Source organism: Mauremys reevesii, unplaced genomic scaffold (genome assembly GCF_016161935.1).
Source record: "Mauremys reevesii isolate NIE-2019 unplaced genomic scaffold, ASM1616193v1 Contig62, whole genome shotgun sequence".
Taxonomy (NCBI): Eukaryota; Metazoa; Chordata; order Testudines; family Geoemydidae; genus Mauremys; species Mauremys reevesii.
In genome coordinates, this window is record NW_024100876.1 from 44,335 (window position 1) to 113,984 (window position 69,650).

General features: G+C 56.0%; 1 protein-coding gene, 1 long non-coding RNA gene and 1 pseudogene across 4 annotated transcripts; 2 read left to right on the forward strand and 1 right to left on the reverse strand.

The window, feature by feature from the left end:
• The first annotated feature begins 3,524 nt into the window (after positions 1-3,524).
• Positions 3,525-46,141, forward strand: LOC120394505 (annotated as a pseudogene).
• On the reverse strand, positions 23,031-49,475 carry LOC120394504 (anoctamin-7-like). 3 transcript variants are annotated; one of them, XM_039518725.1, is made up of 13 exons: positions 49,269-49,475; positions 48,184-48,338; positions 46,258-46,332; positions 45,116-45,157; positions 34,460-34,559; positions 33,390-33,622; positions 31,126-31,233; positions 29,943-30,079; positions 29,442-29,499; positions 28,705-28,815; positions 28,116-28,281; positions 27,354-27,444; positions 23,031-23,424 (listed from the first exon to the last, which is right to left on the reverse strand). In XM_039518725.1, exons 2-13 carry the CDS (start codon positions 48,196-48,198, stop codon positions 23,238-23,240), a joined length of 1,323 nt encoding a protein of 440 aa, XP_039374659.1. In that variant the 5' UTR covers positions 48,199-48,338; positions 49,269-49,475; the 3' UTR covers positions 23,031-23,237. The 3 variants fall into 3 exon arrangements, with proteins under 3 accessions (XP_039374659.1, XP_039374658.1, XP_039374660.1); XM_039518724.1 differs by lacking the exons at positions 23,031-23,424; positions 27,354-27,444 and adding an exon at positions 25,683-26,592 and having other exon boundaries at positions 33,390-33,550; positions 49,269-49,470; XM_039518726.1 differs by lacking the exons at positions 23,031-23,424; positions 27,354-27,444; positions 34,460-34,559; ... (2 more) ...; positions 48,184-48,338; positions 49,269-49,475 and adding an exon at positions 25,683-26,592 and having other exon boundaries at positions 31,126-31,321; positions 33,390-33,508.
• LOC120394507 lies at positions 37,906-44,165 on the forward strand. The gene is made up of 3 exons (XR_005592320.1): positions 37,906-37,986; positions 39,231-39,254; positions 44,022-44,165. It is a non-coding gene; the product is annotated as an uncharacterized LOC120394507 (long non-coding RNA).
• Positions 49,476-69,650: the final 20,175 nt, after the last annotated feature.

A 69,650-nucleotide genomic window follows, 5' to 3' on the forward strand; every position in this document is an offset into this window, starting at 1 on the left:
CCCCCCCCCAGCGACGGCCCCTCCACGGTCGGGTCTTCCCAGTGCTCCCGAGCCGGAGAGCGACGAACCCCCTGGGTCCCGCCGTGAGACTGAGGAACAGGAGGCCTGTCACCCCCATTCCTGCCGTCCTGCATCCCTGGTGTCCAGCCTCCCACGGAGCCCCCTTGGAGTGAGAGACCCCGGGGGGGGGGCACTGGGGCTGGGCAGGAAAGTGACTCTGCCCCGGGGAACCCGGGAGAAGCCTCAGAGCTGCCTCAGCCCCAGTGGAGCTGCAGCAGGAGCTGCCCCCGGCATCGCTGGGATTTGGGGGCAGAGACTGGGGCCTGGCAGGGGATCCCCTGTGGTGTGGGGAGATGGGGGTGTCAGGCAGGAGGAGAAGCTGGAGTTGGAGGGGGAAGGTCAGTGGGACGCGGGGAGGGGGTTGAACTGTCTCTGTGCAGCCAGGAAATTCCCAAGTGGGGAGAAGTGGTGGGCGGGGTAGGGGAGGGGGTTAATTGGATCCTGTCCCTGTTTGTGCCACTTGGCTCTCGCCCCCGATACAAATTCTCTCTAGTTCTGCCCCTTTTCTCGCTCAGTGTCTCACACGGGGCTATAAAATCTGGGGCGATTTCCCCCCTTTCCCCTCCAATGATCAGCTCTCCCGTCTCCCCCGATTTCCCCCGTTCTCCCCATGAGTCTCAAACGTCAGTTTAAAATCTTCTCTCGTGAGGGCATTTTCCACCCGTGTTATCTGCAGCGATTTGTCCTTGTGTAGGTGGGAAATTGTTGCCCTGCGTCATTCCCAGCACATGGCTGCCCCTGGAGTGGGGGTGGGATGGCTCAGTGGCTTAATGCTCAAATAAATTTGTTAGTCTCTAAGGTTCCACAAGTACTCCTGTTCTTTTTGTGGATACAGACTAACACGGCTGCTGCTCTGAAACTATGTAACTGTACTCTCTATGCCAGGATCTAAATCATGAATGAAGATATTGAACAGAACTGGACCCAGAGCTGAGCATGGTGGGACCCCACTCCTTATGCCCTTCCGGCCTGACTGTGAACCACTGATAACTACTCTCTGGGAACAGTTTCCCAACCAGTTATGCACCCACCTTAGAGTAGTTCCATCTAGGTTGTATTTCCCTAGTTTGTTAAGGAGAAGGTCATGTGAGACTGCATTGAAAGCCTTCCTAAAGTCTAGATAAACCATATCTGCCGCTTCCCCCCATCCGCAAGGTTTGTTACCCAGTCAAAGAAAGCTATCGGGGGCTGGTTTGACACAACTTGTCCTTGATAAATCCAAGCTGGCTATTGCTTCTCTCCCTATTATCTTCTAGATGTTTTCAGATGGATTCCTGAATTGTTTGCTGCATTATCTTCCCTGGTGCAGAAGTTAAGCTGACTGGTCTGTAACTGCCTGGCTTGTCCTTATTTCCTTTTTCATATATGGGAACTACATTTGCCCTTTTCCAGTCTGCTGGAATCTCTCCCATCTTCCATGACTTTTCAACTATAATAACCAAAGTAAAACTAGCCCATTGGGTCTGTGAGCAGGTAAATCGCCTCCCTCGCCCAGCAGCTCCCCCAGGGCAATGACCCAATGCCTCCCCCCACCACAGGGACAGAAGCTGAAAGTCCATCTGATGGCAGGTCAGGGGCTAGCGTGGAATGTGCTGGGATCTCGGCCTGGGCCCTAGTGGGGTAGGTGACCCCGTCACCCGTAACCACACCCAGCAAGGCCTGCACCGATTTTCTCCTGTCTGTGAGTCCCAGCAGAGAGACCAGGGACTCATTGGTCCATGGAGAATGAGCTTTCCCCAGCTGGGGCTGCAAACCAGTGATCAAGGGCAGCGGGTGAGGAGCTTGCACTAGCGCTCCTGCAGGGTCCATGGTGTGGGGTGAACAGAGAAATCCAGTGTCCAGGGCTCTCAGGCCACGTGTCCATTCCACTGCAGGAGGGGATCTGGGAGCAGCCCGAGGGGACTGGGGCAGGAGTCGGGAAAGCAGCCGTCTGGGAGAAGGAGGGAATTCAGCTGTGCTGGGGAAGCTGGGCTGAGCAGAGATGCTGCTGCAGATGCTGCTAGTTCCCTGAGTACGACGCTGCAGCACTTTAACTACATGGTTAATATAGAGGTTGCAGCTCAGCTGAGTAGTGTGCTGCACTCATTTTAATGGTGTTAGTGGCTTTGCCAGGGTATAAAACCAGGGCCGCCCAGAGGATTCCGGGGGCCTGGGGTCTTCGGCAGGGGCCCCACTTCGGCGGTAATTTGGTGGCGGGGCCCTTCCGTTTCATGACCCGCCACCGAAGTGCCCGGAGACCCGTGGCGGGGACCCCCTGCTGCCGAATTACCGCCGAAGACCGGGCTGCACGTCGGCGGCGGGTCCCGCTTCGGCAGTAATTCGCCAGCAGAGGGTCCTTCCACCCCAGAGCGGAAGGATTCCCCGCCGCCGAAGACCGGGAGCAGAAGAAGCTCCAAGGGCCCGGTCCGCAAGAGTTTTCCGGGGCTCCCGGGCGAGTGAAGGACCCTGCTCCAGGGCCCCGAAAAACTCGTAGGGGCCCCTGCAGTCCGGGGCCTGGGGCAAATTGCCCCTCTTGCCCCCCCCTCTCGGCGGCCCTGTATAAAACTGAGGTGCAGCTTCACCCTGGTCACACCCCTCTATCCCTGCTCCACCCCCTCCCCCTCCAGCCTGTCCATGCTCCCCCCTCCCCGAGCACTCCTTGTGCCTACAGCTGCTGGGGAGGCACAAGTGGCACCTGTGTGGGAGGAATTTCCCAGGGTGGGGAGGGCTTTACCCTTCCCTACAGCCCCTTTGGCCCACCCTGGGCAGCATGGGAGGCAGAGCACAGTGGTGGGCTGGGGCCAGATTTCAAGAATGTCTCTTGATGTCAGATCCAAATATGGGATCCTGCCTTTACATGCGTAGGGGCTGGACACCTGCAGTGCCCAAGGACTCCACATGCAGCTGTGGCTGCAGTTGGAACAAGTTCCCTGCAGTCCTGTAGTTCAAAGGGAGAAACTGAGGTACCCAAAATTAGGCCATTGTTGTAAATTGAGGCCTTTCCGCCTTGCCCGTTAACAACAGTCGGTGGGCTAAGGCTCATTGGAAGTCACTGTTTAGACTTGATCACGGCTGACGTAGTCCTGGTCATAAGCAGAAGCCTGGCAGTGAAAGGTCCTGATTCCATCCCCAGCCTCCAGAGGCAGATGGTCCCCCAGGGATGGAACAACCCTGGGAATATTTTACACTCACAGTCTTTCCCACGGGCTGGGTAATTCCACAGTCTCATTCACAGGGCTGAGAACCTCAGGGTTAAGTTGCACAAAGTGAAACTAACTGAAATGTGCCCCCTGCGCTGCACGCTGTGCTGTGCTGCCCTGGGGAGATGTGGCTTTAAGCTGCTGTCCCAGCCCCTTCCCACTCTCAAGAAGGACTGGGCCAAAAGAGATCTGATGAGGTTCAACAAGCGTAAGGATTTTTATCTCTCTAGGCCGATCTGATCAGAAGATCTCGGGAGCCTTACAGTTTATCTCCGCTGAGTCCCCCTTTTAAGGCCATCTATCAGAGCTGACTTTAATGAACTCCACACACACAAAGCTATAAAATAAAACAACAACACTTTATTTGCTAAGGGGAGAGGAAGGAATGGAAAGGGGAATGGATTAATGATTCTGGAGATTCGGAATAACACACAGGCACTTATAATACAAGATGTTCTATCTTTACAGACATCAGCGATAAAGGGTGCAGGATCCAGAAAAGAGAAGCCAGTAGTGAACACTGACCGTGGACAACAGATGAAACAGACAGGTACGTATCCCTATCTTAACTCCCACCTAACCCGCTTTGCGTCGTCCTGAGTGCACGATTGATCTAACTAATCGGACCAGGTCCGTGTATGCAAGTTTGCTTTCCCAAAACAACAAACAAACAACCCCAACTTAATTAGTAAGTAGCTATTGCAGGCCCATAGCCAGTGGCAAGATTGTACCGCACCAGGAGAGAGCAGCCACCTGCACCTCTGACAGCTCAAAAGCTCAAGAGCCAGTGCCCCTGGCCCCTCCCCTCATTGGTCTCTGTAGGGAGCTGTTGCTGGGCAAGGTCAGATTCCTGCTCTTCCCACTTTCCCGCCTTTTCTAGGTACTGAGGAACAAGAACCTGACCCCCAATGGAGGTCGCCTTGTCCTTTTACCAAAACAAAATGGCCTTTTGATTTACAGAACTTATTTTAACTTTTATACAGAATAATTCGGCAAACATGTATACTGAAATTAACATTTCCCCCTCTTGTCGGTGTTACACCTGTTTTAAAAAGATGTAACTGCCGACACCTGTGGCTTTGCCAAATTATGACCCACCCGATGAATAAATTGTCACATGGCGAAAAATTTGCATTGAACCCAAATACAACCATAGTATTACAGAGGGTAGTGCTGATTAAAACATTCCTTATCGCAGACTGGGGATGTGTAATAACTGTTTGATTTGCTTCTTCCCTAATTACCACGGGACCAGTTAAACTAGGAATAGGAGAAGGAAGAACCAAAACAAATTGGTATACTCTTATTCCATACGGACCTACCATAGACCATTTACCAGAGTCTGCCGTTGTAACATTCATTTTAAACCTCCCTATACAAGTCTAACTATTTACGGGAAAATTTAACCTTGATCTTACTGCAGTAGAAAGTTTTACAATGAAAAGACTCTTCCTGCTTTACATCCATTTCCCTGCATAGACGAACTATTGCAAGAAGGTGTGGATACAACAGTACATTGAGAGCCGAGAAGGAAGGACTGTGCTGGAGTACTAATTCTGAACATGGCACTAGGTCTTTCATGAACCCAAGGAGCTGATATATTTCCAGAAACCCACCCCATGGTACATGCTCAGGTACTTCAATTTAATGCAACCGCAAATCTGAGAACTGTTGGGCACCCTAAGTTTGGTACAATTCCCAAAAGAGGTTTTACTATATCCCATTACATGACATTTCTGTTTTTTCTCTGCATCCCACAGGTGCAGCCTGATAGTTAAGGCACATTTCTGAAATTACTGCTTGAAATATACCTGCCTTGTTCGATCTTTCTTTGACCCACTTGAGCACACAGCACGGTTCTTCCTTGATCATTAAAACAGAAATGGGGTCATTTTGTTCCAAAGGATCCAGGGTGGCCATGGGATCCTCTGTGGCATAATGACTCCCTGTTATACAGAACAGATGGTCACCTTCAACCAAATCAATTAACCAAACCTTAACAAATACAGTGCAACCTATATACATAGAGAATAGGATGATGGCGGTCATGTCGATCTAGGAATGGAAGAGAAAATATGATTGGCACAGTTAAATGGGTTGATTTCCTTTCCATTCCTTTACCTGGCTGCTATGGAATCACTTTAATTTGATCCCCTTCTTTGCTGGTATTTGAACCTGATATACAGAGGCACTTGCTCCGTTTGTTATGATAACTGGACCCACCCAACGAGGACTAAGGACATGGCCTTTTCTATATAATACCTAAACATTACCTTTGTACCAACCACCCATCCTACATCATTAATGTGGCCTAACCAAGCACTAATGACTTGGTTATTAGCTTTTAGTTGAGGAGCTACTCGATGTTGAAGACTGCTGATGGTGTCTAGCAACTGTGACATGTATAAGTCTATTTGCACCCTGGGAAGGTACTCATCCGGTGGAACTCCTCCCACCCACTAAAGTTCAGGGGTGTGCATAATTCTCCCAGTTAGCATCTCGTGCGGTGAAAACCCTCACACAGTTCTAGTAGATCGCATGGCCGCTAGGATATATGGGAGTTTGCTATCCCAATCCCTTCCTTGCACATCTATTACTTTTCTAAGAGCAGTTTTCATGGCTCTATTAGCCTCTCGACGATAACAGATTTTGCGGGTGAGCAGCTATGTGCAACCGCTGTTTGATGTTTAAGGCCGCACACAGCGCTTTTGTGACTTCACCCACAAAGTGTGGTCCTCTGTCTGAATCTATTTCTGATGGGATACCAAATCGAGAAAAGGTTTGTTCCAGTATTTCCTCCTTTATGTTAGGCAACCACGCCACTTAGACACCCGTTCCAAAGTTTTGGACGCAGCATAGTGTCCCTGGCCATGAGCTACAGTTATTAGTTCTTTTCGTGGAGTTATTGGCATAACCAGTACAGGTAATTCACAGTTTGGTGATGTTGCTATAATCAATCCGTTTTGTCCTTACATATCCTTGATGTTTCCCTGCTGTTAAAAGGGCTTGGAGATCATTATCCTGTTTTTGCAGGGTCAAGATGCCATGGCCTGCTGACACATCTGGAGACGGCATCTTAACTACAGCAGCTGAAATTGGGTCTTATCCCATGTATATGCTGATCCTAACCTAGCAGCTTGTTTTGCTAGCTGATTGGCCTGATTGTCAAGCGTGGCCAGAACCGACCCCCTTCGTATGGGCTTTTACTTTGAACTCTTTTCTTCCAGATGGGAAGGGCTTGAACCACCCAACTAGAAGCAGAACACAGACAGATGTTTTCCTCAGGTGCTACCCCAGACGATACTGCCAGGACCGCAATTCATTGTGCAGCTTGTGCTGACGGCGGCCTCACCGTACCCTGCACCACTTGCTGTGTCCCCTCCTGGATTGCAGCAAACCCTGCAACAGGATGCCCTTCGTGGTGACAAGCACTCCCATCAACTGCCCAGAGTGTTAACCCTTTTCCTTGTACTTCTTCCCAGGATGTTGCTAAGAAGAATGGAGATAGTAAGTCTAAATCAGGATCTGGCAACGGACATTCGTGCTCATCTCCTGCGGTAATCGGAGCATAGGAAGGATTCTCGTATGGGGATCTTCTCAGTACGAATATCCCGATTGACCAGACTTAGAGTCCATCCCGCCAGCCGGGGAGAGGATACCCTTCCCTCATTAATTCTTCCAGAGATGACATATTTTACTGGAGTATGGCATGTCCTCACCACAATGAGAGCTGTGCCACTTAAATATTCCCAATGTGTTAGGGACCATACCAGGGCGAATACCTCACGTTCGCAAGCTGAAAACCTCGCCTCCACCTCACTGAGAGTTTTGGAACCATAGGCCATCGGTCTCACCTGGCCAATTTGTTTTGCAGCAAAACAGCTCCAGTGCTTGCTGGAGTAGTTGCCAGGTGCAAGTAAAATGGCAGGCCTTGTTTAGGAGAGGCTCGCGCTGGTGCAGCCGCTAGAGCCTTTCTAAGATCATTAAAAAGGCACCTTTCACAATTGGCAAGTCAAATCCTAGTGAGGAAAAGACAAAGAAGCGTAAACTCTGGCAAGTCCAATGAAAAGTATAGGGCAGAGGCCAAAAATGAACGTGAAGAGCAACTAGCCAAGGCACAACAACTAACAGCAAAGGGTTGTTCAGTACATGGGATCAGGGCCGGCTCCAGGCACCAGCCTACCAAGCACGGGCTGGGGCGGCACCTTGGGAGGGGGCACTCGGGGGTTGGGTTTATTTTTTTTGTTTGGCCAGGCGGCGCTGGGGGGAGGCGGGTCTTAGGAGGTGTGGTGCCGTGTTGGGGGGGCGGGGACTTGGGCGGTGCTCGGCTGGGGCGGGGACTTGGGCGACGTGCCGCTCGGGGGGCGGGGAGGTGGGTGGGGCGCCGGTCAGGGTGGGGACTGGGCGGGGCGCCGCGCGGGGGGCGGGGCGGGGGTGACGCTCGGGGGCGGGGCCTTGGGCGCCAGGACGCTCGGGGGCGGGGACTTGGGCGGGGCGCTGCTCAGGGTGGGGGCGGGGCGGGGCGGTGCTCGGGGGCGGGGCTTGGGTGACGCTCGGGGCGGGGCCTTGGGCGGTGTGCAATGCTCACTTGGGCGGGCAATGCTCAGGAGGGTCCATGGGATGCAGGAAGTCTGCCAAACGGTCAGCAAAGCCACTAGGCAATCGGTGCTAAAGGAGCACTCCAGGAAGACCAGGCCACTGCGGCGAAGCTAAAAAAGTTCCTTGCTTCTGTCTTCACTGCAGAGGATGCGGAGGAAATCCAGACACGCCAGCCCTTCTTTTGAGGTGACAGATGCTAGAATCAAAGAATTATAGACCCATCAGGTTAGAAGGCACTGCAAGGTCCAGGGAGGGTGTTTGGGTGAAGAAGGGGGTTTGGGGTGTAGGCTCTGGGAGGGAGTTTGGGTGCTGGGTGCAGGGTCTGGGCTGGGACAGGGGGTTGGGGTGCAGGAGGGGGTTTGGGTGCTAGGTGCAGGGTCTGGGCTGGGACAGGGGTTGGGGTGCTGGCGGGGGCGTGGGGGCGGGGTGCTGGGTCGGGGCTGGGACTGGGGTTGGGGTTTTGGGTGCAGACGGGGGTCCACGCTCTTGGTGGGAGTTTGGGTTCTGGGTGCTGGGTCTGGGCTGGGACTGGGGGTTGGGGTGCAGGAGGGGGTTTGGGTGCTAGGTGCAGGGTCTGGGCTGGGACAGGGGGTTGGGGTGCAGGAGGGGGCTTGGGGGCTGGGTGCAGAGTCTGGGATGGGACAGGGGTTTGGGGTGCAGGAGGGGGTTTGGGGGGCTGGGTGTGAGAGGGGGTTTGAGTGTTGGGTGCAGGCTCTGGGCTGGGACAGGGCGTTGGGGTGCAGGAGGGGGTGCAGGGTGTGGGTCTGGGCCAGGGATGAGGAGTTTGGGGTGCAGCAGGAAGGCTGCCCTGGGGCTGGGGTGGGGGGCCAGAGGGGAGGATTCCCCCCAGGGACAAGACACTCACCCAGGCCCCACCAGGCTGCTGCTCAGGAGGTCCAACCGGGATAAGCCCCTCCCCTCAGATTCGACTTGGAGTCACCTGGTGGGGGCGGGGAGGCTGCCATGCGCCTCCTACTTCCACAGGCGCAGCAGCCGCCTCAGCCTGCCCCCAGCGCCGCTCCCCTGTAGCCTGCAGTGGCAGCGGCCAGTGAGGGAGCACAGTGTGGAGATGCAGGGGGCAGGCAGAGACGCTTGGGGGAGGCACGTGGGGGTGGCTCGGGGGGTGGCACGTGGGAGTGGCAGGTCGGGCTGGGGGAGAAACCCTGCCCTGAACATTGGTGGAGCCGGGCCCCTCGAGGCCCTGAATTTGCTGGAGCCTGGGCACCACAGGCCCATATAACTCGCCGCCTCTGGCAAGGTTCATCTAGTCTAACCCCTGCCAAGATGCAGGACTTTGTGTGTCTAACCCACCCAGCTTCTCTCTTCTGGCTGGGGTCCCTTGACTGCAGCAGCTCCCCCGATCTCCTCGCTCTCCTCTTTCCCTTACTTCCTTCACTTCTCTGCCCACTGGTTTGCTGCATCTCTGAGTCCTCTCTATATGCCCTGGCCCAGCAGCTAGTTGCCCAGGCTACACTCCCATTGCCATCCGTGGGGCAGCCTGGGCTGTGAGGGCTGCAGGTTTTGGTCCCTGGTCAATGCAGGTGCTATGGCTGCTGCACAGCTACGTGGTGACTCCTGCAGCCCATCACCAAACTGCGGGGCCATATTCTGCAGGGTGGCCTCCCTGGCTGAGATTCTGGGAGCAGAGAACCCCTGGGTCAGAGAAGGAAAATGGCCCACACAGAACACACTGTCAATGGCTCCCACAGACGTCCCCGTGACACCCGACTGTGCAGCCCAGAAGTTCTCCTGCTCCTTCATTGTCACCGCGGGCAAGAGTCTGGCAATGGGAATGGATTATGCATCTGGGCAAGGAGGAATTGGCCATGGAGGTGGAGGAGGACTTGGCTTTGCCCTCCTTATCCTCCTCCTCATCCAAGTCGTCCTCTTCTGCTTTCTTCTCCATGACCACGTGCTCCATTCCCATGGCCAGGTCCTCCCCCTCCTCCACTTCCTCCTCTCTGGCCAGATCCTCCCTCTCCTCTGTGGCCAGGTTCTCCTCCTCCTTTTCCTCCTCGTCCTCTTCTCTGGTCAGGTCCTCTTCCTCCTGCTCCTTCTCCGTGGCCAGGTTCTCCTCCTTCTCATCTTCCTCTCTGGCCAGGTCCTCTTGCTCCTACTCTTCCATTGCCAGGTCCACCTCCTTCTCTTCTTCTTCCCCCTGCATCGGCACATCCTCATCCTCCTCCATTCCTGGGTCCTCCTAGTCTATAGTCAGGTCCTCTACCTCTTCTTCCGCCTCTTCTTCTTCCCCCTGCATGGCCACATCCTCGTCCTCCTCCATTGCCAGGTCCTCTCCCTTCTCCTCCTCCTGACCCAGATCCTCCTTGTCCTCCTCTGTGGCCTGGTCCTTCTCCATGGCCAGGTCTTCCTCTTTCTCCTCTGGAGCCAGGTCCTCCTCCTCTTCCTCCTGCTCCATGGCCAGGTGCTCCACTCCTGTGGCCAGGTCCTCTTCCTCTTCCTCCACAGGCAGGTGCTCCTCTTCCTGCTCCATGGCCAGGTCCTTCTCTTCTTCCTTTTGCTCCATGATCAGGTGTTCCTTTCTTCCTCTTCCTTTACCTTCTTCTTCCTCCTCCTTCTCAGTGATCAAGTCCTCTTCCTCTTCTGTGCAGAGGTCCTCCTCCTCCTCTTCTGCTGACAAGTTCTCTTCCTCCTCCTCTCCTCTGCTGCAGACACATTCTCCTCCTCCCCCTTTCCTCTGCTGCAGACACATTCTCCTCCTCCTCCTTTCCTCTGCTGCAGACACGTTCTCTTCCTCCTCCTCCTCCTCTTCTTCCTCTTCTGCAAACAAGTTCTCCTCCTCCTTTTCCTCTTCTGTAGTCAGATTCTCCTCTTCCTTCTCTTCAGACACATCCCCCCCCCCTCCTCTTCTTCCTCTTCTGCAAACAAGTTCTCCTCCTCCTTTTCCTCTTCTGTAGTCAGATTCTCCTCTTCCTTCTCTTCAGACACATCCCCCCCCTCCTCCTCCTCTTCTTCCTTTTCTGCAGACACATTCTCCTCCTCTTCTTCCTTTTCTGCAAACAGGTTCTCATCCTCCTCCTTGTTCTCTTCTATAGATATTTCCTCCTCCCCCTTCTCCTCTGTGTCCAGGTCTTCCTCCTCCTCAGTGGTAATGTTCTCCTCTTTCATCACTAGCTCCTCCACCTCCTCCTCTTTTTCACTAATCAGGACTTGCTCTTCCTGCTTCTCCTCCTCCTCTGTCTTTAGATCTTCCTCCTCTTCCTCTCTTTCTGTGTCAGGGTCTTCATCCTCCTCTGTCTTTTCCTCAGGGCAAAGTCCTTCTCTGACTGGTCTGTGGGGTCTCTGCATCAGAGAGACAAGGGCAGAGGTGACTCTTGCTGGGGAGGGAAGAGGAAGGACAGGGGTGAGAAAGGATGGGGAGAGCAGATTTAATGTTTCTCCCTCCCATGTAAGCATCGAAAGGCAGAGAGATCCCCACAGTGTCCCTCTCACACCCCTCAGCCCCAGGACCCATTGCAGAGAGATCCCCACACTGCCCCGTCCACAGACCCCTCAGCCCCAATGACCCATGGCAGAGAGTTCCCCACACTGCCCCTCCCATAGACCCTCAGCCCTGTGGCCCCATGGCAGAGTGGGCCCTTCACTGTCCCATCCTCCCTGGGAGTTGCTCCAAATCATCAGGGACCCACTTCCCAGAAGCTCCCCCCATGCCCCATTGCAGGGGGTGGCTCTGCAACTCCCGCTGATGTCATTGAGCTCACGTGGCTCTGGCCAGACCCCTGGGCTGGGATCCCCACAATGACTGGGACAGAGCGACTGGGTGTTAATGGCCCTTGCTCCTCCCCATGCCCAGGGGGTCTCCTCACCTGCAGTGGAGGACCACTCAGCCTCCGTGTTGCAGAGAACCTCCAGAGAGTAGCTGCTCTCCTCTCCGGCAACAGTTAAGCAGCTGAGGCAGCGATCCCCCAGCTCCTGCCCTGGGAATGCCTCCTGCTGGCCCACACAGCTGGGATGAGGGCAGGCCTTCCAGCAGAAGCAAACCCAGAGCTGCGTTGCCTGGCTCCTGCCATGGGCTGAGTCCTGCCTGCCCAGATTGAACTTAGGCCACCTCCATCTCGGCCTGGATGTTGTCTCTCTCTGCTCAGCACCAGCCCTGGGGCTGGTTTCCTCCCAGTGAGCAAGGCCGAGCAGGACCATCTCCTGGGGTGGCCGGGGCCTGCTTCCCATGCCATGCGGATGGAGGGCAGCTCTCTGTCTGGGGACGCTGGCAGCTGGTCCCCTCTGGCTCGGGGCCACCTTCCTCCTGAGATACCTTCTCAGCACGTCCATCCTGGAACTGAGCAGGAGCAGCCGTGAGTCTGGGGCAACAAAGCCTCTCAGCAATGGGCCTGTCTTGCCTCAGGGGGAATGGAACCTGGGTCCTTAGAATCATAGAATCTCAGGGTTGGAAGGGACCTCAGGAGGTATCTAGTCCAACCCCCTGCTCAAAGCAGGACCAACCCCAACTTAATCATCCCGGCCAGGGCTTTGTCAAGCCGGGCCTAAAAACCTCTGAGGATGGAGATTCCACCTAGGGAACCCATTCCAGTGCTTCACCATCCTCCTAGTGAAATAGTGTTTCCTAACATCCAACCTAGACCTCCCCCACTGCAACTTGAGACCATTGCTCCTTGTTCTGTCATCTGCCACCACTGAGAACAGCTGAGCTCCATCCTCTTTGGAACCCCCCTTCAGGTAATTGAAAGCTGCTATCAAATCCCCCCTCACTTTTCTCTTCTGCAGACTAAACAATCCCAGTTCCCTCAGCCTCTCCTCATAAGTCATGTGCTCCAGCCCCCTAATCATTTTTGTTGCCCTCCGCTGGACTCTTTCCAATTTCTCCACATCCTTCTTGTAGTGTGGGGCCCAAAACTGAACACAGTACTCCACATGAGGCCTCACCAATGTCGAATAGAGGGGAATGATCACGTCCCTTGATCTGCTGGCAATGCGTCTACTTATACAGCCCAAAATGCCATTAGCCTTCTTGGCAACAAGAGCACACTGCTGACTCATATCTAGTTTCTTGTCCACTGTAATCCCCAGGTCCTTTTTTGCAGAACTGCTGCTTAGCCAGGCGGTTCCCAGCCTGTAACGGTGCATGGGATTCTTCCGTCCGAAGTGCAGGACTCTCTTGGCCCCTGCTGACTCCACCCCAGGGGGCCCCTCCTAGTGCCTGAGTCACAAGGGCTGCTGTGCCCTGGGAAGTGTTTGGTGCCCAATAACAGACTAGGATTGTCATCCAGGCACAAGGGTACAAATCTATCACAATCTCCCAGTAACAACACAACAAGTGAGGAGCTTATTGGGCAGAGGAAGAAAGGCCTGGGGTTAAGGAAAGAACAGGAGCAACTAGACTAGTAACCCATCAACAATCACAGCATTGACAAGGGGCCCGACCCGCCCCAACCAGCTCCCTCCCAGCCCCTGCGCAGCAGAATGGGAGTTGAGTATCAGTTCTCTAGGGGCTGATGCTGCCCTGTGCTCCTTGGCCGGCTTGAAATTCACAAGGAAAACAAGCAAAAGGGATTCTTACCGGGTCTTCGGTCTGAGTGTCAATGGGCACCTCCCAGGCTGTGACGCGTCTCCCTCAGCTCCACTCCGCCAACAACCGAATGGAAACCAACCCCTTTGTCTCCGAGCACTGGCTTCTGATTGGCTCCCTCTGCTCCACTCCCCCAACAGCCAATAACCAAATGTAAACTGACCCCTTTGTCTCCGAGCGCTAACTTCTGATTGGCTCTGGTAGTAGCTCCCCGCATGTTCCGTCTCCGCCCGGCATTCCAGGCATGCTGGGAAGCGGTATCCTGAGCCCTGCAGCCATTGCAGTGGCGGCTTAACGCACAGGGGGCCCATGCCCAGGGGCCTCGGGCAACTCGGGGGGCCCTGGGAAAATCTCACCATGCTCGGGCAGCATGATTTCGTTGGTGATTGTCTTGCCTGGCATCAACAACGCTTCTGCTCTCACTCGTTTTCCATCTCACCACTGGGCTGGACTCTTTCCCCTCTTCCCCTCCTCTCCAACCCCACATTTCTTTCCCCTTGGTGCCAAACACAACACAAGAGGGAAAAACAAAAGTTATCATCACAATCTGCCGTGATGGCTAGGCTCTCCTTCTCGCATCACCCACACCCCAGGGCTTACCCTGAACCCCCTTTGCATGATGTTGTCACAGCTACAATTGGAAAGCACCCCACTGCTCCTGCACCCAGCATAGTCACGCTGCACAAGAGACTCTTGTCCCTTCCACTGGTATTAACCCCACAGAGCCCCAGGTCCAGCTAGGATGCACCTTATTTTCTTTAGTACTGGGGTTCTCGTCCTCTCCTTCCTATCTCTCTTGGACTCCATCTGTGGGAGTGGACAGGAAGTGTTACAGACACACAGACCCTCCCCCAGCTCTCTCTGCACCCTGGGCTCACACCTGGTTGTCTCCCCAATCCTTGGCGCTGTCCAGCATGCCTCCCCCCGCAGAAGTCATAGAATCATAGAATATCAGGGTTGGAAGGGACCTCAGGAGGTATCTAGCCCAACCCCCTGCTCAAATCAGGACCAATTCCCAACTAAAGCATCCCAGCCAGGGCTTTGTCAAGCCTGACCTTAAAACCTCTAAGGAAGGAGATTCCACCACCTCCTAGGAACCCATTCCAGTGCTTCACCACTCTGTGAGTGAAAAGTTTTTCCTGATATCCAACCTAAACCTCCCACACTGCAACTTGAGACCATTACTCCTTGTTCTGTCATTGGGTACCACTGAGAACAGTCTAGATCCATCCTCTCTGGAACCCCCTTTCAGGTAGTTGAAAGCAGCTATCAAATCCCCTGCTCATTCATCTCTTCTGCAGACTAAACAATCCCAGTTTCCTCAGCCTCTCCTCATAAGTCATGTGCTCCAGCCCCCTAATCATTTTTGTTGCTCTCCGCTGGACTCTTTCCAATTTTTTCACATCCTTCTTGTACTGTGGGGCCCCAAACTGGACACAGTACTCCAGATGAGGCCTCACCAATGTCAAATAGAGGGAATGATCACATCCCTCGATCTGCTGGCTATGCCCCTATTTATACAGCCCAAAGTGCCATTAGCCTTCTTGGCAACAAGGCCACACTGTCGACTCATATCCAACTTCTCGTCCACTGTAACTCCTAGGTCCTTTTCTGCAGAACTGCTTCCTAGCCATTCGGTCTCTAGTCTGTAACAGTGAATGGGATTCTTCCGTCCTAAGTGCAGGACTCTGCACTTCTCCTTGTTGAACCTCATCAGGTTTCTTTATCTAGGTCCCTCTGTATCCTATCCCTACCCTCCACTGTATCTACCACTCCTCCAAGTTTAGTGTCATCAGCAAACTTGCTGAGAGTGCAGTCCATGCCATCCTCCAGATCGTTAATGAAGATATTGAACAAAACCGGCCCCAGCACCGACTCTTGGGGCACTCCACTTGAAACGGGCTGCCAACTAGACATGGAGCCGTTGATCACTACCTGTTGAGCCTGACGATCTAGCCAGATTTCTATCCACCTTATAGTCCAATCATCCAGCCCACAGTTCTTTAACTTGCTGGCAAGAATACTGTGGGAGACCATATCAAAAGTTTTGCTAGAGTCAAGGAATAACACATCCACTGCTTTCCCCTCACCCACAGACCCAGTTATCTCCTCATAGAAGGCAATTAGGTTAGTCAGGCATGACTTGCCCTTGGTGAATCCATGGCGCCGCCGCCTTGGTGGTGCTGAGTTCTGGGGGCTGGGGTGGGGTCCGTCCGTTTCACAAGCTGCGGCTCTTCCCACGTCCCGAGCTCATGGTAGAATCCCGGCAGGAGTTTGGGGGCAGAGGAGCTGCCCAACCCCGTAATCCAACCCTCCTTCCCCTGCCTCATTCCAGACGCTGAGTCCCAGCCCTGCCGCTGCCCTGGGGCAGGTGGGTTTCTAGTCCCAGTTGGGCCCCTCTCCCTAGGCCAGCGGTTCTCAGCCCCATCAGCACACCGGGCCGCCGGGTAGTGTCTGCACTGGGTGGCTGCAGCCCACAATGGCTAAGAGGTTGAGAACCGCGGCTCTGGGCCGAGTCTGTGGCTGCTCTGGGCCAGGCCTCTGCAAAGCTCCCGCGGTCCGTTACTGGGGCCATTTCAGCCACTGTCCTGGCTGGACGGGGGCAGCGGGAGCTGGAGGAGGAGGGAACTGGGGGGGTCCTTGCAGCTCAGGGGCTGCCCGGTTAGAGCCCAGCCCTGGGCGGGAATCCCCGGCAGAGCCTGGTTCCTCGCTCGTTCCGTGTGCTGGTTTCCCCTGGAGCTAATGGAGTCGGCGTCCCTGCGGTGGAGGGTGGGGGACTCCGAACAGACCCAGAGCCGTAAGCGAGGCGAAGGTTTGGCCTTCAGGATAGCTGGTGCCCTGTAGTGCATCTGCGGAACCGTGGCCGGGGGGAGTCTGGGGCTGGGATAGCCGGGGGCTGCGGGTCAGGATTGAGGGACACCAGCAGGGCTGTGGGGGGGGGGGAGCCCAGGGCTGGGATAGCGGGGGGCTGGAAGTCAGGACTGAGGGGCACCGGCAGTGCTCTGTGAGGAGGGAGGGATGAGCCCAGGGCTGGGATAGTGGAGGGCTGCGGGTCGGGACTGAGGGGTACCAGCAGGGCTGTGGGGGGCGGGGGTGAGCCCAGGGCTGGGATAGCAGGGGCTGTGGGTCAGGATTGAGGGGCACTGGCAGTGCTGGGGGGGGGAGCCCAGGGATGGGATAGCAGGGGGCTGCGGGTCGGGACTGAGGGGCACCGGCAGGGCCGTGGGGTGAAGCAGCCCATCTGGCTCTAGGTTCTCCTCTCGGTTTCCTGGGCACTGAAACATTCCCCTGCTCCCCCCCACCGACCCAACGAATCCGAGCTGGGGCGCGGGGGCGAGGGAGCTGCACGGTTCTCCCCTGCCCCCCGTCTCGTTTGTTTCCCGGCTGCAGGATGAAGAGGACGAGGACGATCCCATCTACGTGCATGGTGACGAAGGCTACAGCCCCAACCTCAGGGGCAACTACTTCCGAGATGGGCAAACCAAGATCGGTGAGCGCCCCTTGCCCTGCCCTGCCCCTCGGCAGCTCCCCGGGCCTCTGTCTGGGAGGAGCTGGGAGCGGGTGGCTGCGTGGGTACGTCCCTCTCTGGCTGTGTGAGCTGGGCCCGGTGCAGTCTGGGGGCGACCCTAAGCCACCCTACGTCACTGCCCTCTGCAGTCTGCCGTCGAGCAGCCTTGGCGCGCCTTTGCATTGTGCCAACTGCCAACGGGCCTCCCGGGCTGTGCCGGGGGCTGGGCACAGAGATGCTCGTTGCCTCAGACAGAGGCACGAAGAGCAAGTGACTCTCCCAAGGACACCCAGGGGGTCACTAGCAGAGCCAAGAAGTGACCCTCCATCTCCTGCGTCCCAGCCCCATGACCCTCCTTGCTCTGCGAACATGTGCTCCCTAAATCTCTTTTCCTCGGCATCATCATGTGGCAGAGAGTTCCACTGGCTAACGTACATTGTCCAGAGCAGTAATGAAATGATCCAAAGCCCCTTGCTTGGCCACGTTAACGAGGCTCCTCCTCCCCAGGGCCCTGCTCACCCCTGTGGGCTGCGGCTGCAGGGGCTTCCGTTCGCCTGCGGGCGTCCCGCGGCAGAGCCCGAGGCCACGCCCGCTGCAGTGCCCGGGGAATCTCCGCTGAGGCTAGCGGTGAGGCGCCCCAGCTGGTGGGCTGCATGTGCCAGAGTGGGGCTGATGTTCCCTCCAGCAGGGGGCGGTGGTGGCGAGTGTGGGCCCCCCCCCACTCTAGGGCCCTAGGGCTGCTGTCTCCCCGCCCCCGCGCCCATCCTGTGCGTGGTCTGGGTGTTTTATGATCACGGTGAGTTTCGCTGCTGCTCCCCGGCCCTGCGGGAGGCTCCCAGCCCCTGGCCGCTGCAAGGCCGGACCGCAGCCCTCCCCTTCGCCCCGCAGACTTCGTGCTGGTGTGGGAGGAGAAGGTGCGGCCCCGAAGAAGAGGAGGGGAAGCTGGCGGCTCACGAGGCCAGAGGCGACCGGCCACGCGGGCACCACGAGCACTGGAGGAGGAAGTGCCTCAACAACCTGAGAAATGCCGGGCTGCTGATGGAGAAGGTGAGAGGAGAGACTTATACCGTGGGCCCCGGTATGTGCCTCCCTCCTCCGGTCCCGGCCGCATCCCTCCTGGGCCCCGGGCCCCTGCTGTGTCCCTCCCCGCCCCAGGTCCCTTCCATGTCCCTCCCCCACCCCCTAGGTCCCTGCCGCGTCGGGTTGCCAACTTTCTAATCACACAAAACCCAGCATCCCCGCCCCTCCTCCGAGGCCCCACCCATGCCCCCCCCCATATCCGAGGCCCCCCCCCAAAACACTTCATCCCCCCCCGCCCTCGGGTGGTCTCTCCCACCCTCATTCACGTTAACTGGGCTGGGGATTAGGGTACAGGGGGTGGGGATGCAGGCTCTGGGGTGGGTCTGGGGATGAGGAGTTTGGGGTGCAGGAGGGGGCTCTGGGCTGGGGCAGGGGGTAGAGGTGAGGGCTGTGGGAGGGAGTTTGGGTGCAAGAGGGGGCTGCGGGGTTCATCGTGGTTCCCAGCCAATGGGAGCTGCAGAGCCGGCATTAGGGTCAGGGGCAGCGCGTGGAGCCTCCCTGGCCGCCCATGTGCCTAGGAGCTGCAGGGACCTCGGGGCCGTGTGAATTCTGGGCAGGCAGGGAGCCTGCCTTAGCCCCGGGCCCCGGTTGTGCCGCCGACCGGAGTCACCAGGGTCCCTTTGTGACGGGGCGTTTCGCCTGGCAACCCAAGGTCCCTGCCATGTCCCTCCACCTCCAGGCCCCAGGCCCCCTGTGACGATGCGGTTCTGGCGGGACCCAACTGCGAGTGCCAATTCAGGACCAATTGCTCAAACAGGGCAGTCACAGCCCATGGCTGGGGGTTTCCACCTCTAAGGCAAACCAAACCAGCCAGACAGAGAGGACTTCGGTCTCACCCCACTGGCTAACCACAAGTCACACAAGGAATTTCCTTAGACACTCCAGTCTCCCAGTATCACCACCAGTGCACTCGTCCTGGGGATGAATGGTTATGAAAACCAACACCCCAATAAAAGAAAATGGTTCCCTCGATCCCAAAGGACCAAGCCCCAGACCCAGGTCAATATACACATCAGATCTTACCCACAAATCACGCTGTTGCCAATCCTTTAGAATCTAAAATCTAAGGGTTTATTCATAAAGGGAACAAGGTAGAGCTGAGAGCTAGAACTGGTTACATGGAATCAATCACATACAGTGATGGCAAAGTTCTTAGTTCAGGCTTGTAGCAGTGATGGAATAAACTGCAGGTTTAAATCAAGTCTCTGGAACATCCCCCGCTGGGATGGGCCATCAGTCCCTTGTGCAGAGCTTCAGTTTGTAGCAAAGTCCCTCCAGAGGTAAGAAGCAGGATTGAAGACCAGATGGAGATGAGGCATCAGCCTTTTAGAGGCTTTACAGCAAAATGGAGTCTGGAGTCACCTGGGCAAGTCCCTGCACTTTGCTGAGTCACAAGGCGTGTCTGCCTCCTCTCCATGGGTCAGTTGTGTAGCTGATGGTCCTTAATGGGCCCTCAAGCAGGCTAGGCAGGGCTAACACCACCAGAAACACAGCACAAATTTGAAATACAGACAGTACAGAGCCAATACTCATAACTTCAACTACAAAATGACACATGCACCCAGACACCATAATCATAACCAGCCACCCATAGCCTGGTCTTAGACACCTTATATGATCCTTTACATAAGATTTGGTGCCACTACAGGACCTTGGTTGCAACCATGTTCTATATGGTCCCAGATCATATCAGTAACGTCACACCCCCGCCATGGCCCTCCCCTCTCCAGGCCTGATCCCCCCCAGCGTCACCCCCTCCGAGCCCCAGCCCCCCACCCCATCCCTCTCCCACTGGGTCCAGGCCCCTGCTGCATCCCCCTCCCAAGCCCTGGCCATGTCCCCCCTTCCCAAGGCCCTGGCCCCCCACCACATCCCTCCCGGCTCCAGCCAGGCCTGGCTGTGGCTGATTGGGGTGACGGTGCATTGGGAGACTCTCGAGGCCTTGCTGGCCCCAGGATGCAGCAGTCGGAGAGAAGGCGGCTGTCCCCTGCCTGACCCCAGGGCCGTGTGTCCCATCCCTGCCCTACAGACCCTGGCCTGGAGCCCCTGGACGCAGGCACATGGCAGCTCTGCCCCCCTGGGGGCTCCGTGTTCAGCCCCCTCCTGCTTCCCCGCAGGAGGAGATGCTGAGCGAGCGGAAAACCATCCACTACCTGAAGCTGAGCGCCCCGTGGGACGTGCTGGTGTTCTACGCCGAGGAGCTGTGCCTGCGAGCGCCCCTGCAGGTCAGTGCACCCGGGGGGGGGGCGGCTCTCCCACCAGCCCCCCCATTGCCCTCTGCTAGCCCAGTCCTGGGCTCCCCCCCGCATCTCTGCCAGCTCCCCTCAACCCCGACCCGCAGCCCCCTCCTACCCCAGCCCTGGGCTCCCCACCCAGCTCTGCCAGCGCCCCGACCCGCAGCCCCCTGCTAGCCCAGCCCTGGGCTCCCCCCCAGCTCTGCCAGCGCCCCTCAACCCCGACCCGCAGCCCCCTCCTACCCCAGCCCTGGGCTCCCCCACCCAGCTCTGCCAGCGCCCCTCAACCCCGACCCGCAGCCCCCTCCTACCCCAGCCCTGGGCTCCCCCACCCAGCTCTGCCAGCGCCCCTCAACCCCGACCCGCAGCCCCCTCCTACCCCAGCCCTGGGCTCCCCACCCAGCTCTGCCAGCGCCCCTCAACCCCGACCCGCAGCCCTCCTACCCCAGCCCTGGGCTCCCCACCCAGCTCTGCCAGCGCCCCGACCCGCAGCCCCTTGCTAGCCCAGCCCTGGGCTCCCCCCCAGCTCTGCCAGCGCCCCTCAACCCCGACCCGCAGCCCCTTGCTAGCCCAGCCCTGGGCTCCCCCCCAGCTCTGCCAGCGCCCCTCAACCCCGACCCGCAGCCCCTTGCTAGCCCAGCCCTGGGCTCCCCCCCAGCTCTGCTAGCGCCCCTCAACTCCGACCCGCAGCCCCCTGCTAGCCCAGCCCTGGGCTCCCACCCAGCTCTGCCAGCGCCCGACCCGCAGCCCCGTGCTAGCCCAGCCCTGGGCTCCCCCCCAGCTCTGCCAGCGCCCCTCAACCCCGACCCGCAGCCCCCTGCTAGCCCAGCCCTGGGCTCCCCACCCAGCTCTGCCAGCGCCCCTCAACCCCGACCCGCAGCCCCCACCTACCCCAGCCCTGGGCTCCCCCCCCCAGCTCTGCCAGAGCCTCAACCCCGACCCGCAGCCCCTCCTACCCCAGCCCTGGGCTCCCACCCAGCTCTGCCAGCGCCCTCAACCCCGACCCGCAGCCCCCACCAACCCCAGCCCTGGGCTCCCACCCAGCTCTGCCAGCGCCCCTCAACCCCGACCCGCAGCCCCTCCTACCCCAGCCCTGGGCTCCCACCCAGCTCTGCCAGCCCCTCAACCCCGACCCGCAACCCCTCATACCCCAGCCCTGGGCTCCCCCCCAGCTCTGCCAGCGCCCCTCAACCCCGACCCGCAGCCCCCTCCTACCCCAGCCCTGGGCTCCCCCCCCCCAGCTCTGCCAGTGCCCCGACCCGCAGCCCCCTGCTAGCCCAGCCCTGGGCTCCCCCCCAGCTCTGCCAGCGCCCCTCAACCCCGACCCGCAGCCCCCTCCTACCCCAGCCCTGGGCTCCCCACCCAGCTCTGCCAGCGCCCCTCAACCCCGACCCGCAGCCCCCTCCTACCCCAGCCCTGGGCTCCCCACCCAGCTCTGCCAGCGCCCCGACCCGCAGCCCCCTCCTACCCCAGCCCTGGGCTCCCCCACCCAGCTCTGCCAGCGCCCCTCAACCCCCACCCCCAGCCCCTCCTACCCCAGCCCTGGGCTCCCACCCAGCTCTGCCAGCGCCCCTCAACCCCGACCCGCAGCCCCTGCTAGCCCAGCCCTGGGCTCCCACCCAGCTCTGCCAGCCCCTCAACCCCGACCCGCAGCCCCTCTTACCCCAGCCCTGGGCTCCCCCCCCGCTCTGCCAGCGCCCCTCAACCCCGACCCACAGCCCTCTCCTACCCCAGCCCTGGGCTCCCCACCCAGCTCTGACAGCGCTCCGACCCGCAGCCCCCTGCTAGCTCAGCCCCGCCCCCCAGCTCTGCTAGGCCCCCCGTGTGCAGGAAGTAGTGGGGGGACTGGCCCCGTCTCCGCCTGCAGGTGACTGTCGGTCTGGGAGGTTCCCCTGGCCACCCCCAGCCCTGACGCTGTCTGTGCCGACCGCAGGCCCAGCCCAACCCGGACTGGAACAGCTCCGCCGAGGTCCTGAGGAGACTCTGCATCCCCAACGCCCTGCACCAGCACGTCCCCAACAAGCCCGCGGACTATTACACCTGCGCCTTCCGCAGGTCCAAGCTGGACAAGTGAGTCTCGGGACTCCCTCAGTTAGGTCCATCTGGGGGGCCAGGGAGGCCAGAGCTGCATTGGGAGACCAGAGCCCCATCTGGGCTCCTCCAGTCTCCCAGCCAGCTCCAAACTGAAACTCCCTCCAGCCTCTCACTCAGCCTCCCCCCGGCTCCTCCCCCAGCCTTTGTGTCCTTTGTCCAGTTTCCGGGCAGAGGTGTCACCTGGCCGACCTCCAGCCCCCTTCCTGGGGTCTCATGTTCCGTGCTCAGGTGTCCTCCCTCAAGGCAAGTCTCCCATCCCCAATGCAGCCAGTCCCAGCACAACTCCCCTGCAGCCTTCCCAGGCCAGCACTCCCCACTCAGCATTCACAGAGCACAGCCAGAACATCCCCACTTCGTCACAGCTCCCTCCTTGCCTCCCTTCCCCTGGCCCGACTGGCTGTTTGATTATCCCCCCCAGGTTCCTGGGCAGCGACTCCCGGGACTCCTACTTCAGCAACACGCAGAGACATCGCATCGTGAGTAGGGTGGAGGGAGCATGGGGACCTCAGGGCCTGCCCCACTCCCAGCCCTGCTCTGCCCAGGTCCGTAATTAACCCCGTTGCCCTAGAGGCAGCTCCACGGGCCCATCACATGGTGGGCAGCCAGATCGAAATCCCCTGGCTCTCTAATGGGCTGATTTAACCCCCCACCCAGACCCAACCCTGCCCCCAGCTCTGTGTAGAAACCCCAACCCAGAATCATCCCCCTTCATGGCTTCGGGCCCAGCTCTGTGCTTCAGCCTCCGCAGGCCCCACAGCTGGTGGGAAACACTAGAACCAGTGACGTGTGTTTGAATCCAATCTCAGGCTCCAGGGCACGGCTGATTGCCTGGGGAAGGGTCAGGAAGGCTCCCTCTGCCCTGCACCTAGCATGAGCCAAGGGGAATGTGGGGGCATCAGAGCCGTGGGCAGCTCCTGCCCTGGGGGCTGGGCCAGAAAGGTCTATGGGAAGGCTCCCATTAGCATCCCAAGGCTCTGGTGCAAGGTCCAGGTGTGTGAGCTCCACAGGGCTGCGCCCAGCCGGGACTTGCTGGGTTCCTGCTCCGCGTGAGCCCTGGCGAGGGTGGACTTTGCTGACGGCGCCGCGCTCCTCGGGTCGGCAGGTCTATGAGATCCTGGCTCGCACCATCTACGGGAAGCGGAAACGTGCCGAGATCGGGATCAACCGGCTGCTGAACGAGCGGGTGTACGGCGCTGCCTTCCCGCTGCACGAGGTAGGGGCTGCCGGGTGGGCTGCTGTCCCTCCGGAGCTGGGATGGGGGGCCTGGGAGAGAGACGTCCTTCCGGAGCTGGGATGGGGTGGGGACAGACGTCCCTCCGGAGCTGGGATGGGGGGCCTGGGAGAGAGACGTCCTTCTGGAGCTGGGATGGGGGGCCTGGGAGAGAGACGTCCCTCCGGAGCTGGGATGGGGCGGGGACAGACGTCCCTCCGGAGCTGGGATGGGGGGCCTGGGAGAGACGTCCTTCTGGAGCTGGGATGGGGGGCCTGGGAGAGAGATGTCCCTCTGGAGCTGGGATGGGGCGGGGACACAGACGTCCCTCCGGAGCTGGGATGTGGGGACCGGGGGGCAGCTGCTGGCTCTGCAGGTCCTGGTTGGTCACTGCGGCCATTCAGCCGGCACTAGGCGGGGGTCCCGGGCAGCCGTTGGCAGCTCTGCTCCCTGGGCACTGCAGAGACCCTGCCCCATCCGCAGTCGCCCCTGGCTGTGCAGGTGGCCGACCCGTCTCCCTCTCTGTTGCCTTGACCCAGGGCCCCTTCGAGACGCCTGAGTCTGAGGTCCCCGATGAAGCCCTGAACCCTCGCCAAGTCCTCTACCGCTTCTGGGCCCAGTGGGGCTGCTGGTACCGGTACCAGCCGCTGGATCACATCCGCCAGTACTTCGGGGAGAAGATTGCCATCTACTTCGCCTGGCTGGGTGAGAGCCCACCTCCTCCTCCCCTCTGTCCGCCTCTGCCCCCCTGCCCCCAGCGCCTCCCCTGCAGCGTCCCAGGGGCCAGGTTGGGGCTGGGATGGGGATCACGGGGATTGTTCCTGGAGCCTGCTGGACACACAGAGCCCCAGGGCTTCTCTCTGCCCCCAGCCAGGCTCACCCAGCCTGTGCTGCCCGGTGGCGCTGCCCAGGGCTCTCGGTGTCCGGCCGGCAGAGGCAGATTCCCGGCACCCTGACTGGTACAGAAAGGGCCGGGGGGCAGGACCGTGTGGGCAGGTCTCCTGGTTCTTTCCCTTGGTGCTGCCGCGAAGTGCCAGCAGTGCCATGTGGCTGGTGCCCCGTGCCCCTGCTTCACAGGGGCGTGGGCGTGGGGTGGAAGAGGGTGAGCGAGGTGCCATGCAGAGTCTGCAAGTGCCTTAGTCCTGCCCCCAGCCTGCCAGGTGGGGCGGGATCATTGTCCACATTTTACAGCTGAGGAAACTGAGGCACGGACGGGGGAGGGACTTTCCCCAAGCCACACAGGGCATCAGCCCTGGGGGTGAAACTCAGGAGTCTTGGTGCCCCACCCTTGATGGAGAGGGGAGGGAGGGGGTCTCCCCTGCCCGGTGTCGCCCTCCTCCGGGGGCTGGTCTCACGTGCCCGTCCCCTCTGCAGGCTTCTACACGGCCTGGCTGCTCCCTGCTGCGGCCGTGGGCACCGTGGTCTTCCTCGCAGGCCTGGTTGCCATGGGAACCAACACGCCCGCGTGAGTCTGTGGGGCTGGGGTTGGGAGCGCAGGAGGGGGGGTGTGTGAGGAGGACCCCTGCCATCCTACCCTGCCCCCCTCCCTGCCCCCCGACATCCAGCCCTCAGACACAGGAATTCGCAGGCTGCCGCCAGCCGCCGTTACTAGTGTGCGGCCTGGGTGCTGCCTTCTCGAAGGGCGGGGGCGCTATAGGGGGTGGGGGTGCTATAGGGGCTACTCCAGCAGCTCCCATCACTCTCCGCTCCCAGGCCTAGCAAAAGCCCCGGGTCACAGCTGTCAGAAGAAAGGAGGGAGACACAAGGAGGGGCTTTGATATGTGGTGATTTGCTGAGGGAGAGCGGGGTGGCGCCGTATAACTGCCGGCAAGGCACCGTTTGCAGCCTCTGGAGAGAAAGCAAAGTGCCAACGCTGGCCACCCACCAGCCTGCTTTTCTGGGCAATGGCACAGTGTAAGCAGGGGGCTGCACAGCCTGGAAATAGCCCGGGCAGCAGGGAGAGAGACGCGGGTTTCCACCCAAGAGAGGGGACAGCTGAGGAGGAGAAGGGTGGGGGCCCTTGGTGGGCTATTGAGGGGAATACAGGTTCAGGTGCCATGAATGGTGCCACCTGCCAACCCAGTGCCATCGCTGGGGGAGTCGGTGCATCGCTGCACTCGGCTCTGCTCACATGTCCAGGACTGGCACCAGTTAGTGGCTGGAGACCTGAAGAGAGTCTCCTTAAACTCCTCTGGTCTGTGTCTGTGCTTTGGGGCAGGCGGCCTCGTTCCCTGCAGGGGGAGGTGTGTATCCAGCCACAGCCCCCCTCTGGCCTCAGGGAGGAGAGGGAAGGATCCCCGACACGCACGCCTGCACCCATGCTGGCTAGCTGGGCAGAGCCAACCCTGCTGCCCAAGGGGCCCGGCTCGATGCAGTGAGAAATCCCCACCTCTGGGGTTTTCCCTGCACAGACGCCCACAAAGCCATGCCTTGGAGCTCCCCCTGCTCAGAGCTGTGCTGAGGGGAGGGGGCGGGAGCTCTGACTGCCGGGGAGCCCCTGGCTACTCCAGTCCCAGCATCTCCCAGCAGGAGGCGCCGTAGGAAATGGCACAGTGGTGCCAGCCCCAGGAGCTAGCGCCAGCCTGTCCCAACTCCAGGTGGGTAAGGCGTAGGGGCAGCAGTTCAAGGAGAGCGTCCAGCTACCCCCGCGCCAGCAGGAGGCGCTGTAGGGAGCAAGGCTAGAGGTGTGAGATGGAGGCGGTGAAGATGGCAATGCATGTGCAGGGGGAACGGGCTTCTGCGTCTGGTGAAGAGGCCGTGTGGCCCCTCTGTTCTGTGCCCCTGCAGGTCGGGTACCTGTTTGATCACCCCGGGACGGTTTTCTTCAGCGTCTTCATGTCCTTCTGGGCCGTGACCTTCCTGGAGTACTGGAAGAGGAAAAGCGCCACGCTGGCTCATCACTGGGACTGCATGGACTTCCAGGAGGAGGAGGTGGTTCCCACGACCATCCATCCACTGTGGTTGGCTCTGCCCAGCTAGCCAGCATGGGTGCAGGCGTGCGTGTCGGGGATCCTTCCCTCTCCTCCCTGAGGCCAGAGGGGGGCTGTGGCTGGATACACACCTCCCCCTGCAGGGAACGAGGCCGCCTGCCCCAAAGCACAGACACAGACCAGAGGAGTTTAAGGAGACTCTCTTCAGGTCTCCAGCCACTAACTGGTGCCAGTCCTGGACATGTGAGCAGAGCCGAGTGCAGCGATGCACCGACTCCCCCAGCGATGGCACTGGGTTGGCAGGTGGCACCATTCATGGCACCTGAACCTGTATTCCCCTCAATAGCCCACCAAGGGCCCCCACCCTTCTCCTCCTCAGCTGTCCCCTCTCTTGGGTGGAAACCCGCGTCTCTCTCCCTGCTGCCCGGGCTATTTCCAGGCTGTGCAGCCCCCTGCTTACACTGTGCCATTGCCCAGAAAAGCAGGCTGGTGGGTGGCCAGCGTTGGCACTTTGCTTTCTCTCCAGAGGCTGCAAACGGTGCCTTGCCGGCAGTTATACGGCGCCACCCCGCTCTCCCTCAGCAAATCACCACATATCAAAGCCCCTCCTTGTGTCTCCCTCCTTTCTTCTGACAGCTGTGACCCGGGGGCTTTTGCTAGGCCTGGGAGCGGAGAGTGATGGGAGCTGCTGGAGTAGCCCCTATAGCACCCCCACCCCCTATAGCGCCCCCGCCCCCCGCCCTTCGAGAAGGCAGCACCCAGGCCGCACACTAGTAACGGCGGCTGGCGGCAGCCTGCGAATTCCTGTGTCTGAGGGCTGGATGTCGGGGGGCAGGGAGGGGGGCAGGGTAGGATGGCAGGGGTCCTCCTCACACACCCCCCCTCCTGCGCTCCCAACCCCAGCCCCACAGACTCACGCGGGCGTGTTGGTTCCCATGGCAACCAGGCCTGCGAGGAAGACCACGGTGCCCACGGCCGCAGCAGGGAGCAGCCAGGCCGTGTAGAAGCCTGCAGAGGGGACGGGCACGTGAGACCAGCCCCCGGAGGAGGGCGACACCGGGCAGGGAGACCCCTCCATCCCCTCTCCATCAAGGGTGGGGCACCAAGACTCCTGAGTTTCACCCCCAGGGCTGATGCCCTGTGTGGCTTGGGGAAAGTCCCTCCCCCGTCCGTGCCTCAGTTTCCTCAGCTGTAAAATGTGGACAATGATCCCGCCCCACCTGGCAGGCTGGGGGCAGGACTAAGGCACTTGCAGACTCTGCATGGCACCTCGCTCACCCTCTTCCACCCCACGCCCGCCCACGCCCCTGTGAAGCAGGGGCACGGGGCACCAGCCACATGGCACTGCTGGCACTTCGCGGCAGCACCAAGGGAAAGAACCAGGAGACCTGCCCACACGGTCCTGCCCCCCGGCCCTTTCTGTACCAGTCAGGGTGCCGGGAATCTGCCTCTGCCGGCCGGACACCGAGAGCCCTGGGCAGCGCCACCGGGCAGCACAGGCTGGGTGAGCCTGGCTGGGGGCAGAGAGAAGCCCTGGGGCTCTGTGTGTCCAGCAGGCTCCAGGAACAATCCCCGTGATCCCCATCCCAGCCCCAACCTGGCCCCTGGGACGCTGCAGGGGAGGCGCTGGGGGCAGGGGGGCAGAGGCGGACAGAGGGGAGGAGGAGGTGGGCTCTCACCCAGCCAGGCGAAGTAGATGGCAATCTTCTCCCCGAAGTACTGGCGGATGTGATCCAGCGGCTGGTACCGGTACCAGCAGCCCCACTGGGCCCAGAAGCGGTAGAGGACTTGGCGAGGGTTCAGGGCTTCATCGGGGACCTCAGACTCAGGCGTCTCGAAGGGGCCCTGGGTCAAGGCAACAGAGAGGGAGACGGGTCGGCCACCTGCACAGCCAGGGGCGACTGCGGATGGGGCAGGGTCTCTGCAGTGCCCAGGGAGCAGAGCTGCCAACGGCTGCCCGGGACCCCCGCCTAGTGCCGGCTGAATGGCCGCAGTGACCAACCAGGACCTGCAGAGCCAGCAGCTGCCCCCCGGTCCCCACATCCCAGCTCCGGAGGGACGTCTGTGTCCCCGCCCCATCCCAGCTCCAGAGGGACATCTCTCTCCCAGGCCCCCCATCCCAGCTCCAGAAGGACGTCTCTCTCCCAGGCCCCCCATCCCAGCTCCGGAGGGACGTCTGTCCCCGCCCCATCCGAGCCCGGGAAGGACGCTCTCCCCGGCCCCCCATCCCAGCTCCGGAGGGACAGCAGCCCACCCGGCAGCCCCTACCTCGTGCAGCGGGAAGGCAGCGCCGTACACCCGCTCGTTCAGCAGCCGGTTGATCCCGATCTCGGCACGTTTCCGCTTCCCGTAGATGGTGCGAGCCAGGATCTCATAGACCTGCCGACCCACGGAGCTCGGCGCCGTCAGCAAAGTCCACCCTCGACAGGGCTCACGCGAGCAGGAACCCAGCAAGTCCCGGCTGGGCGCAGCCCTGTGGAGCTCACACACCTGGACCTTGCACCAGAGCCTTGGGATGCTAATGGGAGCCTTCCCATAGACCTTTCTGGCCCAGCCCCCAGGGCAGGAGCTGCCCACGGCTCTGATGCCCCCACATTCCCCTTGGCTCATGCTAGGTGCAGGGCAGAGGGAGCCTTCCTGACCCTTCCCCAGGCAATCAGCCGTGCCCTGGAGCCTGAGATTGGATTCAAACACACGTCACTGGTTCTAGTGTTTCCCACCAGCTGTGGGGCCTGCGGAGGCTGAAGCACAGAGCTGGGCCCGAAGCCATGAAGGGGGATGATTCTGGGTTGGGGTTTCTACACAGAGCTGGGGGCAGGGTTGGGTCTGGGTGGGGGGTTAAATCAGCCCATTAGAGAGCCAGGGGATTTCGATCTGGCTGCCCACCATGTGATGGGCCCGTGGAGCTGCCTCTAGGGCAACGGGGTTAATTACGGACCTGGGCAGAGCAGGGCTGGGAGTGGGGCAGGCCCCTGAGGTCCCCATGCTCCCTCCACCCTACTCACGATGCGATGTCTCTGCGTGTTGCTGAAGTAGGAGTCCCGGGAGTCGCTGCCCAGGAACCTGGGGGGGATAATCAAACAGCCAGTCGGGCCAGGGGAAGGGAGGCAAGGAGGGAGCTGTGACGAAGTGGGGATGTTCTGGCTGTGCTCTGTGAATGCTGAGTGGGGAGTGCTGGCCTGGGACGGCTGCAGGGGAGTTGTGCTGGGACTGGCTGCATTGGGGATGGGAGACTTGCCTTGAGGGAGGACACCTGAGCACGGAACATGAGACCCCAGGAAGGGGCTGGAGGTCGGCCAGGTGACACCTCTGCCCGGAAACTGGACAAAGGACACAAAGGCTGGGGGAGGAGCCGGGGGGAGGCTGAGTGAGAGGCTGGAGGGAGTTTCAGTTTGGAGCTGGCTGGGAGACTGGAGGGGAGCCCAGATGGGGCTCTGGTCTCCCAATGCAGCTCTGGCCTCCCTGGCCCCCCAGATGGACCTAACTGAGGGAGTCCCGAGACTCACTTGTCCAGCTTGGACCTGCGGAAGGCGCAGGTGTAATAGTCCGCGGGCTTGTTGGGGACGTGCTGGTGCAGGGCGTTGGGGATGCAGAGTCTCCTCAGGACCTCGGCGGAGCTGTTCCAGTCCGGGTTGGGCTGGGCCTGCGGTCGGCACAGACAGCGTCAGGGCTGGGGGTGGCCAGGGGAACCTCCCAGACCGACAGTCACCTGCAGGCGGAGACGGGGCCAGTCCCCCCACTACTTCCTGCACACGGGGGGCCTAGCAGAGCTGGGGGGCGGGGCTGAGCTAGCAGGGGGCTGCGGGTCGGAGCGCTGTCAGAGCTGGGTGGGGAGCCCAGGGCTGGGGTAGGAGGGGGCTGCGGGTCGGGGTTGAGGGGCGCTGGCAGAGCTGGGGGGGAGCCCAGGGCTGGGCTAGCAGGGGGCTGCGGGTCGGGGTTGAGGGGCGCTGGCAGAGCTGGGGGGGGAGCCCAGGGCTGGGGTAGGAGGGGGCTGCGGGTCGGGGTTGAGGGGCGCTGGCAGAGCTGGGTGGGGAGCCCAGGGCTGGGGTAGGAGGGGCTGCGGGTCGGGGTTGAGGGGCGCTGGCAGAGCTGGGTGGGGAGCCCAGGGCTGGGGTAGCAGGGGCTGCGGGTCGGGGTTGAGGGGCGCTGGCAGAGCTGGGTGGGAGCCCAGGGCTGGGGTAGGAGGGCTGCGGGGGGGGGTTGAGGGGCGCGGGCAGAGCTGGGTGGGGAGCCCAGGGCTGGGGTAGGAGGGGCGGCGGGTCGGGGTTGAGGGGAGCTGGCAGCGCTGGGTGGGGGAGCCCAGGGCTGGGGTAGGAGGGGCTGCGGGTCGGGGTTTGGGGGCGCTGGCCGAGCTGGGGGGGGAGCCCAGGGCTGGGGTAGGAGGGGGCTGCGGGTCGGGGTTGAGGGGCGCTGGCAGAGCTGGGGGGGGAGCCCAGGGCTGGGGTAGGAGGGGGCTGCGGGTCGGGGTTGAGGGGCGCTGGCAGAGCTGGGTGGGGAGCCCAGGGCTGGGCTAGCAGGGGGCTGCGGGTCGGGGCGCTGGCAGAGCTGGGGGGGCGCCCAGGGCTGGGGTAGGAGGGGGCTGCGGGTCGGGGTGGAGGGGAGCTGGCCGAGATGCGGGGGGGAGCCCAGGACTGGGCTAGCAGAGGGCAATGGGGGGGCTGGTGGGAGCCGCCCCCCGGGTGCACTGACCTGCAGGGGCGCTCGCAGGCACAGCTCCTCGGCGTAGAACACCAGCACGTCCCACGGGGCGCTCAGCTTCAGGTAGTGGATGGTTTTCCGCTCGCTCAGCATCTCCTCCTGCGGGGAAGCAGGAGGGGGCTGAACACGGAGCCCCCAGGGGGGCAGAGCTGCCATGTGCCTGCGTCCAGGGGCTCCAGGCCAGGGTCTGTAGGGCAGGGATGGGACACACGGCCCTGGGGTCAGGCAGGGGACAGCCGCCTTCTCTCCGACTGCTGCATCCTGGGGCCAGCAAGGCCTCGAGAGTCTCCCAATGCACCGTCACCCCAATCAGCCACAGCCAGGCCTGGCTGGAGCCGGGAGGGATGTGGTGGGGGGCCAGGGCCTTGGGAAGGGGGGACATGGCCAGGGCTTGGGAGGGGGATGCAGCAGGGGCCTGGACCCAGTGGGAGAGGGATGGGGTGGGGGGCTGGGGCTCGGAGGGGGTGACGCTGGGGGGGATCAGGCCTGGAGAGGAGGGCCATGGCGGGGTGTGACGTTACTGATATGATCTGGGACCATATAGAACATGGTTGCAACCAAGGTCCTGTAGTGGCACCAAATCTTATGTAAAGGATCATATAAGGTGTCTAAGACCAGGCTATGGGTGGCTGGTTATGATTATGGTGTCTGGGTGCATGTGTCATTTTGTAGTTGAAGTTATGAGTATTGGCTCTGTACTGTCTGTATTTCAAATTTGTGCTGTGTTTCTGGTGGTGTTAGCCCTGCCTAGCCTGCTTGAGGGCCCATTAAGGACCATCAGCTACACAACTGACCCATGGAGAGGAGGCAGACACGCCTTGTGACTCAGCAAAGTGCAGGGACTTGCCCAGGTGACTCCAGACTCCATTTTGCTGTAAAGCCTCTAAAAGGCTGATGCCTCATCTCCATCTGGTCTTCAATCCTGCTTCTTACCTCTGGAGGACTTTGCTACAAACTGAAGCTCTGCACAAGGGACTGATGGCCCATCCCAGCGGGGGATGTTCCAGAGACTTGATTTAAACCTGCAGTTTATTCCATCACTGCTACAAGCCTGAACCAAGAACTTTGCCATCACTGTATGTGATTGATTCCATGTAACCAGTTCTAGCTCTCAGCTCTACCTTGTTCCCTTTATGAATAAACCCTTAGATTTTAGATTCTAAAGGATTGGCAACAGCGTGATTTGTGGGTAAGATCTGATGTGTATATTGACCTGGGTCTGGGGCTTGGTCCTTTGGGATCGAGGGAACCATTTTCTTTTATTGGGGTGTTGGTTTTCATAACCATTCATCCCCAGGACGAGTGCACTGGTGGTGATACTGGGAGACTGGAGTGTCTAAGGAAATTCCTTGTGTGACTTGTGGTTAGCCAGTGGGGTGAGACCGAAGTCCTCTCTGTCTGGCTGGTTTGGTTTGCCTTAGAGGTGGAAACCCCCAGCCATGGGCTGTGACTGCCCTGTTTGAGCAATTGGTCCTGAATTGGCACTCGCAGTTGGGTCCCGCCAGAACCGCATCGTCACAGGGGGCCTGGGGCCTGGAGGTGGAGGGACATGGCAGGGACCTTGGGTTGCCAGGCGAAACGCCCCGTCACAAAGGGACCCTGGTGACTCCGGTCGGCGGCACAACCGGGGCCCGGGGCTAAGGCAGGCTCCCTGCCTGCCCAGAATTCACACGGCCCCCAGGTCCCTGCAGCTCCTAGGCACATGGGCGGCCAGGGAGGCTCCACGCGCTGCCCCTGACCCTAATGCCGGCTCTGCAGCTCCCATTGGCTGGGAACCACGATGAACCCCGCAGCCCCCTCTTGCACCCAAACTCCCTCCCACAGCCCTCACCTCTACCCCCTGCCCCAGCCCAGAGCCCCCTCCTGCACCCCAAACTCCTCATCCCCAGACCCACCCCAGAGCCTGCATCCCCAACCCCCCCCCCCCCGTACCCTAATCCCCAGCCCAGTTAAAGTGAATGAGGGTGGGAGAGAGCAAGCGATGGAGGGGGGGGATGAAGTGAGTAGGGGCGGGGCCTCGGAGAAGGGGCGGGGCATGGGTGGGGCCTCGGAGGAGGGGCGGGGATGCTGGGTTTTGTGTGATTAGAAAGTTGGCAACCCGACGCGGCAGGGACCTAGGGGGTGGGGGAGGGACATGGAAGGGACCTGGGGGCGGGGGAGGGACACAGCAGGGGCCCGGGGCCCAGGAGGGATGCGGCCGGGACCGGAGGAGGGAGGCACATACCGGGGCCCACGGTATAAGTCTCTCCTCTCACCTTCTCCATCAGCAGCCCGGCATTTCTCAGGTTGTTGAGGAACTTCCTCCTCCAGTGCTCGTGGTGCCCGCGTGGCCGGTCGCCTCTGGCCTCGTGAGCCGCCAGCTTCCCCCTCCTCTTCTTCGGGGGCCGCACCTTCTCCTCCCACACCAGCACGAAGTCTGCGGGGGCGAAGGGGAGGGGGCTGCGGTCCGGCCTTGCAGCGGGCCAGGGGCTGGGAGCCTCCCGCAGGGCCGGGGAGCAGCAGCGAAACTCACCGTGATCATAAAACACCCAGACCACGCACAGGATGGGCGCGGGGGCGGGGAGACAGCAGCCCTAGGGCCCTAGAGTGGGGGGGGGGGCCACACTCGCCACCACCGCCCCCTGCTGGAGGGAACATCAGCCCCACTCTGGCACATGCAGCCCACCAGCTGGGGCGCCTCACCGCTAGCCTCAGCGGAGATTCCCCGGGCACTGCAGCGGGCGTGGCCTCGGGCTCTGCAGCGGGACGCCCGCAGGCGACAGGAAGCCCCTGCAGCCGCAGCCCACAGGGGTGAGCAGGGCCCTGGGGAGGAGGGAGCCTCGTTAACGTGGCCAAGCAAGGGTCTTTGGATCATTTCATTACTGCTCTGGACAATGTACGTTAGCCAGTGGAACTCTCTGCCACATGATGATGCCGAGGAAAAGAGATTTAGGGAGCACATGTTCGCAGAGCAAGGAGGGTCATGGGGCTGGGACGCAGGAGATGGAGGGTCACTTCTTGGCTCTGCTAGTGACCCCCTGGGTGTCCTTGGGAGAGTCACTTGCTCTTCGTGCCTCTGTCTGAGGCAACGAGCATCTCTGTGCCCAGCCCCCGGCACAGCCGGGAGGCCCGTTGGCAGTTGGCACAATGCAAAGCGCGCCAAGGCTGCTCGACGGCAGACTGCAGAGGGCAGTGACGTAGGGTGGCTTAGGGTCGCCCCCAGACTGCACCGGGCCCAGCTCACACAGCCAGAGAGGGACGTACCCACGCAGCCACCCGCTCCCAGCTCCTCCCAGACAGAGGCCCGGGGAGCTGCCGAGGGCAGGGCAGGGCAAGGGGCGCTCACCGATCTTGGTTTGCCCATCTCGGAAGTAGTTGCCCCTGAGGTTGGGGCTGTAGCCTTCGTCACCATGCACGTAGATGGGATCGTCCTCGTCCTCTTCATCCTGCAGCCGGGAAACAAACGAGACGGGGGGCAGGGGAGAACCGTGCAGCTCCGCGCCCCGGGCCAGCCTCGCCCCCGCGCCCCAGCTCGGATTCGTTGGGTCGGTGGGGGGGAGCAGGGGAATGTTTCAGTGCCCAGGAAACCGAGAGGAGAACCTAGAGCCAGATGGGCTGCTTCACCCCACGGCCCTGCCGGTGCCCCTCAGTCCCGACCCGCAGCCCCTGCTATCCCATCCCTGGGCTCCCCCCCCCAGCACTGCCAGTGCCCCTCAATCCTGACCCACAGCCCCTGCTATCCCAGCCCTGGGCTCACCCCCGCCCCCCACAGCCCTGCTGGTACCCCTCAGTCCCGACCCGCAGCCCTCCACTATCCCAGCCCTGGGCTCATCCCTCCCTCCTCACAGAGCACTGCCGGTGCCCCTCAGTCCTGACTTCCAGCCCCCCGCTATCCCAGCCCTGGGCTCCCCCCCCCCCACAGCCCTGCTGGTGTCCCTCAATCCTGACCCGCAGCCCCCGGCTATCCCAGCCCCAGACTCCCCCCGGCCACGGTTCCGCAGATGCACTACAGGGCACCAGCTATCCTGAAGGCCAAACCTTCGCCTCGCTTACGGCTCTGGGTCTGTTCGGAGTCCCCCACCCCTCCACCGCAGGGACGCCGACTCCATTAGCTCCAGGGGAAACCAGCACACGGAACGAGCGAGGAACCAGGCTCTGCCGGGGATTCCCGCCCAGGGCTGGGCTCTAACCGGGCAGCCCCTGAGCTGCAAGGACCCCCCCAGTTCCCTCCTCCTCCAGCTCCCGCTGCTCCCCGTCCAGCCAGGACAGTGGCTGAAATGGCCCCAGTAACGGACCGCGGGAGCTTTGCAGAGGCCTGGCCCAGAGCAGCCACAGACTCGGCCCAGAGCCGCGGTTCTCAACCTCTTAGCCATTGTGGGCTGCAGCCACCCAGTGCAGACACTACCCGGCGGCCCGGTGTGCTGATGGGGCTGAGAACCGCTGGCCTAGGAGAGGGCCCAACTGGGACTAGAAACCCACCTGCCCCAGGGCAGCGGCAGGGCTGGGACTCAGCGTCTGGAATGAGGCAGGGGAAGGGGAGGGTTGGATTACGGGGGGTTGGGCAGCTCCCCTCTGCCCCCCAAACTCCTGCCGGGATTCTACCATGAGCTCGGGGACGTGGGAAGAGCCGCAGCTTGTGAAACGGACGGACCCCCCCCCCCCCACCCCCCAGAACACAGCACCACCAAGGGCGGCGGCGCCATGGATTCACCAAGGGCAAGTCATGCCTGACTAACCTAATTGCCTTCTATGAGGAGATAACTGGGTCTGTGGGTGAGGGGAAAGCAGTGGATGTGTTATTCCTTGACTCTAGCAAAACTTTTGATATGGTCTCCCACAGTATTCTTGCCAGCAAGTTAAAGAACTGTGGGCTGGATGATTGGACTATAAGGTGGATAGAAATCTGGCTAGATCGTCAGGCTCAACAGGTAGTGATCAACGGCTCCATGTCTAGTTGGCAGCCCGTTTCAAGTGGAGTGCCCCAAGAGTCGGTGCTGGGGCCGGTTTTGTTCAATATCTTCATTAACGATCTGGAGGATGGCATGGACTGCACTCTCAGCAAGTTTGCTGATGACACTAAACTTGGAGGAGTGGTAGATACAGTGGAGGGTAGGGATAGGATACAGAGGGACCTAGATAAAGAAACCTGATGAGGTTCAACAAGGAGAAGTGCAGAGTCCTGCACTTAGGACGGAAGAATCCCATTCACTGTTACAGACTAGAGACCGAATGGCTAGGAAGCAGTTCTGCAGAAAAGGACCTAGGAGTTACAGTGGACGAGAAGTTGGATATGAGTCGACAGTGTGGCCTTGTTGCCAAGAAGGCTAATGGCACTTTGGGCTGTATAAATAGGGGCATAGCCAGCAGATCGAGGGATGTGATCATTCCCCTCTATTTGACATTGGTGAGGCCTCATCTGGAGTACTGTGTCCAGTTTGGGGCCCCACAGTACAAGAAGGATGTGAAAAAATTGGAAAGAGTCCAGCGGAGAGCAACAAAAATGATTAGGGGGCTGGAGCACATGACTTATGAGGAGAGGCTGAGGAAACTGGGATTGTTTAGTCTGCAGAAGAGATGAATGAGCAGGGGATTTGATAGCTGCTTTCAACTACCTGAAAGGGGTTCCAGAGAGGATGGATCTAGACTGTTCTCAGTGGTACCCAATGACAGAACAAGGAGTAATGGTCTCAAGTTGCAGTGTGGGAGGTTTAGGTTGGATATCAGGAAAAAACTTTTTCACTCACAGAGTGGTGAAGCACTGGAATGGGTTCCCTAGGGAGGTGGTGGAATCTCCTTCCTTAGAGGTTTTTAAGGTCAGGCTTGACAAAGCCCTGGCTGGGATGCTTTAGTTGGGAATTGGTCCTGATTTGAGCAGGGGGTTGGGCTAGATACCTCCTGAGGTCCCTTCCAACCCTGATATTCTATGATTCTATGACTTCTGCGGGGGGAGGCATGCTGGACAGCGCCAAGGATTGGGGAGACAACCAGGTGTGAGCCCAGGGTGCAGAGAGAGCTGGGGGAGGGTCTGTGTGTCTGTAACACTTCCTGTCCACTCCCACAGATGGAGTCCAAGAGAGATAGGAAGGAGAGGACGAGAACCCCAGTACTAAAGAAAAATAAGGTGCATCCTAGCTGGACCTGGGGCTCTGTGGGGTTAATACCAGTGGAAGGGACAAGAGTCTCTTGTGCAGCGTGACTATGCTGGGTGCAGGAGCAGTGGGGTGCTTTCCAATTGTAGCTGTGACAACATCATGCAAGGGGGTTCAGGGTAAGCCCTGGGGTGTGGGTGATGCGAGAAGGAGAGCCTAGCCATCACGGCAGATTGTGATGATAACTTTTGTTTTTCCCTCTTGTGTTGTGTTTGGCACCAAGGGGAAAGAAATGTGGGGGTGGAGAGGGAGGGGAAGAGGGAAAGAGTCCAGCCCAGTGGTGAGATGGAAAACGAGTGAGAGCAGAAGCGTTGTTGATGCCAGGCAAGACAATCACCAACGAAATCATGCTGCCCGAGCATGGTGAGATTTTCCCAGGGCCCCCCGAGTTGCCCGAGGCCCCTGGGCATGGGCCCCCTGTGCGTTAAGCCGCCACTGCAATGGCTGCAGGGCTCAGGATACCGCTTCCCAGCATGCCTGGAATGCCGGGCGGAGACGGAACATGCGGGGAGCTACTACCAGAGCCAATCAGAAGTCAGCGCTCGGAGACAAAGGGGTCAGTTTACATTTGGTTATTGGCTGTTGGGGAGTGGAGCAGAGGAGCCAATCAGAAGCCAGTGCTCGGAGACAAAGGGGTTGGTTTCCATTCGGTTGTTGGCGGAGTGGAGCTGAGGAGACGCGTCACAGCCTGGGAGGTGCCCATTGACACTCAGACCGAAGACCGGTAAGAATCCCTTTTGCTTGTTTTCCTTGTGAATTTCAAGCCGGCCAAGGAGCACAGGGCAGCATCAGCCCCTAGAGAACTGATACTCAACTCCCATTCTGCTGCGCAGGGGCTGGGAGGGAGCTGGTTGGGGCGGGTCGGGCCCCTTGTCAATGCTGTGATTGTTGATGGGTTACTAGTCTAGTTGCTCCTGTTCTTTCCTTAACCCCAGGCCTTTCTTCCCTCTGCCCAATAAGCTCCCTCACTTGTTGTGTTGTTACTGGGAGATTGTGATAGATTTGTACCCTTGTGCCTGGATGACAATCCTAGTCTGTTATTGGGCACCAAACACTTCCCCAGGGCACAGCAGCCCTTGTGACTCAGGCACTAGGAGGGGCCCCCTGGGGTGGAGTCAGCAGGGGCCAAGAGAGTCCTGCACTTCGGACGGAAGAATCCCATGCACCGTTACAGGCTGGGAACCGCCTGGCTAAGCAGCAGTTCTGCAAAAAAGGACCTGGGGATTACAGTGGACAAGAAACTAGATATGAGTCAGCAGTGTGCTCTTGTTGCCAAGAAGGCTAATGGCATTTTGGGCTGTATAAGTAGACGCATTGCCAGCAGATCAAGGGACGTGATCATTCCCCTCTATTCAACATTGGTGAGGCCTCATCTGGAGTACTGTGTCCAGTTTGGGGCCCCACAGTACAAGAAGGATGTGGAGAAATTGGAAAGAGTCCAGCGGAGGGCAACAAAAATGATTAGGGGGCTGGAGCACATGACTTATGAGGAGAGGCTGAGGGAACTGGGATTGTTTAGTCTGCAGAAGAGAAAAGTGAGGGGGGATTTGATAGCAGCTTTCAATTACCTGAAGGGGGGTTCCAAAGAGGATGGAGCTCAGCTGTTCTCAGTGGTGGCAGATGACAGAACAAGGAGCAATGGTCTCAAGTTGCAGTGGGGGAGGTCTAGGTTGGATGTTAGGAAACACTATTTCACTAGGAGGATGGTGAAGCACTGGAATGGGTTCCCTAGGTGGAATCTCCATCCTCAGAGGTTTTTAGGGCCCGGCTTGACAAAGCCCTGGCCGGGATGATTAAGTTGGGGTTGGTCCTGCTTTGAGCAGGGGGTTGGACTAGATACCTCCTGAGGTCCCTTCCAACCCTGAGATTCTATGATTCTAAGGACCCAGGTTCCATTCCCCCTGAGGCAAGACAGGCCCATTGCTGAGAGGCTTTGTTGCCCCAGACTCACGGCTGCTCCCTGCTCAGTTCCAGGATGGACGTGCTGAGAAGGTATCTCAGGAGGAAGGTGGCCCCGGGCCAGAGGGGACCAGCTGCCAGCGTCCCCAGACAGAGAGCTGCCCCTCCATCCGCATGGCATGGGAAGCAGGCCCCGGCCACCCCAGGAGATGGTCCTGCTCGGCCTTGCTCACTGGGAGGAAACCAGCCCCCAGGGCTGGTGCTGAGCAGAGAGAGACAACATCCAGGCCGAGATGGAGGTGGCCTAAGTTCAATCTGGGCAGGCAGGACTCAGCCCATGGCAGGAGCCAGGCAACGCAGCTCTGGGTTTGCTTCTGCTGGAAGGCCTGCCCTCATCCCAGCTGTGTGGGCCAGCAGGAGGCATTCCCAGGGCAGGAGCTGGGGGATCGCTGCCTCAGCTGCTTAACTGTTGCAGGAGAGGAGAGCAGCTACTCTCTGGAGGTTCTCTGCAACACGGAGGCTGAGTGGTCCTCCACTGCAGGTGAGGAGACCCCCTGGGCATGGGGAGGAGCAAGGGCCATTAACACCCAGTCGCTCTGTCCCAGTCATTGTGGGGATCCCAGCCCAGGGGTCTGGCCAGAGCCACGTGAGCTCAATGACATCAGCGGGAGTTGCAGAGCCACCCCCTGCAATGGGGCATGGGGGGAGCTTCTGGGAAGTGGGTCCCTGATGATTTGGAGCAACTCCCAGGGAGGATGGGACAGTGAAGGGCCCACTCTGCCATGGGGCCACAGGGCTGAGGGTCTATGGGAGGGGCAGTGTGGGGAACTCTCTGCCATGGGTCATTGGGGCTGAGGGGTCTGTGGACGGGGCAGTGTGGGGATCTCTCTGCAATGGGTCCTGGGGCTGAGGGGTGTGTGAGAGGGACACTGTGGGGATCTCTCTGCCTTTCGATGCTTACATGGGAGGGAGAAACATTAAATCTGCTCTCCCCATCCTTTCTCACCCCTGTCCTTCCTCTTCCCCCCTCCCCAGCAAGAGTCACCCTCTGCCCTTGTCTCTCTGATGCAGAGACCCCCACAGACCAGTCAGAGAAGGACTTTGCCCCTGAGGAAAAGACAGAGGAGGATGAAGACCCTGACACAGAAAGAGAGGAAGAGGAGGAAGATCTAAAGACAGAGGAGGAGGAGAAGCAGGAAGAGCAAGTCCTGATTAGTGAAAAAGAGGAGGAGGTGGAGGAGCTAGTGATGAAAGAGGAGAACATTACCACTGAGGAGGAGGAAGACCTGGACACAGAGGAGAAGGGGGAGGAGGAAATATCTATAGAAGAGAACAAGGAGGAGGATGAGAACCTGTTTGCAGAAAAGGAAGAAGAGGAGGAGAATGTGTCTGCAGAAAAGGAAGAAGAGGAGGAGGGGGGGGATGTGTCTGAAGAGAAGGAAGAGGAGAATCTGACTACAGAAGAGGAAAAGGAGGAGGAGAACTTGTTTGCAGAAGAGGAAGAAGAGGAGGAGGAGGGGGGGGATGTGTCTGAAGAGAAGGAAGAGGAGAATCTGACTACAGAAGAGGAAAAGGAGGAGGAGAACTTGTTTGCAGAAGAGGAAGAAGAGGAGGAGGAGGAGGAAGAGAACGTGTCTGCAGCAGAGGAAAGGAGGAGGAGGAGAATGTGTCTGCAGCAGAGGAAAGGGGAGGAGGAGAATGTGTCTGCAGCAGAGGAGAGGAGGAGGAAGAGAACTTGTCAGCAGAAGAGGAGGAGGAGGACCTCTGCACAGAAGAGGAAGAGGACTTGATCACTGAGAAGGAGGAGGAAGAAGAAGGTAAAGGAAGAGGAAGAAAGGAACACCTGATCATGGAGCAAAAGGAAGAAGAGAAGGACCTGGCCATGGAGCAGGAAGAGGAGCACCTGCCTGTGGAGGAAGAGGAAGAGGACCTGGCCACAGGAGTGGAGCACCTGGCCATGGAGCAGGAGGAAGAGGAGGAGGACCTGGCTCCAGAGGAGAAAGAGGAAGACCTGGCCATGGAGAAGGACCAGGCCACAGAGGAGGACAAGGAGGATCTGGGTCAGGAGGAGGAGAAGGGAGAGGACCTGGCAATGGAGGAGGACGAGGATGTGGCCATGCAGGGGGAAGAAGAAGAGGCGGAAGAAGAGGTAGAGGACCTGACTATAGACTAGGAGGACCCAGGAATGGAGGAGGATGAGGATGTGCCGATGCAGGGGGAAGAAGAAGAGAAGGAGGTGGACCTGGCAATGGAAGAGTAGGAGCAAGAGGACCTGGCCAGAGAGGAAGATGAGAAGGAGGAGAACCTGGCCACGGAGAAGGAGCAGGAGGAAGAGGACCTGACCAGAGAAGAGGACGAGGAGGAAAAGGAGGAGGAGAACCTGGCCACAGAGGAGAGGGAGGATCTGGCCAGAGAGGAGGAAGTGGAGGAGGGGGAGGACCTGGCCATGGGAATGGAGCACGTGGTCATGGAGAAGAAAGCAGAAGAGGACGACTTGGATGAGGAGGAGGATAAGGAGGGCAAAGCCAAGTCCTCCTCCACCTCCATGGCCAATTCCTCCTTGCCCAGATGCATAATCCATTCCCATTGCCAGACTCTTGCCCGCGGTGACAATGAAGGAGCAGGAGAACTTCTGGGCTGCACAGTCGGGTGTCACGGGGACGTCTGTGGGAGCCATTGACAGTGTGTTCTGTGTGGGCCATTTTCCTTCTCTGACCCAGGGGTTCTCTGCTCCCAGAATCTCAGCCAGGGAGGCCACCCTGCAGAATATGGCCCCGCAGTTTGGTGATGGGCTGCAGGAGTCACCACGTAGCTGTGCAGCAGCCATAGCACCTGCATTGACCAGGGACCAAAACCTGCAGCCCTCACAGCCCAGGCTGCCCCCACGGATGGCAATGGGAGTGTAGCCTGGGCAACTAGCTGCTGGGCCAGGGCATATAGAGAGGACTCAGAGATGCAGCAAACCAGTGGGCAGAGAAGTGAAGGAAGTAAGGGAAAGAGGAGAGCGAGGAGATCGGGGGAGCTGCTGCAGTCAAGGGACCCCAGCCAGAAGAGAGAAGCTGGGTGGGTTAGACACACAAAGTCCTGCATCTTGGCAGGGGTTAGACTAGATGAACCTTGCCAGAGGCGGCGAGTTATATGGGCCTGTGGTGCCGGGCTCCAGCAAATTCAGGGCCTCGAGGGGCCCGGCTCCACCAATGTTCAGGGCAGGGTTTCTCCCCAGCCCGACCTGCCACTCCACGTGCCACCCCAGAGCATCCCCGGCCCTGCCTGCCACCCCCACGTGCCTCCCAAGCGTCTCTGCCTGCCCCTGCATCTCCACACTGTGCTCCTCACTGGCCGCTGCCACTGCAGGCTACAGGAGCGGCGCTGGGGGCAGGCTGAGGCGGCTGCTGCGCCTGTGGAAGTAGGAGGCGCATGGCAGCCTCCCGCCCCACCAGGTGACTCCAAGTCGAATCTGAGGAGGGCTTATCCCGGTTGGACCTCCTGAGCAGCAGCCTGGTGGGGCCTGGGTGAGTGTCTTGTCCTGGGGGAATCCTCCTCTGGCCCCCACCCCAGCCCCAGGGCAGCCTTCCTGCTGCACCCCAAACTCCTCATCCCTGGCCCAGACCCACACCCTGCACCCCTCCTGCACCCCAACGCCCTGTCCCAGCCCAGAGCCTGCAACCAACACTCAAACCCCTCTCACCCAGCCCCCAAACCCCTCCTGCACCCCAAACCCCTGTCCCATCCCAGACTCTGCACCCAGCCCCAAGCCCCCTCCTGCACCCCAACCCCTGTCCCAGCCCAGACCCTGCACCTAGCACCCAAACCCCTCCTAGAGCTTGTGCCCCCTTCTGCACCCAACCCCACCCCCTGTCCCAGCCCAGACCCTGCACCCAGCACCCAAACTCCCTCGTTTGTACCCTTTTCTGCTCCCAAACCCCAACCCCCTGTCCCAGCCCAGACCCTGCACCCAGCACCCAAACTCCCTCGTTTGTACCCTTTTCTGCTCCCAAACCCCAACCCCCTGTCCCAGCCCAGACCCTGCACCCAGCACCCACACGCCCGCCTAGCGCCTGTACCCCCTTCTGCTCCCAAACCCCAAACCCCTGTCCCAGCCCAGACCCTGCACCCAGCCCCCAAGCCCCCTCCAGCCCCCCCACCCCCTGTCCCAGCCCAGACCCTGCACCTAGCACCCAAACCCCTCCTGCACCCAAACCCCTGTCCCAGCCCAGACCCTGCACCCAGAACCCCAACCCCTCCCGCTCCCCAACCCCCACCCCCTGTCCCAGCCCAGACCCGGCACCCAGCCCCCAAGCCCCTCCTGCACCCCAACCCCTGTCCCAGCCCAGACCCTGCACCTAGCACCCAAACCCCTCCTGCACCCCAACCCCTGTCCCAGCCCAGACCCTGCACCCAGAACCCAACCTCCCTCCTAGAGCTTGTACCCCTTCTGCTCCCAAACCCCAAACCCCTGTCCCAGCCCAGACCCTGCACCCAAACTCCCTCGTTTGTACCCCTTTCTGCTCCCAAACCCCAACCCCCTGTCCCAGCCCAGACCCTGCACCCAGCACCCAAGCCCCTCCTGCACCCCAACCCCTGTCCCAGCCCAGACCCTGCACCTAGCACCCAAACCCCTCCTGCACCCCAACCCCTGTCCCAGCCCAGACCCTGCACCCAGAACCCAAACTCCCTCCTAGAGCTTGTACCCTTTTCTGCTCCCAAACCCCAACCCCCTGTCCCAGCCCAGACCCTGCACCCAGAACCCAAACTCCCTCCCACCCCAAGCCTACACCCCAAACCCCTTCTTCACCCAAACACCCTCCTGGACCTTGCCGTGCCTTCTAACCTGCTGGGTCTAGAATTCTTTGATTCTAGCATCTGTCACCTCAAAAGAAGGGCTGGCGTGTCTGGATTTCCTCCGCATCCTCTGCAGTGAAGACAGAAGCAAGGAACTTTTTTAGCTTCGCCGCAGTGGCCTGGTCTTCCTGGAGTGCTCCTTTAGCACCGATTGCCTAGTGGCTTTGCTGACCGTTTGGCAGACTTCCTGCATCCCATGTACCCCCTCCTGCACCCCAACCGCCTGTCCCAGCCCAGACCCTGCACCCAGAACCCAAACCCCCTCCTAGAGCTTGTACCCCCTTCTGCTCCCAAACCCCAAACCCCTGTCCCAGCCCAGACCCTGCACCCAGCCCCCAAGCCCCCTCCTGCACCCCAACCCCCTGTCCCAGCCCAGACCCTGCACCTAGCACCCAAACCCCCTCCTAGAGCTTGTACCCCCTTCTGCTCCCAAACCCCCTGTCCCAGCCCAGACCCTGCACCCAGCACCCAAACTCCCTCGCTTGTACCCTTCTGCTCCCAAACCCCAACCCCCTGTCCCAGCCCAGACCCTGCACCCAGCACCCAAACTCCCTCGTTTGTACCCTGATCATCTCCCAAACCCCAACCCCTGTCCCAGCCCAGACCCTGCACCTAGCACCCAAACCCCTCCTGCACCCCAACCCCTGTCCCAGCCCAGACCCTGCACCCAGCACCCCAAGCCCCTCCTGCACCCCAACCCCTGTCCCAGCCCAGACCCTGCACCCAAACCCCTCCTAGAGCTTGTACCCCTTCTGCACCCAACCCCAACCCCCGTCCCAGCCCAGACCCTGCACCCAGCACCCAAACTCCCTCCTGCTTGTACCCTTCTGCTCCCAAACCCCTAACCCCTGTCCCAGCCCAGACCCTGCACCCAGCACCCAAGCCCCCTCCTGCACCCCAACCCCCTGTCCCAGCCCAGACCCTGCACCTAGCACCCAAACCCCCTCCTGCACCCCAACCGCCTGTCCCAGCCCAGACCCTGCACCCAGAACCCAAACTCCCTCCCAGAGCCTACACCCCAAACCCCCTTCTTCACCCAAACACCCTCCCTGGACCTTGCAGTGCCTTCTAACCTGATGGGTCTATAATTCTTTGATTCTAGCATCTGTCACCTCAAAAGAAGGGCTGGCGTGTCTGGATTTCCTCCGCATCCTCTGCAGTGAAGACAGAAGCAAGGAACTTTTTTAGCTTCGCCGCAGTGGCCTGGTCTTCCTGGAGTGCTCCTTTAGCACCGATTGCCTAGTGGCTTTGCTGACCGTTTGGCAGACTTCCTGCATCCCATGGACCCCCTCCGCGTCACACCAACAAGGAGCGCCGCCCCCCTCCGAGCATCAAACCGCCCAAGGCCCCGCCCCTGAGCATCACCCCGCCCAGTTACCACACTGAGCATTGCCCCGCCCAACTCCCCACCCTGAGCGGCGCCCCACCCACATCCCCGCCCCCGAGCGGCACGTCGCCCAAGTCCCGCCCAAGGCCCGCCGCCGAGCACCGCCCAAGTCCCCGCCCCCAACACGGAACCACACCTCCTAAGACCCGCCTCCCCCCCGCGCCGCCTGGCCAAACAAAAACAATAAACCCAACCCCCGAGTGCCCCCCTCCCAAGGTGCCGCCCCAGCCCGTGCTTGGTAGGCTGGTGCCTGGAGCCGGCCCTGATCCCATGTACTGAACAACCCTTTGCTGTTAGTTGTTGTGCCTTGGCTAGTTGCTCTTCACGTTCATTTTGGCCTCGGCCCTATACTTTGCATTGGACGTGCCAGAGTTTACGCTTCTTTGTCTTTTCCTCACTAGGATTTGACTTGCCAATTGTGAAAGGTGCCTTTTTAATGATCTTAGAAAGGCTCTAGCGGCTGCACCAGCGCGAGCCTCTCCTAAACAAGGCCTGCCATTTTACTTGCACCTGGCAACTACTCCAGCAAGCACTGGAGCTGTTTTGCTGCAAAAACAAATTGGCCAGGTGAGACCGATGGCCTATGGTTCCAAAACTCTCAGTGAGGTGGAGGCGAGGTTTTCAGCTTGCGAACGTGAGGTATTCGCCCTGGTATGGTCCCTAACACATTGGGAATATTTAAGTGGCACAGCTCTCATTGTGGTGAGGACATGCCATACTCCAGTAAAATATGTCATCTCTGGAAGAATTAATGAGGAAGGGTATCCTCTCCCCGGCTGGCGGGATGGACTCTAAGTCTGGTCAATCGGGATATTCGTACTGAGAAGATCCCCCCCATACGAGAATCCTTCCCTATGCTCCGATTACCGCAGGAGATGAGCACGAATGTCCGTTGCCAGATCCTGATTTAGACTTACTATCTCCATTCTTCTTAGCAACATCCTGGGAAGAAGTACAAGGAAAAGGGTTAACACTCTGGGCAGTTGATGGGAGTGCTTGTCACCACGAAGGGCATCCTGTTGCAGGGTTTGCTGCAATCCAGGAGGGGACACAGCAAGTGGTGCAGGGTACGGTGAGGCCGCCGTCAGCACAAGCTGCACAATGAATTGCGGTCCTGGCAGTATCGTCTGGGGTAGCACCTGAGGAAAACATCTGTCTGTGTTCTGCTTCTAGTTGGGTGGTTCAAGCCCTTCCCATCTGGAAGAAAAGAGTTCAAAGTAAAAGCCCATACGAAGGGGGTCGGTTCTGGCCACGCTTGACAATCAGGCCAATCAGCTAGCAAAACAAGCTGCTAGGTTAGGATCAGCATATACATGGGATAAGACCCAATTTCAGCTGCTGTAGTTAAGATGCCGTCTCCAGATGTGTCAGCAGGCCATGGCATCTTGACCCTGCAAAAACAGGATAATGATCTCCAAGCCCTTTTAACAGCAGGGAAACATCAAGGATATGTAAGGACAAAAACGGATTGATTATAGCAACATCACCAAACTGTGAATTACCTGTACTGGTTATGCCAATAACTCCACGAAAAGAACTAATAACTGTAGCTCATGGCCAGGGACACTATGATGCGTCCAAAACTTTGGAACGGGTGTCTAAGTGGCGTGGTTGCCTAACATAAAGGAGGAAATACTGGAACAAACCTTTTCTCGATTTGGTATCCCATCAGAAATAGATTCAGACAGAGGACCACACTTTGTGGGTGAAGTCACAAAAGCGCTGTGTGCGGCCTTAAACATCAAACAGCGGTTGCACATAGCTGCTCACCCGCAAAATCTGTTATCGTCGAGAGGCTAATAGAGCCATGAAAACTGCTCTTAGAAAAGTAATAGATGTGCAAGGAAGGGATTGGGATAGCAAACTCCCATATATCCTAGCGGCCATGCGATCTACTAGAACTGTGTGAGGGTTTTCACCGCACGAGATGCTAACTGGGAGAATTATGCACACCCCTGAACTTTAGTGGGTGGGAGGAGTTCCACCGGATGAGTACCTTCCCAGGGTGCAAATAGACTTATACATGTCACAGTTGCTAGACACCATCAGCAGTCTTCAACATCGAGTAGCTCCTCAACTAAAAGCTAATAACCAAGTCATTAGTGCTTGGTTAGGCCACATTAATGATGTAGGATGGGTGGTTGGTACAAAGGTAATGTTTAGGTATTATATAGAAAAGGCCATGTCCTTAGTCCTCGTTGGGTGGGTCCAGTTATCATAACAAACGGAGCAAGTGCCTCTGTATATCAGGTTCAAATACCAGCAAAGAAGGGGATCAAATTAAAGTGATTCCATAGCAGCCAGGTAAAGGAATGGAAAGGAAATCAACCCATTTAACTGTGCCAATCATATTTTCTCTTCCATTCCTAGATCGACATGACCGCCATCATCCTATTCTCTATGTATATAGGTTGCACTGTATTTGTTAAGGTTTGGTTAATTGATTTGGTTGAAGGTGACCATCTGTTCTGTATAACAGGGAGTCATTATGCCACAGAGGATCCCATGGCCACCCTGGATCCTTTGGAACAAAATGACCCCATTTCTGTTTTAATGATCAAGGAAGAACCGTGCTGTGTGCTCAAGTGGGTCAAAGAAAGATCGAACAAGGCAGGTATATTTCAAGCAGTAATTTCAGAAATGTGCCTTAACTATCAGGCTGCACCTGTGGGATGCAGAGAAAAAACAGAAATGTCATGTAAGTGGGATATAGTAAAACCTCTTTTGGGAATTGTACCAAACTTAGGGTGCCCAACAGTTCTCAGATTTGCGGTTGCATTAAATTGGAAGTACCTGAGCATGTACCATGGGGTGGGTTTCTGGAAATATATCAGCTCCTTGGGTTCATGAAAGACCTAGTGCCATGTTCAGAATTAGTACTCCAGCACAGTCCTTCCTTCTCGGCTCTCAATGTACTGTTGTATCCACACCTTCTTGCAATAGTTCGTCTATGCAGGAAATGGATGTAAAGCAGGAAGAGTCTTTTCATTGTAAAACTTTCTACTGCAGTAAGATCAAGGTTAAATTTTCCGTAAATAGTTAGACTTGTATAGGGAGGTTTAAAATGAATGTTACAACGGCAGACTCTGGTAAATGGTCTATGGTAGGTCCGTATGGAATAAGAGTATACCAATTTGTTTTGGTTCTTCCTTCTCCTATTCCTAGTTTAACTGGTCCCGTGGTAATTAGGAAGAAGCAAATCAAACAGTTATTACACATCCCCAGTCTGCGATAAGGAATGTTTTAATCAGCACTACCCCTCTGTAATACTATGGTTGTATTTGGGTTCAATGCAAATTTTTCGCCATGTGACAATTTATTCATCGGGTGGGTCATAATTTGGCAAAGCCACAGGTGTCGGCAGTTACATCTTTTTAAAACAGGTGTAACACCGACAAGAGGGGGAAATGTTAATTTCAGTATACATGTTTGCCGAATTATTCTGTATAAAAGTTAAAATAAGTTCTGTAAATCAAAAGGCCATTTTGTTTTGGTAAAAGGACAAGGCGACCTCCATTGGGGGTCAGGTTCTTGTTCCTCAGTACCTAGAAAAGGCGGGAAAGTGGGAAGAGCAGGAATCTGACCTTGCCCAGCAACAGCTCCCTACAGAGACCAATGAGGGGAGGGGCCAGGGGCACTGGCTCTTGAGCTTTTGAGCTGTCAGAGGTGCAGGTGGCTGCTCTCTCTCCTGGTGCGGTACAATCTTGCCACTGGCTATGGGCCTGCAATAGCTACTTACTAATTAAGTTGGGGTTGTTTGTTTGTTGTTTTGGGAAAGCAAACTTGCATACACGGACCTGGTCCGATTAGTTAGATCAATCGTGCACTCAGGACGACGCAAAGCGGGTTAGGGTGGGAGTTAAGATAGGGATACGTACCTGTCTGTTTCATCTGTTGTCCACGGTCAGTGTTCACTACTGGCTTCTCTTTTCTGGATCCTGCACCCCTTTATCGCTGATGTCTGTAAAGATAGAACATCTTGTATTATAAGTGCCTGTGTGTTATTCCGAATCTCCAGAATCATTAATCCATTCCCCTTTCCATTCCTTCCTCTCCCCTTAGCAAATAAAGTGTTGTTGTTTTATTTTATAGCTTTGTGTGTGGAGTTCATTAAAGTCAGCTCTGATAGATGGCCTTAAAGGGGACTCAGCGGGAGATAAACTGTAAGGCTCCCCGAGATCTTCTGATCAGATCGGCCTAGAGAGATAAAAATCCTTACGCTTGTTGAACCTCATCAGATCTCTTTTGGCCCAGTCCTTCTTGAGAGTGGGAAGGGGCTGGGACAGCAGCTTAAAGCCACATCTCCCCAGGGCAGCACAGCACAGCGTGCAGCGCAGGGGGCACATTTCAGTTAGTTTCACTTTGTGCAACTTAACCCTGAGGTTCTCAGCCCTGTGAATGAGACTGTGGAATTACCCAGCCCGTGGGAAAGACTGTGAGTGTAAAATATTCCCCAGGGTTGTTCCATCCCTGGGGGACCATCTGCCTCTGGAGGCTGGGGATGGAATCAGGACCTTTCACTGCCAGGCTTCTGCTTATGACCAGGACTACGTCAGCCGTGATCAAGTCTAAACAGTGACTTCCAATGAGCCTTAGCCCACCGACTGTTGTTAACGGGCAAGGCGGAAAGGCCTCAATTTACAACAATGGCCTAATTTTGGGTACCTCAGTTTCTCCTTTGAACTACAGGACTGCAGGGAACTTGTTCCAACTGCAGCCACAGCTGCATGTGGAGTCCTTGGGCACTGCAGGTGTCCAGCCCCTACGCATGTAAAGGCAGGATCCCATATTTGGATCTGACATCAAGAGACATTCTTGAAATCTGGCCCCAGCCCACCACTGTGCTCTGCCTCCCATGCTGCCCAGGGTGGGCCAAAGGGGCTGTAGGGAAGGGTAAAGCCCTCCCCACCCTGGGAAATTCCTCCCACACAGGTGCCACTTGTGCCTCCCCAGCAGCTGTAGGCACAAGGAGTGCTCGGGGAGGGGAGCATGGACAGGCTGGAGGGGAGGGGTGGAGCAGGGATAGAGGGGTGTGACCAGGGTGAAGCTGCACCTCAGTTTTATACAGGGCCGCCGAGAGGGGGCAAGAGGGCAATTTGCCCCAGGCCCCGGACTGGGCCCCTACGAGTTTTTCGGGCCCCTGGAGCAGGGTCCTTCACTCGCTCCGGGAGCCCGGAAAACTCTTGCGGGACCGGGCCCTTGGAGCTTCTTCTGCTCCCGGTCTTGGCGGGAATCCTTCCGCTCTGGGGTGGAAGGACCCTCTGCTGGCGAATTACTGCCGAGCGGGACCCGCCGCCCGGCGTGCAGCCCGGTCTTGGCGGTAATTCGGCAGCAGGGGTCCCTGCCACGGGTCTCCGGGGCACTTCGGTGGCGGGTCATGAAACGGAAGGGCCCCCCGCCACCAAATTACCGCCGAAGTGGGGGCCCCTGCCGCCGAAGACCCCAGGCCCCCGGAATCCTCTGGGCGGCCCTGGTTTTATACCCTGGCAAAGCCACTAACACCATTAAAATGAGTGCAGCACACTACTCAGCTGAGCTGCAACCTCTATATTAACCATGTAGTTAAAGTGCTGCAGCGTCGTACTCAGGGAACTAGCAGCATCTGCAGCAGCATCTCTGCTCAGCCCAGCTTCCCCAGCACAGCTGAATTCCCTCCTTCTCCCAGACGGCTGCTTTCCCGACTCCTGCCCCAGTCCCCTCGGGCTGCTCCCAGATCCCCTCCTGCAGTGGAATGGACACGTGGCCTGAGAGCCCTGGACACTGGATTTCTCTGTTCACCCCACACCATGGACCCTGCAGGAGCGCTAGTGCAAGCTCCCCTCACCCGCTGCCCTTGATCACTGGTTTGCAGCCCCCAGCTGGGGGAAAGCTCATTCTCCATGGACCAATGAGTCCCTGGTCTCTCTGCTGGGACTCACAGACAGGAGAAAATCGGTGCAGGCCTTGCTGGGTGTGGTTACGGGTGACGGGGTCACCTACCCCACTAGGGCCCAGGCCGAGATCCCAGCACATTCCACGCTAGCCCCTGACCTGCCATCAGATGGACTTTCAGCTTCTGTCCCTGTGGTGGGGGGAGGCATTGGGTCATTGCCCTGGGAGCTGCTGGGCGAGGAGGCGATTTACCTGCTCACAGACCCAATGGGCTAGTTTTACTTTGGTTATTATAGTTGAAAAGTCATGGAAGATGGGAGAGATTCCAGCAGACTGGAAAAGGGCAAATGTAGTTCCCATATATGAAAAAGGAAATAAGGACAAGCCAGGCAGTTACAGACCAGTCAGCTTAACTTCTGCACCAGGGAAGATAATGCAGCAAACAATTCAGGAATCCATCTGAAAACATCTAGAAGATAATAGGGAGAGAAGCAATAGCCAGCTTGGATTTATCAAGGACAAGTTGTGTCAAACCAGCCCCCGATAGCTTTCTTTGACTGGGTAACAAACCTTGCGGATGGGGAAGCGGCAGATATGGTTTATCTAGACTTTAGGAAGGCTTTCAATGCAGTCTCACATGACCTTCTCCTTAACAAACTAGGGAAATACAACCTAGATGGAACTACTCTAAGGTGGGTGCATAACTGGTTGGGAAACTGTTCCCAGAGAGTAGTTATCAGTGGTTCACAGTCAGGCCGGAAGGGCATAAGGAGTGGGGTCCCACCATGCTCAGCTCTGGGTCCAGTTCTGTTCAATATCTTCATTCATGATTTAGATCCTGGCATAGAGAGTACAGTTACATAGTTTCAGAGCAGCAGCCGTGTTAGTCTGTATCCACAAAAAGAACAGGAGTACTTGTGGAACCTTAGAGACTAACAAATTTATTTGAGCATTAAGCCACTGAGCCATCCCACCCCCACTCCAGGGGCAGCCATGTGCTGGGGAATGACGCAGGGCAACAATTTCCCACCTACACAAGGACAAATCGCTGCAGATAACACGGGTGGAAAATGCCCCTCACGAGAGAAGATTTTAAACTGACGTTTGAGACTCATGGGGAGAACGGGGGAAATCGGGGGAGACGGGAGAGCTGATCATTGGAGGAAAGGGGAAATCGCCCCAGATTTTATAGCCCGTGTGAGACACTGAGCGAGAAAGGGGCAGAACTAGAGAGAATTTGTATCGGGGCGAGAGCCAAGTGGCACAAACAGGGACAGGATCAATTAACCCCCTCCCCTACCCCGCCCACCACTTCTCCCCCCACTTGGGAATTTCCTGGCTGCACAGAGACAGTTCAACCCCCCCTCCCCCCCGCGTCCCACTGACCTTCCCCCCCCTCCAACTCCAGCTTCTCCCCTCCCTGCCTGACACCCCCCATCTCCCCCCACACCACAGGGGATCCCCCCCCGCCAGGCCCCAGTCTCTGCCCCCCAAATCCCAGCGATGCCGGGGGCCGCTCCTGCAGCAGGTCCACTGGGGCTGAGGCAGCTCTGAGGCTTCTCCCGGGTTCCCCGGGGCAGAGTCACTTTCCTGCCCAGCCCCAGTGCCCCCGGGGTCTCTCACTCCAAGGGGGCTCCGTGGGAGGCTGGACACCAGGGATGCAGGACGGCAGGAATGGGGGTGACAGGCCTCCTGTTCCTCAGTCTCACGGCGGGACCCAGGGGGTTCGTCGCTCTCGGGCTCGGGAGCACTGGGAAGACCCGACCGTGGAGGGGCCGTCGCTGGGGACGGCCCAGCGCAGGCGCTGAGCACGTCCTTATATCACTTCTGTGGCGGGAAAGGGCTGAGGAGATGGAACGCTGAGGGCTGGTTTTGGCGGGAAAAACCGGTTTGGACTGGTTTGAGCCTGTCCCTGATGGTAAACAAGTCCCCTCTCAGAGATGGAGTCCAGGGTCAATAGTTCATATGCTCCAGATTGGATCTTATTTTAAAGCCAGTGATTTACTTCGTAGACATCTTATTAACCAACTAATGGAACCTATTCAACAGTTCATACTTCTCACACCTAACAATGAGATAAAAAAGAACACAGACAAGCCTTGTCAGTAACAGCTAATGTCCCAACTGGGACGCACGTGAGCTTGTTGCAGAGCTGCTGCTCAGGGATGGGAACCTCCTGGCACCCCAGCCTCCAAAATCACTCAGGCTGCACTTTCTGCACGACTAGGTGCTGGCTGAGGGCGTGGGTGGTGGCCTCTGCTGCAGGTGATGGGAATCGCAGGTATTTAAAGCCATGGCCTAGAGGAGGAAGTGCCTAACTCCAGAGTCTGCAGCTGCCTAGGGCCAGGGCTGAGGATTTAGAGCCCCTAGTGCTGCCGTTGCAAGGTTCAAGCACGCTCAGCCCTGGCATTGCCACCCCTCCTGCGGCTAGTAGCTGCAGCTGGCTAAGGCTGGCCTCTGGGAACTGGCCCCATGGCTGTAGCCAGAGAAGCTGCAGGTGGCTCTGTGACTACTGGGGCCATTAAGCTAGAGCAGCTAAAGACACTGGAGTTCACCTCAAGGAACAGAGGGCACCAGTAGGACAGGAATGTCAGGGAGCAGGGAAGGAGGGAGCAGGTCAGGCTGGCAGAGGGAGCTTCCAGCTGGGTGGGAGCATTTCCAAAGTGGAAAGGAAACAAGTATGGGGAGAGGTGGTGGTGACCAGGTAGCAGACTAGCATGTAGATGGGAGCAGAGGAGAGAGGCTGGTGGCTTCAGTTCCCAAGGGCTCAGTCCTGACTTTGGGGAGATGGTGTTTGCAGCTGGCTGGCTCACATGGTAGGATGGGGGCTGAGGGGGGGAATCTGTCAGACCTGATCAGGTGTCTGCTGGCTTTAGAACTCTGAGCTGAGACTAGGACCATCTGCCGTGACTGGTGACATGGGGGGTACTGGAGACATGGCTAGAGAAGGTCTGAATGAGGAAGGAGATAAATCTGTGGGGAGTTTCCTTGATCACTATGAAAGTTCTGCTCACTGTGGACACTGGTAAACCCACATGGGTGTACAGCTCAATAAGAAAACCCGGGGCTGAGGAGCTGTGTATGGCAATGCGTACAGTCATGTAGGGTGTGTGATCAAAATGAAAAATGTCTCTGAGGTTCAGTACCGGGTATCCTATGGCACCAATGGCACTGCCCCACCAGGCCCACACTCGGAGCCCACAGTGACTACATAGGGGCCTACAAATATGTTTGGTGCCGGGACCCACAAAGGCTAATCCGGTCCTGACTGCCTGAGCACTATTTCAGCCTCACATTTTTGGGTGGACCTCCTACAGTGGGAGCTGCAGAGCCCTCCCCATAACACCCCCTCCCTCCTGGTGTTGGGAGGGAACAGGAGAAAGAACAAAATAAGCAAGAGAAGAAGAGAAAGGAGGGAGGAAGGGATGGAGGAAAATGTGAAACAAAAAGGACAAACCCTAATGTCCCCAGTGATTCTAAGGGACAAAATCCCAGGTGCGCAATAAAATTCTGCCTCTTTAAGCTCGTGTTTTCCATGCCTAGAATTCAACTCTCACCAGATGGATCAGACTGAACAGGTTTCAAACCTCCAGGAGGCTCTTACCTTCTAAACAGGGACGGCTGTTTTCTAGTAAAATCACTAAAGGGAAGGAGAAAACTCGAAAGAGGTTCCTCCTGGCGCTCACGTCCATGAACCCGAATACTCTCTCAGTCCTCAGAGAGAGACCTGGAGAAGGAGAAGGAGACCTGGAGAAGGAGACTTGCTCCAGTAAAGCCACAGGGGTCTCTGAGGTTTCCCTGGCCCCTCGCCCCTGTCCTGCCTGGCTGATGTCAGCATCTCTCTGTGAGGTCACCACCTCCCCACCACCTTGGACCAATAGTCTGAGCCCCTGCACAAGGCCTTTGTGATGTCACTGCCACACCCCTCCCTTGCTGGGTTAACGTCCTGCCCCTGGCCAGGCACTTTGCAGGTTTGAGCTACTCCCTGTGGATCACCCCACTCAAGGAGCGTTCGTTCTAGGCAGCAAGCCGGCTAGGCAGGGAAACATCAGACGCTGCTCCCAATGCTACCCTCAGATTTTCAGAAATTAGTCGACTTTATGGCAAGAGACCATTAGAGCATCTAATCTGACCCCCTGCGTATCGCAGGCCTCCTGTAGGACACAAGAGCTACTTTTGGGGCAAACACATTCCATAAAGGCATCTAGTCTTCATGAAATGACATCAGGAGATGGAGAATCCACCACTTTCCTTGGTAACTTGTTCCTGTGGTGAATCATCCTCGCTGTTGAATATTTGTGCCTTAGTTGTAATATGAATTTGTCTCTTTTCACCTTCCAGCCATTGGGTCTTCTTAGGCCTTTCTCTGCTCGATTCAAGAGCCCTTTAATACCCAATCTTTTCTCTCCATTAAGGCACTTCAACACTTCAATGAAGTCACCTTTCAATCTTCTTTTGAGAAGCTAAACAGGTTGAGCTCTTTCAATAGCTCACTAGAAGGCATTTTCTCCAGCCCTCAGAACCGTGTCACCTCCTGTGACATTACTGACATAATCTGTAACTGTATAGATCACTGTTGCGACCACTGTTCTATATTCGCAGCCAATATTGTAGAAAGGTTGTTGTGTAAGAGGTCTATGGAGAGGTTCTGATTGGCTGATTATAATGATGCTATCTCTAGATGTGTATCATTTTTGTAGTTGATGTTATGAATATTGGCTCTATGCTGCCCGTATTTCAAACTTGTGCTCTGCTTCCAGGAACACCCCAGCCAGACAAGTTGGTGTCAGTTCTGCCTAGCCTGCTTGATGGCCCATTACGGACCATCAGCTCTACAGTCGACCCACTGAGAGAAGGCAGATACACCTTGTGACTCAGCAAGCTATGGAAGGACCTGCCTATGGACAGAACTCTAAGGTTTTTCTATGCCATGTGCTTAGGGAAGATGTATTTTCCATGCCCTGGTTCCTCGCTGACCCAGAGAGAACAAAGGAACATGAAAACAAAACCTTCCCCACAGATTTGAAAGTATTTTCTTCCCTTATTGGTCCTTTTGGTCATGTGCCAACCAGGTTATCTGAGCTTTTTAACCCTTTACAGGGTATTTAATGCTACCTGTAGCTATACGTTTATGACACCCTGTAAATAGCAATCTGCAGAATGATTCTGAGAAAGGGCAGGGTGAAGGGAAGTGGCTTCAGCAGATTTACTGAGCATGCTCAATGCACCCTAAGTAGCAAATTCCTACACACAGCAGTTTCTCACACTACACCTGAGGCAGCATGAGGCAGGGGCTCCATTGCTGTCCAGATCCCACCCAAGAGCAGATCCCCAGGGGCTGCGAGACCCTCAGCTTCTGGGACCTGTGTGTGGAGTCTCTTCTGCCCACCCAGGGCTGCCCCTGGGGTCCTTCTGGCCCCTGGTGCCTGCAGCCCCTGGCCAGGGGCAGCAGAGCCTGGGACTGGGTCCAGCTGGAGAAAGTCCCCACCTCGGATGGGCACAGAAAGTGCTTCAGTGAACGTCTGTCCCTGGAGCAGCCCCTCTGGCACCGCAGCAGCAGCCCGGAGCTCAGCCCCGGCTCCCAGCGCACACTGGAGGCAGCAGCACCAGCAGTGTCTGGTACCTTACAAAGCCCGGCCACCAGGAGCTGCCCCACGGCTCTTTTCCTTGTTTTTCCTGCTTCCTTCCTACCAGCCCCCCACTGCTCCAGCCCCTTCCTGGCTCCTTCAAGCCCAACCCAGGCTGCAGCTGCCGCACTCACCGGGCCAGGGACTGTCTGAGGTGGGAACTAGCCCCATCTCTGCTCCTCCTCCTGCCCCTGTGTGTCCCAGAGCCGCTGCAGGGACTGACCCGCACCCAGGCTCTCGCTCCTATTAGCGCTCACAGGGGCCAATCCAGCTATGGGAGAGTGAGCGCCCCTGGGAGCAGGGAAGTGACCACATCTCCCTGCCAGAGGGTGGAGGAGGAGGAGGAAGAAAGGGAAAGAGGAGAGACTGAAAGGGGATAAGGAGAAATAAGTGGGGAAAGCAGCACGTCACTAAGGCTAAATGACTATAGACACCACTCAGCTAAGGGTTAAACAACACAGTGATAAAGTTCAGGTCAAATCAGGAAATCAATGAGTTAACAAGGATATTGCGCTGGAATCAAGTCGTCAATTTAGTCCAACCATCAGATTAATACAGTAGAAAAACCAACCCCTATAAATCCTAAAAGAGCAACCCAAGAAGGCAGGTGCACATTTAGTGATGCCAAAACCCCAATCAGAGATTTTGACCCAGGCAGTGCAACCCAGATTTACCCAGCTGAATATTTCAATGCTGAAACCAAATCATTGCTGACATTTAGCCCACAACCTCAAAGCTAATTACAGTTTTCTCCTTAGATTTCACTATTCTGTAGCTAATACTTCTCCTCGCCCTCTCGGCCCAGAACACATACAGACCTTAGAGAGACATTAGTAAAAAGTTCAAACAGCTCTCGCTGAACAATACGTATCTGACCGCTCAAGTCCTTCCACTGCTTGCGCAGGTGAGGAGCATTCGTTCAGTGATTCTATAGGGCAGGGTTTTAAGGCTATTAAGAGTTGGGAACTATTCTTCCTAACATCTTCCCGTTGTAGATTTCAGAGGTGTTCACACACTGACACCCACTGAGCGACATCGTTACACTCCAATCTAATAGAAAGGCTGGGAGGTCTCCAAGTTCATAAAAAGAAAGACAAAAAATAGAAAAGGGAACAAAGAGTTTCTAAGATAATAAGGGGTTGGATCTCTGCACCTCTCGGGCTTTGGATTCACCCAGAGTAGGAACTGTAGCTGCAGTTTAGGAACCAGGTAATGGCATAGATTTCCTCTCTCTCAGGAGCAGGAGTGACCTATGTCTCATTCTCTCTGTCTCCCATCAGGTGATGGGACCGTGAGTGAGAATGAGGAGAAACCCAGCAGGAAGATGCTGAGGAATTAGAACCACCTGTGCTCTATTTTCACACTTTCTAACCTTTCAAAGAAGCAGGAGGCAGAGAGGTGAAGGAATCAGCTGTTTTTCTCTCTGTGCTTCATCTAACTTTGGATCCAAATGGTAAAAGACAGTTGTTCCCAATTTAATCATGGCGTCCTTCAGGAGGGTGACCAATGTCACTTAACTAGGAGCCGGGTTCTAAAATAGTTTACCTGGGCCACAGGTCACCATAGCTTCCATCTCAGGGGTGAAAATCAACCACTAGTACCTGCAATTTCTACCTGAGCTCTTGTCAAATCTTTGACCTTCCTTGGAGTAATTTGACACTTCTCTGGTGTAGAATTCTTCACCAACCACACAACAGATCAGTAGCGACAGTGAGGCACAACTCCCTCAACTATGCCCTTTTATTTCTTTAATCTGGTGGCACAGATTTAAATTAGGGACTAAATTCAGGTGCGGCTTAGAGTCCCTGTAAGACACCAAATGTCAGGTCTCTATTAAACATAGGTATCTTTTTGCAGCTATATCACATTCAACACGGATTTCATTTTCTACACATTTGCAGCATCTCCCATGGGTGAGCTGAACAGAAGTGTCACTTCCATTTTTCCATCTCTACCTAGCTAGGGATTGCATTTCCCAAACAATAGGCAACATGCAGCTGATTAGGAAGGAGATATCTTCAGGAGCGACCACCTGCAGCGCCTGGGCCACAACGGCTTTGGGAGCCCAATGCATGGGTACTTTTCTTATGTACAATTCATTTACTAGGGTATAAATCTTCCTAGCCCCTTAGAAAAAATACTGACCTAACCAATTGAACAACAGGGGGGATTGGGATGGTGATGGGGAATAAGGGAATCCCTCTGACTTACACTGTCTTCTTCTGTTGTTACAGAGGGTGAAATGATGGTTTCCCCTATCCCTGCCCTGTTCCTGCTCTTTGTTATAGTTCAATATATTTTAAGTGAGGAAAATGGTAGGAAAAATATCTGCTCTTCAGCACAACGTGAAGCAACATCAGAGCAACTGAGAATGAAACAATTTGTTCCCCAAAGGAGAACTCGATGACTAACAATTGCTGTGTACTGGGGGAACAGTATAACCGTGATGCTCAGGGTTTGTTTAGACTAGGGAAAGTGATGGAGTTTAGGTCAGGTCAAGGGGGAAGCTAATGCCAACCCCTGCACCTGGGCTGCATCTGCTCTACAACTGTAATTGTCTTTTTACCCCAAGATCACTAACTCAGGCAGCCAACGCCATGTGCAGCCCTAGTGGATGTCAGGCACAGGTAGTTTTTGCCTCAGTGTAGCTTGTTGGGAATCAAACCTCTCTCCCACCTGGAGCTGATGGAGTTTGGCTGTTCTCAGTGGGAGCAGATGACAGAACAAGGAGCAATGGTCTCAAGTTGCAGTGGGAGCCATCTAGGTTGGATATTAGGAAACTAATTTTGCTAAGGTGGTGATGAAGCACTGGAATGGGTTACTTAGGAGGTGGTGGAATCTCCATCCTGAGAGATTTTAAGGCCTGGCTTGACAAAGCCCTGGCTGGGATGATTTAGTTGGGGTTGGTGCTGCTTTGAGCAGGGGAATGGACTAGATCCCTCCTGAGGTCCCTTCCAACCCTGATATTCTATGGTTCTATGACATACACTCCTACGGCTCAATAGAAAAGATCACAGGACTGACCCCAAAGACGGGTGAGCTGGAAAAGGCAGAAGCAGGCAACTCATCTGGGGGAGCTGAGCTACTACGGTGAAGATGGTGCACAGATCACTATGTGGGAATTAGCAAATGTGATTTAAAAAACAAAAACAAAATCTTTGCTCAGCAAGGCATTTATTACAGTTCTCTCTTACGTGGATTTTCTGATGCCTGATAAGGTGTGAGCTCCAACTGACGCTTTTCCCGCACTCAGAGCACGTGTAGGGTTTCTGTCCTGTGTGGATTCTCCTATGTGTGATAAGGTGTGAGCTCCAATTGAAGCGTTTCCCACACTCAGAGCACATGTAGGGCATCTCCTGTGTGTGGATTCTCTGATGTGAGATGAGGCTGAACTATCAGTGAAGTGTTTCCCGCACTCAAAGCATGTGTAGGGCATCTCTCCTGTGGGGATTCTAAGATGTGTGATAAGGGGTGACTGCCGACTAAAGCTTTTCCACTCGGAGCACATGTAGGGCATCTCCTGTGTGTGGATTCTCTGATGTGAGATGAGGCTGAACTATCAGTGAAGTGTTTCCCGCACTCAAAGCATGTGTAGGGCATCTCTCCTGTGGGGATTCTAAGATGTGTGATAAGGGGTGACTGCCGACTAAAGCTTTTCCCGCACTCGGAGCACATGTAGGGTCTCTCTCCTCTGTGCATTCTCTGATGAGTGACAAGGTTTGAGCTCCCATTGAAGCTTTTCCCACAATCATGGCATGTGTAGCGTGTCTGTTCCAAGTTGATTCTCTCGTGTGGAATAAGGTCTGAGAGGCTACTTAAGTTTTCTTCTGACCTCTGCTGAGTCTCACAGGCTGTTTCTTTTTCTGGGAGTGCACAACTCCCGGAAACGTTCCTTTGGGTCTTCCTGATAACGTTCCATGTGTTTCTACTTGCTCAGCATCTTCCTGCTGGGGTTTCTGGTCCTTATTTTCACTCACCATCCCATCACCTGATGGAAGACTGAGCGAATCCAGATATAGGTCACTCCCTGCACCGGAGAGAAAGGAAATCTCAGAGAGAGGAATGGTAAAAGGGATGAACAAACCAAAATATGTGTGGGAGAGATCAAACCTATCAGGTGCTGATTTTCACCAGAACACTCTGGGAAAGCTACATTGGGCAGGGACCTGCTGCCACTTGTCAGAGCATAGGTGGGAAGCCATGAGTCACATCTGCCTAATGATTCCACACCTGCAGGGAACAATCCTGAATTTGGAGAGCTCATAGGGTCTTTGTAGGGCATCCCAAATGTTTCCTGAAATCACAGACAGTTTTGAGCTGATTTAACCAATTCCTTACCCGTGCAGGCAGCTCTCAGGAGGACTTCTTTCTCAGAGCCCTGGAGATCTGGGATCCACAGCTTTTCCTCTCGTTCCAGCTGCGAGATCACATCAGGTGTGGAATCTGGAAGCCCTACTCCAGGCAAAGAAAACAAGGGAGGTGAGTGGAATTTGTGGGATACTTGTCACAAGGAATAGTCCATGGTTTTACCCCCAGCTCATTTTTAAGCAGTAACATCCCAAGGCCAGCTTCCTTGGCTCAAAGTGGCAGGAGAGTTGTTAATCATATTCATTACCTTAGTGCCTAAGAACAGACTAACAGTGAGTCCCCATTGTGCTCGGCCAAGTACAAACACAGAATAGTAGATGGCCCATGCCCTGAAGAATTTACAATCTGAATAGACAAGACAGACAGAATGGGGGAAAGGGTAGAACCCACTGTTAGAATAGAGATATTCAGGTCTGTCTGTAAAGCCTAGACTTTAAGAACTTAGGTGTATTTTTATCACTTAGCTAGTTACAGGGGTATAAAAACAAAGAATCAAAATCACTGTCTGCCTGTGTATGGGCCGTCTCTCACTAGGATAGTCTGAGGTCTTGTTCTTAGTTGAAGTTATGTATATTGGCTCTATACTGTCTGTATTTCAAGTTGGTGCTGTGCTTCTGGGGGCTTGGCTACACTTACAAATTTGCAGCGCCACAGCCTGGAAAACATCCCAGACAAGTTGGTGTTAGCTCTGCCCAGCTTGCTTGATGGCCCATTAATGACCATCAGCTACACAATTGACCCATGGAGAGAAGGCAGACACGCCTTGTGACTCAGCAAAGTATGCAGGGACTGGCCCATGTGACTCCAGACTCCATTTTGCTGTAATTTTCCACAGTAAGGACAAAGAGGTTCTTACACCTGGAAAAGCCTATCTAAGGCTGATGCCTCATCTCCATCTGGTCTACAATCCTGCTTCTTACCTCTGGAGGGCTTTGCTACAAACTGAAGCTCTGCACAAAGGACTGATGACCCATCCCAGTGGGGGATGTACTCCAGAGACTTGATTTGAACCTGCAGTTTATGCCATCACTGCTACAAGCCTGAACTAAGAACTTTGCCATTACTGTATGTAATTGATTCCATTTAACCAATTCTAGCTCTCATCTCTACCTTTTTTTCCTTTATGAATAAACCTTTAGATTTTAGATTCTAAAGGATTGGCAACAGTGTGAATTGTGGGTAAGATCTGATGTGTATATTGACCTGGGTCTGGGGCTTGGTCCTTTGGGATCGAGAGAACCATTTTCTTTTATTGGGGTGTTGGTTTTCATAACCATTCATCCCCAGGACGAGTGGCACTGGTGGTGATACTGGGAGACTGGAGTGTCTAAGGGAATTGCTTGTGTGACTTGTGGTTAGCCAGTGGGGTGAAACCAAAGTCCTCTTTGTCTGGCTGGTTTGGTTTGCCTTAGAGGTGGAAAAACCCCAGCCTAGGGCTGTGACTGCCCTGTTTGAGCAATTGGTCCTGATTTGGCACTCTCCGTTGGGTCCCGCCAGAACCGCATCGTCACAGGGAGGAATGCAGCAAGGACTCAGGATCAGTGGCCAGGGTCACTGAGCATAGACATGGGGAGGTTATATGGGAGAGGGGTTATGAGTGGGAGAGGGAGGTCAAATGTTAAAATAATGATATTTGGGGAAAATGTAAAAGAAGTGAAACTGAACAGAAATAAAACTGGAGTGTAGGCTCTAAAGCAACAAGGCTTCAGTAGGGATTGAGGTTAAAGGTCTGGGATCCCCACAGCTCTAGATTCCCACACCTCTCCTCCCTACCAATTACCCACCCAGCCCACATACCCGGTGCCCATCCTCCACGCTCCCCTCCTTCTTCCCATTACTCTCAGCCGGCACCACTTCCCGGCACCTTGGGAGCTTCTTGTATTTTCTCCTCATCTCTCACTACCTCCTACCTCCCTGCTGCTTCTTAGCTCTAACCCTGCACACACCCTCCCCAAGTCCTGGCACCCCAGAATTACCTACTACCCCAACTTCTCAGCCCCTCCACGGCTCTCTTATCCCTACAACCATGGGATACTGAATGGCAACAATACACGCTCTCCTAAAAGAGCTCATCTCACTGTCACACAAACCATGCATGAGTCATACACATATTTACTCAATTTAGAATTCTACAGGAGGCATATTTTCCTCTTAAAATGAGGAAAAGGCATGAAAGCTACAGTGATTAATATAGCCAATAAGGATATATTAAATCCAATTTTAAAATGACTGACGGCACCAAAAGGCACATGTCCAAAAATGATACTAGCATGTGGGAGATAAGGCAAAAAGGGGAGCAAGAAAACCTGCAAAACTTGTATGATGAATAAAGGTATACAGTTATTACTACTCAGGTTCTTTAGAGACCCCACAGCTTCTAATAACCCAGGCGACAGGACTCCTTACCCAGCAAGACCACCGTCTCATAGTTCTCCTGCATGACATCCCTGTAGAGGGCTCTCTGACTGGGGTCCAGCAGAACCCACTCTTTCCTGGTGAAATACACAGCCACCTCCTCAAAGGTCACCGGCCCCTGAAAGAGCAAGAGTCCAACACTCAGTACCTGCTGCCCCACTCACAACCCCACTATTCATGGAACAGCAGCACCAAGTAAATGGAAGCTCCAGGAGGCACATGTTAACAGAGTCCCACCCCACCTTGCTTAGAGCAGCCAGGAGGCATCAGAGGGTGGAAAGAGAGAACCTTTGTGTCTCCCAGCTGACAGACAGAGGCAGAGTCATCACATTTATCACATAGCTACTAGCCAGGGCTTGATATAGGAGATGGGGCTGTCTCTGGACCCTGCTGGTGGCTCCTGGTAGGAATCTCCAAAGAAAATATATGGAAGAAAGGGAAGTCAACAGTAAAGAATAACAGTTAGAAAGTCAGAATTGTAGAAAATTGGTAAGGAAGCTATCAGAAATCAGTGACCACTTAATGAAAATAAGAAGGAAGTTTTAAAAAGTATATTAAGTACAAAATTAATCCCTAACAATGGTAGTGGTAAATTACTAGATGGAAATGGCAGAATTATCAAAAATAATACAGAAGAGGTAAAAGTGTTCAATAAATATTTCACTCCTGGAGTTGGAGAAAAACAGATGATGTAATCATATAAGACGTTGACAACGACAGTCTTTCCATCCCAACAATAACTCATGAGGATGTTTAACAGCAGCTATTACAGTTAGACATGTTTAAATAAGCAGGTCCAGATAACTTGTATTAAGAGTTTTGAAAGACCTGGTGGAGGACTGTTAATGTTGATTTTAATTAGGACTTGGACCAATGGGGAAATTCCAGAAGACTGGAAAAAGCTAATGCTGTGCCAATATTTAAAAAGTGTAAAAGAGATGACCCAGCTAATTACAAGAGTGTTAGTCCGATACTGGGCAAGATAATAGAGCAGCGAATATGGATTTAATTAATAAAGAGGTAAAGGAGGGTAATATAATTAGTACCAATTAACAAAGGTTCAGAGACAACAGATCCAATCAAACTAACTGGATATCCTTATTGGGTGAGATCAAAAGTTTGGTTGCAGCTAATAGTATTGATGAGCTAAGAGGTGAAAACATTACCTAGACTTCTGTAAGGCATATGACTTGGTTCAGCACAATATTTTGACTAGAAAACTAGAAAGATACAAAATAAACACAGCATACATTAAATAGATTAAAAACTATGATTGTAAATGGGAACCATGCTTGAGTAGATTTCTTTCTAGGGGGTTCCCACAAGGATTGGTTCTTGGCCCTGCGCTATTTAACATTCTTATCAATGACCTGGAAGAGAATATAAAATCATCATTGATAAAGTTTGCAGTTGCCACAAAGATTGGGGTTCGTGGTAACTAATGAAGTGTCAGAAGATTCAGGCTCCAGCACTGGGAGTCAGGAAGTTTTCCCAGCCCTGGCTGGAGGGTTATTTCCTGTTCCACAAAGAGTGGAAGTTCCATTCCCAACTCCTGTGCCTTGAAATTAGGCCCTGACACTACACCACACATTCAGCATAGTGGTATGATTATAAAATGATTAGGACATAATTATGTTACATTTTGTGCAAGATGCATCATGTTCAGTGTCATTGGAAAAGTTATGATTTGCTGAATATGACTGTCCTATTTGTGTGCATGTATCATGTTCGTAACTGAAGTTATGGATATTGACTCTGTATCTGTATTTCAAATGTGTTTACTCTGGGTAACACTCACAACAAGCCTTTCAGGTACAACAAAGAAGCCAGACAGTGTTCATGGCTCATCAAGAAAGACAATGGACCGTGGAAGAGCTTAGCCCTCTTGTGAATTTTTCAGCTAGCCTATGAGTCATGGCTACTATGACTCAGCAGGGCATGCTAGGGCATGTGAGCAGACCACATGACAACAAACTCCATTTTGTACCTGTATTTTCCACAAACTGGACTGGGAAACAAGTTTGGAACAAATGGTTCCGCAATATGGAAAAGCTACATAAGGTGGAGTGTGACATCATTTCTTGGCCTCATTCCCCACACAAGAGAACTCCTGGAAACACCTGAGGAAGAAAGACTGAACTGGGGGAACTGCTGGTCCCAGGGTAAAGGGATTTTTAGCTTGTGTATGGAAACTTGGTGGACTGCTTGTATCATCAGTCAGGGTGAGAAACTGCTAATTCAAATTCTATCCAGATAGTATGTTAAGCTTAGTTTGAGTTTTTGGTTATTTGTTAAGTAATCTGCTTTGATCTGTTTGCTACCACTTATGGCTGGGAAATTGGCTTTTGTCTTCTATCTGTCTTTGAGTGGCTTAGGTAAAGCACTCAGGTAGCTTAGTTGGATGCGTGGTGCCACCTGCTGTCCTGTTGGGTAATAACAGGGCCTGGAGGCTGGCAGTGTGAGAAGGGCCAACCCAGTTTGAGGTTAGAGGGACAGTGTTTCCCAGAAGCCCCCAGACTGCACCCCGGGGTGACAGCCCATCACACCCTAGAGTACACAAGTCTCAGCAGGTTTGTCACATCCTTTCCCCTCCCATTCCACACCTAGACAGTTCCTGCTTCCCACTACCTCTAGCAGCTCCCACCCTCCTATACATTTACTTCTCCTCTCCTCCAAGCAGAACCCACCACCAGCGTCCTGATAATCCCTTACCTGAGCCAGCTCCATTGCAGCCGTTTCCTTCCAGCTGGGAGGAGGGGATGATTTAGGGTGAAAGGTGGACATTATTCTGTAGCCTGCCAGGGCAAGAAGGGCAATGTGAGAGAATTCAGACAGGGTTTCTGTCCTTTCCACATGTCAATTCCCCCCAGCATTTTCCCTGGTAATGGACATTCTAGGTTCTGCCACACTGTGTAGCACAAAATGACCTTATTCCAGTACAGGCCTAGCCCCCTCCCACCAGGGTGTAACCCTCCTAGACATAGTGAAACCCTCCCAGTAGCAGAGTCTCTCTGTTACACGTATACAGTTTGTAGATGATACCAAGCTGGGAGGGGCTGCAAGTGCTTTGGAGGCTAGAATTACAATTCAAAATGATCTGGACAAACTGGAGAATATAGGATGAAATTCAATGAGGACAAATCCAAAGTACTCCACTTAGGAAGGAACAATCAGTTGCACACATACAAGACAGGAAATGACTGCCTAGGAAGGAGCACAGCAGAAACGGATCTCAGGTCACAGTGGATCACAAGCTAAATATGAGTCAACAGTGTTACACTGTTGGAAAAAACAAGTATAATCCTGAGATGTATTAGCAGGAGTATTGTAAGCAAGACATGAGAAGTAATTCTTCCGCTCTACTCTGCACTGATTAGGCCTCAACTGGAGTAATGTGTCCAGTTCTGGGTGCCACATTTCAGGAAAGATGTGGAAAAATTGGAGAAAGTCAGAGAAGAGCAATAAAAATGATTAAAGGTCTAGAAAACATCACCTATGAGGAAGACTGAAAAAATTGTGTTTGTTTAGTCAGGAGAAGATATGATCAGCTTTCAAGTACATAAAAGTTCATTTCAAGGAGAGAGGAGAAACATTGTTCTTAACCTCTGAGGACAGGACAAGAAGCAATGGGCTTAAATTGCAGCAAGGAAGGTTTAGGTTGGACATTAGGAAAAACTCCCTGTCAGGGTGGTTAAGCACTGGAATAAATTGCCTAGGGAGGTTGTGGAATCTCCATCATTGGGGATTTTTAAGAGCAGGCTGGACAAATACCTCTCAGGGATGATCTAGATCAGGGGTGGCCAACATGTGGCTCTTTAGAATTTAAGGTTTCAGAGTAGCAGCCGTGTTAGTCTGTATCTGCAAAAAAAACAGGAGTACTTGTGGCACCTACAACATAAACACTAACCCAGGAACCTATCCTTGCAATAAAGCCCGATGCCAGCTCTGTCCACATATCCATTCAAGTGACACCATCACAGGACCTAATCACATCAGACACACCATCAGGGGCTCGTACACCTGCACATCTACCAACGTGATATATGCCATCATGTGCCAGCAATGCCCCTCTGCCATGTACATTGGCCAAACCGGACAGTCTCTACGCAAAAGAATAAATGGACACAAATCTGACATCAGGAATCATAACATTCAAAAACCAGTGGGAGAACACTTCAACCTTTCTAACCACTCAGTGACAGACTTGAAGGTGGCAATTTTGCAACAAAAAAACTTCAAAAACAGACTCCAGAGAGACTGCTGAACTTGAATTAATATGCAAACTAGATACAATTAACTGTGGTTTAAACAAAGACTGGGAATGGTTGGGTCATTACACCAATTGAATCTATTTCCCTATGTTAAGTTCTCCTCACACCTTCTATGGGCCATCTTAATTATCACTTCAAATAGTTTTTTCCTCCTGCTAACGATAGCTCATCTCAATTGATTAGACTCTGCCTGTTGGTATGCATACTTCCACCTTTTCATGTTCTCTGTATGTATAAATATCTCCTGTCTGTGTGTTCCATTCTATGCATCCGAAGAAGTGAGCTTTAGCTCACGAAAGCTCATGCTGAAATAAATTTGTTAGTCTCTAGGTGCCACAAGTACTCCTGTTTTTAGAATTTAATACGCAGCTCCTTGTACAGGCACCAACTCCGGGGCTGGTGCTACAGGCACCAACTTTCCAATGTGCTGGGTGTGCTCACTACTCAGCTACAGGCCCTGCCCCCACTCCACCCCTTCCCACCCCCTTCCCTGAGCCTGCAGTGCCCACGCTCCATCCCCCCCGTCTCCCCCCACCGAGTGTCTTGCATAGCATGAGCAGCTGATCGGGAGTGCGAGGAGGGGGGGGGTGCTGATTAGTGTGGCTTCCCATGGGTGGGAGGCACTGGGAGCAGGGGGTGGGAGCTGATGATTCTTTAGCAATGTATATTGGTAAATTCTGGCTCTTTCTCAGGCTCAGGTTGGCCACTCCTGGTCTAGATAATACTTCATCCTGCCTTGAGTGCAGGGGACTGGACTAGCTACCTCTCAAGGTCCCTTCCAGTTCTGTGATTCTATGAACCAAAGGCCAGAGATGAGCAGAATCAAAGAAGTCACTCTGGGGATTCTCCTGTCATTGTCCCCAAGGCAGCTCTCTCAGATTAACTAAGTTATTTGATGCTCCAGCCTTTATACAGTCTCTCCTGGGAGTGCCCCTTTCATGGGCTGGGCCTAGTTTTAGCTTTTGGGAAGCGTGACCCTGGGGGCTCTGAGACTGGGCCTTCTTGCCTCAGCACACCTTGTTTCTTTCTGTGGCTCCCCAGTGAGTCCAAATGAGTAGATACTCCTCATACAGACTGTGAACATAAGAATGTGTTTTGTGTTTAGACTTTATTGAATGCTTGTAAGTTGCTGCCTGAGTTAACATCTGACTAGTTGCATTGTGAGCCTCTGTGGCTCTGTAAATCACCAGACAGGAGAGAGACTTTACCTACGTGAAGTGCTGATTGGCAATAGAATGCCTGGCAGGAAAGGTCCATCAACACCAGAGAGACTATTATGGGATGTTAACAAGGACACAAGACTGTTGTTGTGCTCTTCACTTCCCATTTGCTGAGTTTCCTGCTCAGAGCACATGGTAGGAAGGGGATGAAAAACCCAATAGAGAAGGAACTGATTGTCTGTATGCTGCCTGGACTCTGGGGGTGGGGGGAAGTTTCTAGGCATAAGCAAGAGATCCCCAGCTGCTTAGCCTGGGTTAGTCCTAAAGAATATGTAGAGCTTGCTTATTACAGAAGCTTCTATTACCTTTGAAATTTAAGACTGCAACTCATCTGCATCTATAGGATTACCTGCTTAACTTTGTTAACAACTCTCGTTTCCTTTTAAATAAGTCTTAATACAGGTTATGAAAGGACTGGCTAGAAGCGTGTGTGGGGGTGGGGGGTGGGCAGGCTCAGAAAGAAAAAGGTTGGGAACCCCTGGAGTAAG

Bases quoted from the DNA above. Each gene is read 5' to 3' on its own strand.
- LOC120394504 (XM_039518724.1), bottom strand. The intron at 31,234-33,389 runs GTGAGAGGAGAG...GCTTCCCCGCAG, and splicing joins CCGGGCTGCTGATGGAGAAG to GAGGAGATGCTGAGCGAGCG. The intron at 26,593-28,115 runs GTGAGAGCCCAC...GCTTTGGGGCAG, and splicing joins CATCTACTTCGCCTGGCTGG to GCGGCCTCGTTCCCTGCAGG.